This window comes from Rutidosis leptorrhynchoides, chromosome 1 (genome assembly GCF_046630445.1).
Source record: "Rutidosis leptorrhynchoides isolate AG116_Rl617_1_P2 chromosome 1, CSIRO_AGI_Rlap_v1, whole genome shotgun sequence".
Taxonomy (NCBI): domain Eukaryota; kingdom Viridiplantae; phylum Streptophyta; class Magnoliopsida; order Asterales; family Asteraceae; genus Rutidosis; species Rutidosis leptorrhynchoides.
In genome coordinates this window covers 591,115,168-591,187,256 of record NC_092333.1, presented here as the reverse complement: position 1 = coordinate 591,187,256, position 72,089 = coordinate 591,115,168, and the positions used below count along the sequence as shown (strand labels likewise).

The 72,089-nt window shown below is 33.9% G+C and overlaps 2 protein-coding genes, 1 long non-coding RNA gene and 1 other non-coding gene across 5 annotated transcripts; 3 read left to right on the top strand and 1 right to left on the bottom strand.

The window, feature by feature from the left end:
• The first annotated feature begins 9,356 nt into the window (after positions 1–9,356).
• On the top strand, positions 9,357–11,731 carry LOC139846840 (uncharacterized). The gene is made up of 4 exons (XM_071836381.1): positions 9,357–9,752; positions 9,814–11,086; positions 11,263–11,556; positions 11,601–11,731. The coding sequence occupies exons 1-4, from the start codon at positions 9,357–9,359 to the stop codon at positions 11,729–11,731; spliced, it is 2,094 nt and encodes a 697-aa protein (XP_071692482.1).
• Positions 11,732–36,963: 25,232 nt separating this feature from the next.
• LOC139846831 (ATP-dependent DNA helicase PIF1-like) lies at positions 36,964–37,720 on the top strand. The gene is made up of 2 exons (XM_071836367.1): positions 36,964–37,100; positions 37,474–37,720. Exons 1-2 carry the CDS (start codon positions 36,964–36,966, stop codon positions 37,718–37,720), a joined length of 384 nt encoding a protein of 127 aa, XP_071692468.1.
• A 10,728-nt stretch (positions 37,721–48,448) lies between these two features.
• LOC139883429 (uncharacterized) lies at positions 48,449–50,094 on the bottom strand. Of its 2 annotated transcripts, none has more exons than XR_011771840.1 (3): positions 49,761–49,970; positions 49,357–49,448; positions 48,449–48,703 (listed from the first exon to the last, which is right to left on the bottom strand). It is a non-coding gene; the product is annotated as an uncharacterized lncRNA (long non-coding RNA). The 2 variants fall into 2 exon arrangements; XR_011771841.1 differs by lacking the exon at positions 48,449–48,703 and adding an exon at positions 49,977–50,094 and having other exon boundaries at positions 48,763–49,448; positions 49,761–49,876.
• Positions 50,095–50,615: 521 nt separating this feature from the next.
• Positions 50,616–50,696, top strand: TRNAL-AAG (transfer RNA leucine (anticodon AAG)). Its single transcript has one exon. It is a non-coding gene; the product is annotated as a tRNA-Leu (tRNA).
• The last annotated feature ends 21,393 nt before the right edge of the window (positions 50,697–72,089 follow it).

Here is a 72,089-nt window from a genome sequence, read left to right as displayed (position 1 = left end):
AAAAGTTTATGAAAATGCTAAATTCAGTTCTGATCCTTGTCCTTATTCTTACTATTACAACCACCATTCTCCTTTTCCAACTTTCACCAGAGAAATCTGCTTACTTCTACTTTGCCCTTGGGGTTTTAGTGTTTTTAATTCTCCTGTGTCTTTATGTTGCGATAAACATTGACATACACGGTTTGTAATTTTTCGGGTTGTTATCGGGCTTTATATCCTCCTTTATATTTCGGAGCTCCATGCTTTTGTTTTCTCTTCCCGACTTTAAATCAAGCGAATAATGATCTAGAATTCATAAATATGAATTTTTAAATGAACATAGTTAATGTTCTAAGAAAGAGATGGTAATATCACGATCTTGATTCGTCAAATTACCATAATATCCGAGAAAGATAGAACTATCAAGAAAATATGTTCTTGATATGTTTATATAGCAGATAAAATGTAAGAGGCGTGTAACATGGCACATGATGACGTTATGATCTGTGAATCATCACGTCCCATTAGAAACTCAGCATGACTTATTGTAATATAATCACGTTGATCAAGTGTCATTATATTATGCTAACTCATGCATCAGTTCCCAACATTACTTCAATAACATTCATATTTTAAGCTTGAAAGTTTACAGAATATAGAAACTAACAGTTTCTATATGATGTAATACTGATAGCACGAAGAGATTAATGATTTCAGATAAGAAAAAAATATCACCAGAAATATGGAGGATATTTATAATGAAAGATACGATAATATCTCGGAATATCTAAAATCAGAGGATGATAGAAACTATTGTCTGCAAGGGTTTAGAGTAAGGAGCAAGATATTCACTAAAGACTTTAGCAGACATTGAATCATTTGGATTCTTTGAAGTCAAACTTATTCTTTGTGATTTGTCCACGATTTTCTTCCTAGGTTCGCATAATCTGCTTTTCAGTACTAAATTTTCTATTGAATGTTTCCAATATAATGATACACAGGAAACACGAGGAGGTATATAATTTCAGACTAGAATATTTATGAAAATATCCTCAGAAATATCGAAGATATTGATGATGATATTTTGGAATTTCTAAGTTCGATGGCTGATGAAGAAAGATTTTTCGCAAGATTTTAACATGACTTCGGAGTAGGATATTCTCTAAAGATTTCATCGAATACAGAATCATCTGGATCCTTTGAATATAGGGTATGGTCCTTGTATTTGTCCTTGGTCTCCTTCGCGGTTAGCTCAATCCGTTTTTCAGTTCCAATTTTTCTGGGCTTTTCCAACATACTATTCTTTATCATTAAACTTCCGACGATTAAGGTCGTTTACGGTTGTTTACAGTTTCTGCTGCTTCATTCAGCCTTTTCAACATTCAGAATATTGATTTGTAGACTGAGTGCTGTTCAGAATTTCAGAATGAAAGACCATAATTCAAAAAGATAAATGTTATACATATAACTGTTGATGTTGATGTAGATATGCTGTGAGTTTTCAAAGTACTGATTGCTGATTCCTGGTAATTGTTATGGCAGTTCTCGTTACAAGATTCGGATGAGTATATTATAGGGTTTCAATGAATAAATATAATGATTTGTCAGAGAGATTTAAGCCAAGGAGCGACGAGGTTGCTGATACGTCTACTGATAATATGGTGGGATATAAAAGAATTCTTCGGTATTAAAAGGGTAATCGTATATATCAGGATTATAGTAAGGCTACTTCGAATGAAAAGTCGAAGTTGACTTGCTGGAGCTGTGACAAAATTGGCTACCTTGAGAAGGGATCGCAAAGTTATTTTTGCTAATAAATGCCAAAGGATCTGACGCAGTTACATGTTAAAATTTTACTCAGTTGCCGAGAGTTTCTCAGGTGCATAACTATATGCATAAATCTTTCCTTCCGTAGATGAAGTGCGGTTGATTCATTCTATCGATTGAGGTGTTTTCAAGAATCATGAAAGGTTTGAACGCAGAATGTAATCGTGAAGATACAAATGAGATTTAAGACGAATTCAAGTGGCAAACTTGAAGAATTGTTTAGTTTCATATGTTATAATCAATATTTTGATTCATTTTAATTGTCCAATGTTATTAGTCCACAGTCGATAATCCACAGTCGACAGTCCAATAATTCATATATAGTTTAATATAATATTCGAATTAATTAATAGGTGTCGTGACCCGTATACGTCTCAGATTCGATCACAACTCAAGGTATATATATATTATTATAGAATCAACCTCAACCCTGTATAGAGAACTCGATCATTACTGCATATAGAGTGTCTATGGTGGTTCCAAATAATATATATAGATGCGTCGATATGATATGTCAAAACCTTGTATACGTGTCCCGATATTTAAAGTGCGTAAAATAAATAACAGAAATTAAATAACGATAAATAAAGTTGCGAGAATATAAATTGCGATAATTAAATTGCGATAAATAAACTACTATAAATAAAATGTAATCAGTTAGCTAGGAACAGTTAGCTAGGATCTTGTTAACGTGGTTTCTTAACAAAATTTCATATTGTTAATTAGTCTATTTCTAATCAATTTTTATTGTGTTCATTATTTCTTCATTATGCCACTTGTTGGATTCTGGTAAATCAAAATCCAAATATGAAATTGAATTTGAATGAAAATGGTTATTCTGTGGTGAACGGATTCGTATATCGGTAGATGTAAATAGGATAGTAAATGATTGTTGAATCAGATTCGAAGAATGTACAGTGTATCTTATTAATGTGAAATCTAAATATTTCTCGGGTATTACCTACCCGTTAAAATATTTTCACCATTAACAGTTTGTATGAAAGAATTTTTAATTACAATCTTTATGAAAAATATATATACATATATTTTTTTCTTCAGATGTAATCATGGATTTAGTGAGTCAATATGATATTAAACTCATTTGATTTACCGTTTGAACAAGAATATATCATCTCTAAAACATTAGAGATTACATAATCGCCATGTCGAACGAAGATAATTGATGTAGAATGATATGTAGTATGATGATTATAATCGAGGTACAGAATGAGATGTTGAAGCGTATTTTGTTGATGGTACGGGTGTTGTTACTGATGGTACTGTTGGTGCCGGTGATGTTGCTGAAGCTGGTATGTTTTGCACCATATTTTCCAAGGCTACAACTCGGGCGCGAAGTTCGTTGACTTCTTCTATTATTCCGGAGTGATTGTCGGTCGGAACGAGCGGATGAATAAGATCTAGAATTGTGGATAGAATATAATCGTTGTGGGATATCCTGGCAATGAGGGTGAATATGGTGTTTCGAATAGATTAGCTGGTAAGTGCTTCAGGTTCTTCACTAAGAGGTGAATTCGGTTGATGAAAAGGATCACCTTCTTCTTGTCTCCAATGATTAAGTAGACTACGAACTCATCAGATGAATTGATGATGGCCGATTGGTTGATCCATTCCGATTATACTGCTTTCGTAGCTCAAGTGTGTTTCCATATCGGAATAACTGCCGGAATAACTATCGGAATAGTTATCGGAATCTGAAGGACTCGAACTGGTTGAGGGATTCATCTCGTACGATCAGATGAAGGATTTTTGATAAGAAATAGATTATAGGATGTAGATTAGTACCCTGCAATACATAATTTACATATGCATATATAATACTAAAATCCCATAAGTTACGAAGAAATTTACGGAAACTATCATACAAAATCTACAGTAACAGATATGCTAAGATATGAATTAGCAGATATGCTAAGATACGAATTTTGTCTATACACTATTCATGCAATCGTTGCAGTAAGATGCGTCTAGACTAAGAATGATAAGCAGGTAATTTCCTAAGGATAATAAGCAGATGATTTCCGACAAAATGATAAGCAAAACTTTTGACATGCAGACACGGTCGAAGTCCAGACTCACTAATGCATCCTAACGACTATCAGTTAGACACACTAATGCAAGACCCGGTTCGCTAAGACCACCGCTCTGATACCAACTGTGAAGACCCGTCCTAATCCATCCGGACGAAGTCCATATCAATTATAAACGATTCACAACAGTTGATTACATCGCGAGGTACTTGACCTCTATAGGATACATTTTACAAACATTGCATTCGTTTTTGAAAAGACAATCTTACATTACATCAAAAATTGACGGCATACATACCATTTCATAATATATCTAACTATAATTGACTTAATAATAATCTTGATGAACTCAACGACTCGAATGCAACGTCTTTTGAAATATGTCATGAATGACTCCAAGTAAAATCTTTTAAATGAGCAATTGCACAGCGGAAGACTTCTTTCATACCTGAGAATAAACATGCTTTAAAGTGTCAACCAAAAGGTTGGTGAATTCATCAATTTATCATAACAATCATTTCAATATTTAAATAGACCACAAGATTTCATATTTCATTTTCTCATAAACATACGTCCCATGCATAAAGACAAAAATATCATTCATATGGATTGAACACCTGGTAACCGACATTCACAATATGCATTTAAGAATATCCCCATCATTCCGGGATCCTCCTTCGGACATGATATAAATTTCGAAGTACTAAAGCATCCGGTACTTTGGATGGGGCTTGTTGGGCCCGATAGATCTATCTTTAGATTTCACGTCAATTAGGGTGTCTGTTCCCTAATTCTTAGATTACCAGACTTAATAAAAAGGGCATATTCGATTAGATAATCCAACCATAGAATGTAGTTTCGATTACTTGTGTCTATTTCGTAAAGCATTTATAAAAGCAGCGCATGTATTCTCAGTCTCAAAAATATATATTGCAAAAGCTTTTAAAAAGGGATTAATGAAACTCACCTAATGTATTTTGTAGTAAAAATACATATGACGACATTAAACAAGTGTAGAGTTGGCCTCGGATTCACGAACCTATATTAAGTATATATATTAACACATTATAATATAAATCAATTAAGTTTATATATATATATATATATATATATATATATATATATATATATATATATATATATATATATATATATATATATATATATATATATATATATATATATATATATATTATAATGTATTAATATTAATATCTTTTTGTATAGTTATATTAGTACTTATATTAGGTTATATTATATATAAGATATATAATTTAATTAATGTTTTAATAATAATATATTAGTTAAAATATAAAAACATAGTAACTTGTAATATTAGTTACAATTATGCCATATGTAATATTTATAAATAATATTTGTTGTAATGAAAATAATAACACTGGTAGTAACTTCAATAATGACAAAATAACATTAATGTTAAAATTTATAATAATAATAATAATAATAATAATAATAATAATAATAATAATAATAATAATAATAATAATAATAATAATAATAATAATAATAATAATAATAATAATTTTAAAAATAATAATAATGATAATAATATTAATATTAATGATGATATTTGCAAAAATCATAATATTTATAATAATCTTAATAATAATAATGTTAATGATAAAAGTAATAATAATAATGATAAAAATAATAATAATAATAATAATAATAATAATAATAATAATAATAATAATAATAATAATAATAATAATAATAATAATAATAATAATAAACTAAATGATAAATTTAGTAATCTTGATGACTTTATATAAAAAATAATAATAATTCTTAATATTAATGATACTTTCAATAAAATGATAATGATAATAATAACTAACACTTAATACTAAATATTAATAATAATAATAATACTACCCCATAAGAAAAAGCTCCAAAAAGAATAAACTGTACTTGTTCAGAATCGAACCCACGACCTCTCATTCACCCACCAACACCTTAACCACCTAAGCTATTTCGGTTTTTCTGTTTTATTTAGCAACCGAAACCTATTTAACCTATATTCATCCTCTTTCCATTTTCTTCCTCCTCTTTCATTATAACCCATCATGACAACCCAATTAAGCATATACCATATGACCCATTGTCACAAGTAACATGGCCCAAGGACAAAAAAAATAAAGGGAATCGAATCCATTTGGGACTGTTGGTCAAATCGATTAAAACGAAGGGAATACAAGAGAAGGAACCGTCGGTGGTATTGCGAATAGAAAGAAAAAAAAAAGCAGCCCCACAATTCTTCCACTAACACAATTCAATCGACAACTTATACATCTTGTCATAAACATAATCATTCGCTATTATTTTATATACCATCATCTTAATCCTTGCAATCATCTTTACTTTAAAAATAACCAACGGTGCAGCAATTTATTGTATTGATTTGGGAGGTTTTTGGATTTCAGTTTACCCAGGAACAAACGCAGGTATAGCAGCAATAATGACAGCAAGGATGGTGGCGATGATGTGGTTTGAAGATGAGAGAGAGTAAGAGAGAGAGAGAGAAACTTCTTGTCGAGTTTTGATATCAACAACAATTTAGTTTATGGGTGATGGTATTGGCGTTCGACGTGAAACAAAATAGAAATAGCATTTGTAACAATGGTTAACGGGCTATGGTGGGTTTCGTGTCTAATGATTTAATAATAGTGAGGGTTTGTGTCGTGAGTTAGAAACAACAACTCAGTCCAGTTCCGGTTCATCTTCAGGTATTATCATCAAAGTATTATCGGATTAATCCGTCCTTCTTCATCATTATTGTTACTTTATCAATTCAAATAGGAAGAAATGATTGTTGCAGTTTGATGGTTGAAGGTGTGTTTCGTTTAATGAAGGTGATCGATGATGGTTCTGATGGGTGTCTCTAGTAGTAAATATAAATGGTTTGATCGAAAACAAGAAGTGTACCAGTAATTAAGTGAGTCACGATGGTGTTGCAGTGGTGGTTATAACAGAATTTGCAGTGGTTCTGATCGGATTAGTTCGTGATTGTAGTGGTTTCATGGTTGTTGTTGCTCGAAGTGTACCCTAACAGAAATACAGAATCAACAAGTGAAGTCAGATGGTTGTCGATTGATGAATGAAAGTGATGAGGGTGAAAGTGGTTTTGTCAAGGGTGGTGTTCTTGGTTCATATGATTTATGTTCTCTTAACGAATTTGCAGCAATAGATTAAGTATAATTTAGGACGTAATCTAGATATTAGCACAGTATTTGATTCGTTTGCAATTTGTTTTGTAGTAAGGTGAAATCAACAAGATCATAAATCGTACAGAAAGAATAAAATAAAATAACATAAAGTGTTTAGCAGGTGATATAATTGAATGTATCTGATATATGATTGACTTTCTAACAATAAAAAACAAAAATTGAGAAGAAAAAATATCCTAATCGATTAAGATGGCTAACAGCTTTTGGTTTGCATTACATTGGATTTGTATTAACAGCAATTGTACACAGGAACGAATCTTCAACTGAATACACGATTTATAATTATTTAAGTATAAACCGTTTATATACATTAATATACTATATCCTTATTTTATTCATATATCTGATATGTAATGTATATCATCTGTATGATATAATTAACCTCATTAATCAATAACTATCATATTGATATTCTTAATATAATAATAATGACCATAATAATATTTTTGGTAATAATAATATCTATATCTATAAAATTTATAACAATAATATTTATAATCCTGATTTTAATATTTATTTTACTAGTAATACTGGAAATAATAATTATATATATAGTATCTTACATTGAGTAATAAATTCTTACATATATACATATTATAATAATTATCTATAGAAATCATACATATATATATATGAATTCATTTTAAGTACAACATAATGATTTTATATCTTATTTTACATATTGAATTTTTAAATGTTTAAATTAAAATTTATAATATCAAAGTATTATATATATACATATTTATTTACAAATAATTATTCGTGAATCGTCGGGATTAGTCAAAGGTCAAATGTAAACATGAACACAGTTCAAAGGTTTTGAGACTTCAACATTACAGACTTTGCTTATCGTGTCGAAACCATATAAGATTCAAGTTTAAATTTGGTCGGAAATTCCCGGGTCATCACAAAAAACACCAGGTTTAACAAATCAAGATCAAGGAACAGCACTCATCCTGTTCCTTTTAATATCAATGAAGCAGGGTCATCTGGTGACAATGAACATAAAACTAAAGGCATCTCTGAAGGTGACGACCTATGTCCTTTTATAACTACATTACTTATACTTTATTTAAAAATATAATATGTTATTTATGTTTACCTAATAACATCATATACTAAATGGCTTCACAGATTACGTTGATGAAGGTGATTTGTCGTTCGAATGTAAAGCATGTGGATCGTACTTATGGTACAAAGAGACCCGTCGTGGTAAAAATACAAAAGGATTACCAGGTTCCTTTTCATTATGTTGTATGAAAGGAAAAATTCAACTACCAAAATTCACAAAAAGTCCTCCAAAACTTCTGTGGGATTTATACACTAATAATCATCCAAAAAGCAAACATTTTCTAGATAATGTTAGGCAGTATAATATGGTGTTTGCATTCACTTCAATGGGTGGGAAGGTTGATAAAACTGCTAATAGAGGAAGAGGGCCTTACACATTTCGTATTCGTGGACAAAATTGTCACAGGATGGGTGGTTTAGTACCTTCAACTGGATCGTCACTAAAATATTCTCAATTGTATATTTATGATACAACCAATGAAGCTACCAACCGGAAAGTAGCAATAGGGTAAGCACTAAAATTTATTATAGCTACTACAAACCTTCCAATTATTTGTATCAACGTTATCAAGGAAAATGTAAATCTAACATATTCACATATGTTATATATCTCTTACCAGTGGTAAAAATTTCAATCAACCAACGACTCTATGCAATACACTTGATGAAGACCTTATAAGAGAGTTGATTGCACTACTTGACGAATGCAACCCATTGGTCAAGATGTATAGAAGGGCAAGGGATTTGTTTGAACAAAATAATGAGCCTAACTTTAAAATCAAGCTAATAGCTCGCAGAAGTGGTGACGGACGTAACTACAACTTGCTAACTGTTGATGAAGTAGCTGCACTAATAGTTGGAGATATTGATTTAAACTTTGATAAGAGGGACATAATTGTAAATAGTCTTGAAGAAGGACTATAACGTATTAGCGAATTACATCCCCAATATTTAGCTCTTCAATATCCTCTTTTGTTCGCACATGCTGAAGATGGATATCGTACTGATATTAACCACCGTGATGTTGATGAAAACACAACAAGGTTAAAGAAACGTGTTACAATGCGTGAATTTTTTGCTTATAAGTTACAAGAAATAAAATCTCCAACTCTTGAAGAAATCTCCAACTTTTGTCCATCTAGCACGTAAGTTACATCAACAATTGTTGGTTGATGCTTACACCATGGTCGAATCAGAAAGAATATATTACATCCGGAAAAAACAAAACATACTTAGAGCCGAAACTTTTGCAAACCTTACTGAAGCGACTCTCAGCGGTGAAGTTGTAAACAACATGATTGGTAATCGAACCAAATTACCCGCGTCTTTTACTGGAAGTGCACGATACATGATAGAAAAATATTGTGATGTTATGGCACTATGTAGAGTTTATGGTTATCTTGATATCTTCATTACTTTTACATGTAATTCTAAGTGGCCAGAGATTAGGAGAGCCTTAGAAGGTACTGGATTTTATCCTGAAAATAAACCAGCATATCAATCAAGGATGTTTAAGATCAAACTTTATCGACTAATGGAAGATATAAAAAAAATAGTCTGTTTGGAAGGGTTAAAGCTGGTACGTCTTCATGTTTCTAAGTATTTCTAATTTATAACATAAAATTTATAACCCTTAACAGTTTAATTACTTTTTGCCTGCAACACATATGTTTTTAGTATTATTTAAACATATTACTATAGCCTGTCCTAATAATTTATATTCAAACTTTTTTCTTACACACCTTTACACTATAGAGTTCCAAAAAAGAGGTTTGCCTCATGCACATATCTGTATTTTCCTTGATGAAAGAGACAAACTACCTGAGCCAAAAGATGTCGATAAGTTCATTTCTGCAGAAATACCTGACAAGGATGTTGATCCAGAACTATACCAGCTTGTGTCGGATTTAATGATTCATGGTCCGTGTGGAGATAAGAATCCAAGTTGTCCTTGCACAGACATTGAAAAAAAACACACAAAAAACTTTCCAAAGCCCTTTGCAGACTGTACAACTGTTGATAAAGAAGGTTATCCAATTTACAAACGTACAGATAACGGCAGGAAGGTTATAAAGCAGGGTCATGATCTTGATAATGGAAGTGTTGTTCCTTATAATGCAGTGCTACTTAAAAAATATCATGTTCGAATAAATGTTGAATGGTGTAATCAACTTGGTGCAATTAGATATCTATTTAAATACATCAATAAAGGTAATGATAGGGTCACTGCTGGTGGTTGCGACGAAGTGACAGATGAAGTCAAAGAATACTATGACTGCAGATATGTATCATCATGCGAAGCAGTATGGTGTATGTTATCTTTTGATATACACAATAGAAATCCAACAGTTATACGCCTTGCCTTTCACTTACCGGATCAACATTCAGTTATCTTTGATGAAGAAGATTTAGTAGAAAACGTTTTAGACTCTGAATCTGTAAATAGATCTCAATTCCTTGAATGGATGAACATGAATCGAGTCAACGAAGATGCAAGACAACTATCTTATCTTGAATTTGTGTGGAATAAGGAAACAAAACTTTGGTCTCCAAAAAATGTATTCACTGGCACAATTGGTCGTATACATCACGTATCTCCTCAAACTGGTGAACTATTATTTCTACGTATTTTGTTGAATAAAGTTAAAGGTCCTACTTCATATGAAGATATTCGAAATGTTAATGGTCAACTATGTCCTACATTTAAAGATGCATGTTATGAAATGGGTTTATTAGACGACGATCAGGAATACATCGATGGTATAAAAGAGGCAAGTAGTTGGGGTGGTGGTCACTTTGTTCGGAACTTAATCTGTCAGTTACTTACATCAGAGAGCCTAAGTAGACAAGAAGTTGTTTTTGATGAAGCTTTTGAATACTTATCTGTTGACATTATTCACCATCGCCTTTCAGGTTAACTTATAACGATCATTTTAATTTGTGTTCATTAACTACAAACTGATCCCTGGCAATTCTTTGCTTTTAAAATTTCTATATTTTATATAACCAATTACTAATACATGCATAATTTTAAAATTTTAATTTATTTCATTTTGAATAACATCTTTATCTATGTTTATGTATTACAGACATCCAACCTACCCTTGAAATGCTGAAGAACCTTACATTGAATGAAATTGCAAAACTACTTCTACGTAATGGTAAATCTTTAAAGAATTATCCTTCAATGCCTTATCCGTCTTCGAAAGTGCTTAATTTGTCAGATAATCCATTTATTATAGATGAATTGTCATATAATATGCCTGAACTAGAAATTCAGCATGCTGAATTAATCGATAGCCAAAACACTGATAAAAAAAAGGCATACAATACTATCGTAAGTGCTGTTGCAGCAGACAAAGGCGGAGCATTTTTTGTATATGGTTCGGGTGGTACATGAAAAACTTTTTATGGAATACATTGTCAGCTGCGTTGAGAAGTAGAGGTCAAATTGTGTTGAATGTTGCTTCCAGCGGAATTGCCGCTTTCTTATTGCCTGGTGGAAGAACTGCTCATTCGCGTTTCGAAAATCCTATAGATCCAAAGGACGAATCATAGTGTAGGATTCAGCCTAATAGTCATTTGGCAAAATTGATCAGAATAACTAAACTGGTTATCTGGGATGAAGCTCCAGTGGTTAACAGGCTATGCGTTGAAACACTAGATCGGTCGTTACGCTACATTTGTCGGCTAATTAATAGTAACAGCATGGATACTCCATTTGGAGGTAAATTCATAGTGTTTGGTGGTGATTTCTGGCAAGTTCTACCTGTTATTACAAGGCGAAAAAGGGAGGATGTTGTAGCTGCAACTCTTAATTTATCATACCTGTGGGATCATGTGACCGTCTTGAAACTAACTGTCAACATGCGTCTCACATCTTGTAAGACCCGATTATTTATTGTACATGGAGTATATATGATGTACTTAAAGTGTGTGAAGCTTTGCGTAATTGAAGAAAAGTCAGAACCTGCTCAGGCCTGCGTGCGCGCCGCGCAGAGGTAATGGTGCGCGCCGCGCACTGTCCCTGCAACAGATTTCCAGTTTTTCTATTTTTACTTAAATGAAGGGTAGTTTGGTCTTTTCACTTGCTGAACGATTTGAGGCCACAAAACCTGATCCAATCTCATTTGGATCTCATTCTTCATCTCTTCCACACACTCTCAAACCCTAGAGTGAGAAATAGAGTTTAGTGAAAGAAAGCTTCATTTGGAGAAGAAGGAGCTTGAATCAATCGAAGTTGCAAGTGTTAAAGTTATTCATCTCGTTCACAGCTACGTTGTGGTAGTATTGGTAAGTTCTAACTCCAAATTTTCATAGTATGATTGATGTTCATAATTGGGATTTTTGAAATGGGTGTTCTTGAAGTAAACCCACTTTCATAGTATGATTGATGTTCATAATTGGGATTTTTGAAATGGGTGTTCTTGAAGTAAACCCACTAGTTGATAATTGGGTGATTGAACTAGTAAGTGGTGTTAATGACCATTGTTGGTTGGTTTGGGTTGGATAGTGAAATTGATTAGTTGATAATCACTTTCGAGTGTTAAAATCACTAGTTAACATAGGTTATAAGTGATTAATTGTGTGAGCTTGCCAAATGGGTGTTTTGACTTGAGAATAGGTCAAAATGAGTTTTGTGTTAAATGATGTAAGTAAGGTGTTTTGTTGATGAAACCTTGATTAAAACGAGTTGTCGGAACATAATCACTAGTTGATTATGATTATGGGGATTTTCGGGTGAGTTTTGACTTGGTCAAAGTAAAGTAAGTGCAAATGGGTCTATATTGCACTAAATGGTGTTTTGGGTATAAGCTAGAGTGTTTAGCTTATTTGCTTGTAAATTACTTAGGTGATTTGCATTTGGACGATTAGGAGCTCAAGCGGATTTGCTTTTCAAGTAATCGAGGTGAGTGGAATAATTATATGTACATATATATGGCGTATTTATTTGTGAATGTTATGGTATGAACCACGTGCCGGTAGTACCATAACATGTATGTGACGGGTATTATGATGTGAACCACGTGCCGGTAGCATCAAGTGTGAACCACGTACCGGTAGTACTATAAAATTTGGATGTGAACCACGTGCCGGTAGCATCAAGTGTGAACCACGTGCCGGTAGCACTATAAAATTTGGATGTGAACCACGTGCTGGTAGCATCAAGTGTGAACCACGTGCTGGCAGCACTATAAAATGAGGCGTGAACCACGTGCCGGTAGCGCCAAAGTGTGAACCACGTACCAGTAGCACTATAAAAGAGTGAGACTCAAATGCATATGGTGTGAACCACATGCCGGTAGCACCATAGCGTTATGATTAACCATATTATGTTCTTGGATATTGTATAAGCATGTTATACATATGTATATATATATTGTGTAGAGTATATGCTAATGTGGTGTTGTGATATTGTATGAGTTGTTAGCATTATGAGTATGACGGCATGCTATTGAGTTACATTTTCGTATGAGGTATTTAGTGGGTGCGATTGCAAATAGATGGGTTATATATGTGTATGTATAATTGTTGCACTCACTAAGCTTTGCTTACCCTCTCGTTGTTTACCATTTTATAGGTTTTGGCGGAGACAAGGGTAAGGGCTTTCGTTTGGATTAGAGATCCCGTTTTGTTTGTTAGGGGACGCTTTTGATGTGGTAGCTTTTGGAGTTGACCGAGATTTGGGTAGTTTAATTCCCCAAACACCATGCTCATTGTGCCGTTTGGAAATTTAACTAGTGTGGTCGAAACTCGTGTTTGTACGAACCTCGTAATTTGGGTCGATGTGGGACTGTGTTGTAAAACTTGTTTTATTATTAAATCGTGTTAGTTTTACATATAAGAACATGTTGTGAAAAGCGTTTCGTCTAAATATGTCGGGAAGTGGGTGATCTTTTTACGAAAAATGACAAATCCGGATAGAAGCTGCCAGCACCTTGTGCGCGCCGCGCACAGGCTGGGCTGCGCGCCGCGCACCCAGTCTGGGCAGCCCTGTTTAAAAAAAATTATGGTCTATTTTCGGTTGTATAATGGGTTGGGTTGTTACAAGTGATATCAGAGCATGGTCTAAGGGATTTAGGTGACTTGAGATAGGTGCCTAGACTTGACTTTTGTGTGTGATTATTTGTGAGAAACTTGTAGGATTACGGGTCGGAATGGGAATTCGGTTAGTGTCCCAGTTTATAGGTGGACTAACGTTTATATTAATGTGTGGATATTATTAATATATTTTGTGTTTGTGTTGGGTTATATCATCGAGCAAAGCGGTTGTGGTACTAATGAGTGGATACGGCGTGTACGCGTAATAATGATTAGCTACCATTTTTACAGGTGCAAATCGTATTTGACAAGTGATGTAAGACGATTGCCTAGCAAGATGGGTTGGGATTGCACGTATGATTGTACTCGTTCGTTGCTTAATCAATTGCATTCTTTAGAATGAAGACGGAAGAGGGATATGGAATGGACGGGCCTATTCATGAAGGGAAGGATGAGTAAACGTTAAGGATTGAGGCGGAGTTTGAACGCTATATCTTGACTTTCGCCGACAAGGTTAAACAAGTTCTCCAAGAATCGTTTGAGGGAATAGTGACCGAGATGGTCCTAGACCAAGTGCCTAAGGTCGTGAAGGAAGAGTTAGAAAAGAGGTTTCCTAAACCTCAAGGTGACGGCGACGAAGGAGCAACTATGGGGATTGAATCTCATGCTCCAGAAACTGCTGATCACTCTTTGGGTAAGAGAAAGTTCGAATCAAGAGGTGCTCCTAGTAAAAGGGCGAGAAGTACGCCCGAAGGTGTTGAAAAAGTGAAGAAGAGGAGTAAGGGAAGTTATGGGCCTACGTGCTTTAGGTGTGGAGGACGAGGTCATTTGGCACGGGATTGTACGAGTGTACCTTTAAGCACGATCAAGTGCTTTATTTTCCAAAAGAAGGGACACCGAAAATTGGAGTGTTTCGAATCGTTTGTCGATCGAGTTAGGAGGTTAGAGCGTGACTATCTGATGATCAGTGAAGCGCAAGGGTCCAACGACGATGTTTCGGGTATTTTCATCTTTGGTACAAATATGCCTTATTATTGTTTATTGTGTGCCAATGGATTCGTGTATGTATTAGAGACTTAAACTTTGTTTCGAGATCTAATTAGTCTCAAGTTAACGTATTTTTCAAAGGTACTCATAAGGGTGCGGGGTTAGTGAACTCGGTGAAGATTCGGTTTGTTGGTGATTTTGATGATAGTGCACCGGGGTAGCGCTTGAGTCGTTGACTCGTGGAAATGCGCCCTGGGGAGGAATGCATGGCGGTAATACGTAGTATTTATATGGGTGACATTCCTAATGGAAACACCCTATGATGACGTTGTATTGACAGACGAGGGCGTAAGACTTGGTGCAGCCATGCAATTCTTAGTGATGGGGTAAATGATTCTACCAAGCCACGGGTATGGGCCTTGGTGTTCGGTTGTTAGCGCGTGTTTGCTTTCGTGTTGAAGTTGATAAACCATGAGGTTCAACGGGTGGATAGAACCCTTGAGATCGAGTGTTCTGGGTCTCGATGTATGTTAGTAATGGAGTCTACGAGACGCGATGTTAGGTGCCTCTTTCATACCTACTAGCGTGGTATTCGACTCCGATGGTGTTGCGGTTACATTGTACTTAGGGTACTGAAGTGAAACCCTTATGAACTTGAGTGACTAAGTGGAAATTTTACAAGCTTTAGCAATCGGACGACTATAAGAGGGATGCTTGCGTTCGTGCTAATGGATGATTGGTATGACGTGGCGAAGGACGAACCAAAATCTTTGTATGCTAAGTGTTAAAGCAAGGTTCGATGACGTACGTGTTACAGGATGCAAGACGGTAAGCATTCGTTGTTGGAGCAGTAGTCACTCTCTTCCAAGAGTGTGAGCATGTGTTTACCATTGGCCGGATGATTTTGTAGTGGTAACGGGTAGAAAGAATTTGATAGTGAGAAAAGTCTACCCTGCGGGTAGCGGCGTTCTTGGTATACGAGGTACGAGTTATGTTGGCGTTAGGTCGTTGCTTGAATGATGCCAACGGAGGAAAGTGAGCGTCGGTTTTATGGTGAATTGAGCTCGCGAGAGTTCGTGGGCTATGATCGGTGAGGAGATTGGTCGTATAGGTCGGTGTGTTGTGCCTTGACTCTGTTGTTTGAGTCTTCTGCTGTCTAGGCTTATTGCGTCGTGGTTTTGGGTTGTTAAGCTCGTTCGAGTGAGACCCGTAGGATTTGTAGTTTGTGTGTGTATTGTTGCTCGTATGTGAGTTTAACAACTAATTGCTTGTGTACGCGTGTTATTGGATTAGAATGCACCGTGTGTTATATCACCAAGTGAGAGTACGTGACGTGTAATCGTCTTATGGAGAGTGTTGGGTTTTGATTTGGTGTAGTCGCGGGAGCTTAACCGAGCGTATAGTGATGAGACCGTGTAAGGGCGTAGTCCCAAATGTTGTGTTGAGCTTTATGGTAAAACCAATTAGGCCGTAACCAGAGGGTGGTAGTACACTTGACGATAATAACATACGATGATGTATATATACATGTTAATTGGTGGTCCGATTTCGATGGCGGTTTTGTGATTGTGTGGCGAGTGTGGTACGCTCTTGACGGCCACTCTTTTCTTTTATGATTTTGGGGGTGGACGCGGTATGTCGTTCGAGAGGCATTTCCGTTAATCACGTTCGTGTGCGAGTAGAGTCATGGTGGTTAACTATCCTTATATATATAGGTAACCGGGTTAATGGTTAAGACGAAGTTAGAAAGTTGTAAGCTTTGGTGTTCCAAGCGCCTCCTTAGTGTTGAGTTGAAAGATAAATAGGCAAGCTATGCGGCCTAGGTGGAGAGTGACTAGCGGGTGTCACTAGGAAGACGTGGGCGTTGAGCCGTAAGGTTCTTTAGATTTGTGTGACCGCATGTAATCAGGTGACGTGTGACACCGAGAGTAGACCCCGTAAGGGTCGAGTCTTTGGAGACTCGGTGTGGTAATTGGAGTCGGATAACACAACGTCAGGTGCCTCCTTATACCTGCTAGTGTAACTTTTGACTTCGATGGTGTGATTACTTTGATATTGGGTACCGGTGAGGAACCCGAAGATACAACTGTGGTATATTGTGATGTTTAGCGAACGTTAACACTTGACTGATTTGAAAGATCGAGGTTCGAATATCTTATAGTGAGTCCTTGGAAGGACTATTGAGTATGACCAACGCCGGAAAGGGTAATGTGCGTTGTGGAAAGTCGAAATTTTGCGGGATGTTAGTATCTCGACGGTGAAAGTATGGGGTTAAAACCCTAAATGGGGGAGTTTAAGTACCGAGGAATGCGGAAAACGTTCCTATCTAGTAGACGTGATGAGCGAACAGGTGTTGCTTATTGAGGAAAGGAAATCTTTGGTGGTCTTCGAAAAAGTCCCAAGTTGGACTTTGGAATGAATTGCGAAGGTAGTTAGCGACGTGAGTCGAAATGGCGAGGTTCTCGATAGAGGGATACGAGGGATTTTCGGAAATGTTTCGGGATGATTCTCGAATATTTCATGATTGAAAGGTGATAATGCTAAAAACGAACATATATTTCATAGCATTATTCCTCAAGAAAGACAAGCTTTTAGTTGCAATTGTTCTATTTACAAGTGATATTCGTTTAAATAACAAAAGGTGAAGACAAAAGACAGATTCGACGAATTGAAGACGCAAACGACCAAAAAGCTCAAAAGTACAAAATACAATCAAAGAGGTTCCAATTATTGATAAGAAACGTCTCGAAATTACAAGAGTACAAGATTTAAAACGCAAAGTACAAGATATTAAATTGTACGCAAGGACGTTCGAAAATCCGGAACCGGGACCAGAGTCAACTCTCAACGCTCGACGCAACGGACTAAAAATTACAAGTTAACTATGTATATAAATATAATATAATATATAATTAATTAATTATATTAATTATATATATATATTATATTTATAAATAAATCGTCAGCAAGAAAGACTCCAAAAGCTGGTGAGCTGTATTTACAAACTCCGTGACTCGCGGAGTTTGAAGGCCAAAAGGGCCGCGAGTCGCGGAGGCCCAAATTCTGAAAGTCCCTATAAAGCCAACCGAATTCTGATCATTTTACACACTCTTAATCCTTTTTCTTCTTCTCTCATAATACGTAAATATTTATATTTATATTTTAATTTTAATTTTAATTTTAATTTTAATTATAATTCTAATAATAAGGGTATGTTAGCGAATATTGTAAGGGTGTAAGTTGAAATTCTGTCCGTGTAACGCTACGCTATTTTTAATCATTGTAAGTTATGTTCAACCTTTTTACATTAATGTCTCGTAGCTAAGTTATTATTATGCTTATTTAATCCGAAGTAATCATGATGTTGGGCTAATTACTAAAATTGGGTAATTGGACTTTGTACCATAATTGGGGTTTGGATAAAAGAACGACACTTGTGGAAATTAGACTATGGGCTATTAATGGGTTTTATATTAACTAAACAATACCTTGTTAATTTAATATACAAACTTATAATTCGACGTATTTATATATAACCACATACGCTTGACTGGGTACGGTGGGCGGGATATCTATAAATACTAATAATTATTCATTTTACCGGACACGGAACTGGATTAATAGTTAATAGACTTGTTGAAACAGGGGTGAATTACATTCAAGGGTAATTGGTGTAATTGTTAACAAAGTAGTAAAACCTTGGTTTACACGCAGTCGATAACCTGGTGTATTCATTAAACAAAGTATTAAAACCTTGTTACAATTCGAATCCCCAATTAGTTGGAATATTTGACTTCGGGAATAAGAATAATTTGACGAAGGCTTTCGCTCTTTATATTTATGACTGATGGACTATTATGGACAAATCCGTATGGACATATTAAATAATCCAGGACAAAAGACAATTAACCCATGGGCATAAAACTAAAATCAACACGTCAAACATCATGTTTACGGAAGTTTAAATAATCATAATTATTTTATTTCATATTTTATTTCCTTTATTTTATATTTAATTGCACTTCTAATTATCGTACTTTTTAATTATCGCAAGTTTATTTTATCGCACTTTTATTATTCGCAATTTCATTATCGTTATTTACTTTACGCTTTAATTTAAGTCTTGTATTTATTTTTAATATTTTACATTTGGTTTTAACTGTGACTAAAGTTTTAAAATCGACAAACCGGTCATTAAACGGTAAAAACCCCCCTTTATAATAATAATATTACTTATATATATATTTGTATTTTTATAAAAGTAAACTAACATAGCGTTAAGCTTTGTTTAAAAAGATTCCCTGTGGAACGAATCGGACTTACTAAAAACTACACTACTGTACGATTAGGTACACTGCCTATAAGTGTTGTAGCAAGGTTTAAGTATATCTATTCTATAAATAAATAAATATCTTGTGTAAAAATGTATCGTATTTAATAGTATTTCCTGTAAAAATATAAGCTATTTCGTATACACCTCGCACGACATCAAGTATTTTTGGCGCCGCTGCCGGGGACTCTCTTAAATGCCGGAAGCGCAACGCTAATATAAAAAAAAACAGATTTTTAGTTTACTTTTATTAAAATTCGTTTTTATAAAAATACGTTTTAAAAATTCGAAAATATAAAAAGAAAAACAAAAATATAAATATTTTTAGGAGTTTGATAAATATTTAAGTTTTATAAAGTTTCTTTAGTTTGTAAAAATATAAGTTTTATTTAATTTATTTTATAAATATATAAAAAAAAGACCGAAAAAAAAATATAAATCTATATAAATCTATTTTTTTTAGATTGTTATAAAGTATTTTATTTTTATCTTAGTTATTAAAGATAAGTTTTATTTAAATTATATAAATATTTTAATTAGATTTTAAAACATAAAATATAAAAACAGAAAATATAAAAAAAAAAAAAAACGTCGAATTAAAACTGTACCAGAGTTGAAAACTGAAACCCCGCGACTCGCGGGGTTTGCAGCTTTAAATACCGCAACTCGCGGAGTTTCTCTGACGCCACCGACAGAAACCCTAAACATCATTAATTACGGGTAATTATTAATTATTATTATTATAAACCCTAATTACTTATTATTATTATAATTAGTTTTATTATAATTAGTTTTACTTTTTATTTATTATTTGTATATTTAGTTTATTAAGTTTAATTAAATTGTAAAATTAATAGTTTTAATAAATAAATAATATAAAAATAATATTTTTATAAAAATTGTACTTTTTACAACTTTTTATATATTTTTATATTTTATCCCTTTTTAATCGTTTTAGCGTAATATTTGTATTTTTAGCTCATATTTAGTTTTAAACTTAGTTTTTACCATAGTTATTTTTACTTCTAGATTTTTAGGCTTTGCCGTAGAATTCTTTAAGTGCTTTTTCTTTAGACTAAGATTTAGGTGCTTTAGAATTTTGCGACGCCTTTTTAAGTTTTAGTTTTTTTTTATTTCCATTTGGGATTTAGTTTTTCCTGTAAGCTTTAATATTTTTAGACACCTTTTTCCTATGTATCAATTATCATTCCAATTAGTAATCTCAATTTGCGATTATAATTTTAAGTTAGTTGTAGTAATAAGGTTAGGTTAGTCAAGTATTTTTAAGTTTTATAAGTTTCTTTTATTTTTCCGTCACCTTTTATTTGTCAACCATTTTTCTTTTTCAACCTTTTTCGACGAACTCTTTTTCTTTCTTATTTCTCGCTATTCTAGTTTTAGGACATAGATTTTTATTCTACTTCTTATCTAAATTTCTTAAAATTACGAAAATTTATTTTAAGTGGTTAAATTGATAGACATCAAAATTTTCTGGTTCGTAGTAATAGTTGGATTTGTACGTGGACCGGGTTATTGGAGCCAAACAGTCCTCAATTATATTGAGACCAAACGAATCCTGCCCCTCTGCTGCATCTTTTGGCTATTCGAAACGTGGGCAAAATCAGAAAAGTCTATTGATTGGATAACTTATTATAATTTTTCTTTCCTTTTAAAAACTAATAGGATATTCAGTGAATGCACCGAGCAAGACGTTCACCACCTTTTGTACGTTCACCACCTGTAACTAGATCAAGACATTTAGCAAATATTACCGCCGTTGATTTTTCTTTAGAATCGTCATCCAGTCGACCAAGTACTCCAGTTCAAATTTCCGATAATCCATTTTTTGAACCCGACCTCACAATTGAGAATCCGGAGAATATTCAGGAACGATTCATAGATCCTGAACCATTAAATTTTCCTCCGGAACCACCAATCATTCAAACAGAGATTGTTGAGGAACGAACCATTAAATCAGAATCCTCTAGTGATTCCGATTCAACAAATTCAATTATGGAGAATCTGGAACCTTTAAGTATGGAAGACCGAATGAGAGCTAAATGCACTGGCCAAGGTCACGCAATTACTCATCCAGACATTAATGCGCCAGATTATGAAATCAAAGGACAAATTCTACACATGGTGACTAATCAATGCCAATTTAGTGGTGCACCGAAGGAAGATCCAAATGAACATTTACGTACCTTTAATAGGATCTGCACACTATTTAAAATCCGAGAAGTTGAGGATGAACAGATATATCTCATGTTATTTCCCTGGACTTTAAAGGGAGAAGCCAAAGATTGGTTAGAATCGTTACCTGAAGGGGCGATCGATACATGGGATGTTTTAGTTGAAAAATTTCTTAAACAATTCTTTCCTGCATCTAAAGCCGTAAGACTTCAAGCAGAAATTGTTACGTTTACACAGAAGCTGAAAGAAACTCTATATGAGGCATGGACTAGATATGGAAAGTTATTAAGAGGATGTCCGCAACATGGTTTAGACACCTGTCAAATAGTACAAATATTCTACCAAGGATGCGACATCACTACAAGGAAAGACATAGATATAGCAGCTGGTGGTTCTATTATGAAGAAAACCGAAACTGATGCTTACAAAATTATTGATAACACTGCTTCCCACTCACATGAGTGGCACCAAGAAAAAGATATCGTTAGATCATCTAAAGCAGCTAGAGCCGATTCTATCCATGACTTAGATTCCATTTCCGCAAAGATAGATGCTGTCGAGAGACGAATGGAAAAGATGACTAAAGATATTCACTCAATACGAATTAGTTGTGAGCAGTGTGGAGGACCACATTTGACAAAAGATTGTCTCAGTATTGAATTAACAATGGAACAAAGAGAGAATATTTCATACATAAACCAAAGGCCTGGAAATAATTATCAGAATAATTATCAATCGCCAAGACCGATTTACAATCAAAACCAGAATTATAACCGAAATATTCCATACAACAACCAACAAGGTCCTAGCAATCAACAAGTATCCAATAATACTTACAATCAGCAAAGACCTAATTTTCAAAACAAACCACCACAACAAACCGATGATAAAAAGCCAAATTTAGAAGATATGATGACGAAGCTAGTTGAAACTCAAACGCAGTTTTTCACATCTCAAAAACAAACCAATGAACAAAATGCTCAAGCATTTAGAAATCAACAAGCTTCTATTCAAAACTTGGAACAAGAAGTAAGTAACCTAGCAAGGTTAATAAGTGAAAGAAAACTGGGAAGTCTACCTAGTGATACAAATGCTAACCCCCGGAATGAAACAGCTAAAGCTATTACCACAAGAAGTGGTACAACACTTAAACCACCTGAAATACCTGTAACTTCTGATAAAGCTATTCCTACTCCACAAGAACCACAACCTGATCAAGATAAGGAAAAAGAACCGGTAGTTGAAAAGGTTAATGAAGATAACACAGTTAAGGCTAAACCTTATGTTAAACCATACCAACCACCACTTCCTTACCCGAGTAAAATGAAGAAAGAGAAACTTGAAGCTGAGCAATCCAAATTCTTGGATATGTTTAAACAGATAAATGTAAATCTTCCTTTCATTGATGTAATTTCAGGAATGCCTAGATATGCTAAATTCTTGAAAGATCTAATCTCAAATAGAAAGAAAATGGAAGAACTCTCGGCTGTTACCATGAATGCTAATTGTTCAGCAGTGCTGTTGAATAAGATACCAGAAAAACTATCTGATCCAGGAAGTTTCACAATTCCATGTTTTCTGGGTAGTCTTAGTTCAATAGAAGCATTGGCAGACTTAGGTGCTAGTATAAATCTAATGTCGTATTCACTATACGCTAAACTAGACCTTGGAGAATTGAAACCAACAAGAATAAGCATACAACTAGCCAATAGATCAATAAAATATCCTAGAGGGATAATGGAGAACATGCTAGTTAAAGTTGGTACTTTAGTATTTCCAGTAGATTTTGTTGTTTTGGACATGGAAGAAGATTCTCAAGTTCCTCTCATATTAGGAAGACCATTCTTAAACACTGCTAAAGCAATGATAGACGTGTTCGGTAAGAAATTGACCCTAAGTATAGAGGATGAGAGTGTTACCTTTTCAGTTGATAGAGCAATGCAACAACCGCAATCTGCAGATGATACATGTTATTATATTCAAACTATAGATGCACATGCAGAATTATTAGAAGAATTTCCAGAATTACAAGGAACAGGAGAATGTTCTTTAGGAGAAGGTAATGAACCAATTGATGAAGCTGAAATGTTAGCTACACTTATAGCTAATGGATATGAACCAACAACAGAAGAAATTCAAATGCTAAAAGAAGAAGATAGATATCGATACAAATCATCGATAGAAGAACCTCCGAAATTAGAGTTAAAGCCACTTCCAAACCATTTGGAATACGCTTATTTACATGGTGAATCTGAATTACCTGTAATAATATCGTCTTCTCTTACTGAAAATGAGAAATCACAACTCATTTCTGTGTTGAAATCTCATAAATCAGCCATTGCATGGAAGATTCATGATATTAAAGGAATAAGTCCTTCGTATTGCACACATAAAATCCTTATGGAAGAAGGTCATAAAACGTATGTACAACGCCAACGAAGACTAAATCCTAATATGCAAGATGTAGTTAAGAAAGAGATTATTAAACTGCTAGATGCAGGTTTAATTTATCCAATTTCTGATAGTCCATGGGTAAGCCCAGTTCAATGCGTGCCTAAGAAGGGTGGCATGACTGTCATTACAAATGAGAAAAATGAGCTTATTCCTACTAGGACTGTAATAGGATGGCGTGTGTGTATTGATTATAGAAAATTAAATGACGCCACCAGAAAAGATCACTTTCCCTTACCTTTCATAGATCGAATGTTGGAAAGATTAGCCGGAAATAGTTACTATTGTTTTCTAGATGGATTTTCCGGATATTTTCAAATTCCAATAGCACCCGAAGATCAAGAGAAAACCACGTTCACGTGCCCTTATGGTACTTTTGCTTACAAACGCATGCCATTTGGACTTTGCAACGCCCCTGTAACCTTTCAAAGGTGTATGATGGCGATTTTTCACGACATGATAGAAGAATGCATGGAAATTTTCATGGATGACTTTTCAGTCTTCGGTGATACATTTGAATCATGTCTAGTTAATCTGGAACGTATGCTAATTAGATGCGAAAAATCAAATCTAGTTCTTAATTGGGAGAAATGTCATTTCATGGTTAAAGAAGGCATCGTTCTTGGACATAAAATTTCAAAAGAAGGAATTGAAGTGGATAGAGCTAAAGTAGATGTAATTGCTAAACTTCCACATCCCACCAATGTTAGAGGAGTTAGGAGTTTTCTAGGGCATGCCGGTTTTTACCGACGTTTCATAAAAGATTTTTCTAAAATTGCCACTCCTATGAATAAACTCCTAGAAAAGGATGCTCCATTCATCTTTTCAGATGAGTGTATCAAATCTTATAATATTCTTAAAGAGAAACTCACTAATGCACCGATCATGATAACACCAAATTGGAATCTACCATTTGAACTAATGTGCGATGCAAGTGATTTTGCAATGGGAGCCGTTTTAGGACAAAGGATTGAAAAACGATTTCAACCTATATATTATGCTAGTAAGACGTTACAAGGAGCACAAACGAACTATACAACTACTGAAAAAGAACTCCTTGCTATTGTCTTTGCTTTTGACAAATTTCGATCATATCTCGTTCTAGCAAAAACGGTGGTCTATACCGACCATTCTGCTCTTAGATACCTATTTTCAAAACAAGATGCTAAACCAAGATTAATCCGTTGGATCTTACTCTTACAAGAGTTTGATATTGAAATCCGAGATAAAAAAGGAGCAGAAAATCTCGCCGCTGATCATCTTTCTCGTCTTGAAAATCCCGAATTAGAAGTTCTAAATGAATCGGCCATACAAGACAACTTTCCTGATGAATATCTATTGAAGATAGATTATAATGAAATTCCATGGTTTGCAGACTATGCAAACTACTTAGTATGTGGATTCCTTGAAAAAGGATTATCGTACCAAAAACGAAAGAAATTCTTCAGTGATATAAAACACTATTTCTGGGAAGATCCACATTTGTTTAAAAGTTGTCCCGATGGAATAATACGCCGATGTGTATTTGGAGATGAAGCTAGTAAAATATTAAACCATTGTCACACAGGACCAACAGGAGGGCATTATGGGCCTCAACTAACAGCAAGAAAAATTTATGATGCTGGATTCTATTGGCCTACAATTTATAAAGACGCACACCTTCTTTGCAAATCCTGTGATGCATGTCAAAGGGCCGGAAAAATAAGTCAACGTGATAAAATGCCACAAAATGTCATCCAAGTATGTGAAGTATTTGACATTTGGGGTATTGACTTTATGGGTCCATTTCCAAAATCTCATAATAATCTATATATACTAGTAGCCATTGATTATGTATCTAAATGGGCGGAAGCACAAGCTCTCCCAACTAACGATGCACGAGTTGTAGTCAACTTTTTAAAACGTCTTTTTGCAAGGTTTGGAACACCGAAAGCTTTAATAAGTGATCGGGGTACTCATTTCTGTAATAATCAACTTGAGAAAGTTCTCAAAAGATATGGAGTAACTCATAAAATCTCCACCGCATATCATCCACAAACAAGTGGACAAGTTGAAAATACCAACCGAGCTTTAAAACGTATTCTAGAGAAAACCGTAGGATCAAATCCGGAGGAATGGTCCATTAAATTGGAGGATGCACTCTGGGCTTTTAGAACAGCCTACAAAACTCCAATTGGAACCACACCTTTTAGACTTGTTTATGGAAAAGCATGTCATCTTCCAGTAGAAATTGAACACAAAGCGTTTTGGGCTTTGAAGACATGTAATCTTGATTTACATGAAGTCGGACGTCTACGATTAAGTCAACTAAACGAATTAGAAGAATTAAGACATGAAGCATACGATAATTCGTTAATATATAAAGAAAGAACGAAGAAATGGCATGATAAAAGAATCAGAAGTTCAAAAGAATTTAAGGAAGGAGACAGAGTTCTTCTTTTCAATTCACGATTCAAGCTATTTCCTGGAAAATTGAAATCAAGATGGTCTGGACCATTCATAGTCAAAAGAGTTTTCCCATACGGAACAGTAGAATTGATAAATTCAAATGGGATTGAATTTAAGGTTAATGGTCACAGAGTTAAACATTACATACATGGTCCGATGGAAGTCGACAACGAAGTTAATCACAATTTCGACACCACAGCTAGCTAAGTGTGGGGAGAATCAAGGGGTTTATGTATTTCTGTTAGAGTTAGATTGTCTGTTTTCGTGTAGTTCTCGAAAATGGAATCCGAATGGTCTTTCCCTAGCAGACCCTAAAGAACTAGTCTTCTCCCCCCATTCTGAATTTTTATTTTTTTTAGGTTTTTACAAAATGAAGACTGCCTGTGAACTAAACCATGGTCTAATGCTACACGCTTTGATCACTAAACGTAATAATGACACACTACCGAGTGAAATAGTATCAGTAATCAGAGAAAGAATGGACGGAGTTAGAAAAGAATCCAGATGCGAAGATAATAAGTTACAATTTGGTAAAGGAAAATCAAAATCCGCAGCGAAAAGAAGAGCACGACACCTAGAAAGATGTCACAAATGCGGGAAATGGTCACATGGAGGTAAATGTTCAAATAATCAAACCTATTCAAATACCGAATTTGTTACTTTATGCAGAGACGGACCGTTCATATGTTTAGAAGAAAAGACACTGAATGCTCGAGGTTACGCCTATGTAGCTATGGAAAACCAATTAAACCGACTATCTTATGAATGGGATAGATCATATAACTAAGAAATCTATTTCACAGGTATGTCTGTACAGTTTTTATTTTATTTTCTTATTTTTAACCTTTTGATAATAAACGCTAATTTTTTCGCTATAAAGTATTAAATTGGTATTGAATAAAATTAGGTTTGGCGACCGAAATTATTGATATCATTCAAAAATTTATTACATCACTGCGAAATTTAACGTTTATTCTTAAGGTATAAATATCTTTAATCAATCAACCCAAAATATTTCAAAAATTCGTCATGAGTTAAATTAGGTCTTGGAACCGAAATTACTTTACCGAAAAGAGGGGCGCATATTTTTGATAATATTTGATTGATAAAAGTGGGATGAAAAGCCAAAAAGATTTTTAATTTTATTTTTACCATGTTTTTAAAATTAATATATAAATCTTAAATTAATATTGTAAACTTTGTAAAAACAATATTTTTAAAATTGTAAATATTTGAAAAATTAATATAACTTTGGTGTGAATTTATAATATGAATTTTTAAATTAAGTTTGGTGTGAATTTTTAAATTTTTTTAAAAATGAATTTTTAATTTTATGCATTTCAAATTTTAAGTTTGGTGTGAATTTTTAATATTAATTTTGAATTTTATATTTAAATTGTGTGAATTTAAAAACAAAAATTTTCTGTATCTCATTAAGTTAAAAATATGATTTTTAAAATTCGTCGTAAGTTGAAGACTAGGTCTTTGAACCGAAATTGCTTTACCCGAGGGAGGGACGAGAACTTTTATTATCATTATTTTTAATCTTATTGAATTAAAGTATGCCAAAAACATTAAAAAAAAACCCAAAAATCTTAGCTTTTAAAACAATCGCTACAAAAAGACAAATTTTAAAATTTTGTCGAAGGACGGACTAGGACATCGATCCGAAACGACCTCGTCCTAAATAACAAGGGAAACAAAATTTTAAAATTAATTACTTAATTGTTTTAATTAATATAAGATATAAAAAAAATACAAACTCCGCGAGTCGCGGAGTTTGAAAGGTAAATCCACCGCGACTCGCGGAGGATGAAAAAACCAGAAAAAATATAAGCTGAACGAACAGCTCAAACCACAAACACAGAAAAAAAAAAAAAAAAAAACACTGCGAAATACTGCGCGAAAAAACCCCAAAAACACCCCCAAAATTACAATTTTTAACCGTTAATTATCAAATCTTTTACTAAAATCATGTTAAGAAGGATGCTATCAAGGAATTACTCAAGAAAAACGGTAAATTTCTACACCTAAACACCATTTAATCCGGAAATTAGTGTTCTTGAGCAATTTTTTCTCCAATTTGATTTTGATGCTTTTTAGTGTAATTATGCTTAAATTGCTTATGTATTATGCTTGTATAACCTAGATTGATGCTATTTAACATGATTAGAAGCCTTAAACTTCAATTTTGAGTAATCTAGGGTTTGTGTTCTTGAGCAAATTTGGGGCTTTTTGATATAAACAGGTTATGGCCGATTTTTGTCATGAATTGTTGCTAAATTAAGTAGTGTAACATGTTTAGGTAGTTAAATGATCCAAACTTTGAGCCTAAACATGATTTTGAGAATTAAAGTGGACTTTTTCAAGTCTAAAATTCATGAACTTGATTTTTGAGAGATAATGCCATTTGAAACTTGTTTAATTGCTAGTAATGAATATTTTGACATGTTATTTGAGTTGAATGCTTATGAACTTGGCGAACATTTTCGTATATGCTTATTTGAAAAAGTGTAGATTTGATAAAAATGTGAAAATGAGCTTAAGTTTGATATAAATTGATCATGTCATTGTAATTATTTTGATTGATGATTTTGCTGACACTAATGCATATTTGGATGCACAAAAATTGTGTTTGATGTGTTTTGCAGACTGAAAGGGGTGAATCTTCATCCCAAGCTCGCAATGCTCCTGCTGAGAATGCAGAACAACAGGAGGTGGATAACTACTACAAGCAAGATATACCTCATCCAGTCATGACATTTTCTGATATGCACTTGGAAGATTTGCACCCGAACCTGAGATTTGACAGACTTTGGATAGATTATCCAAAATACCAAAGGGGTTTGCATACTCTTCATTCTAAGGTTATTGAGGTACCGAGGGTCATAGAATGGGGACCATTAGAAGTTGTAGAATTGGCCTTGCCAATTAGGGAATTACTTGTACAGAGGTATGGTAATTCTACTTTTAATGACTGGGTACGTTTATTCACCATGCGTAGACCTGTATATAAAGTATGGTGTGAAGAATTGTTATGTAGTATAGAATTAAATGATCGGGTAGCTAGTTTAACCGATCGATCTTTTATTAGATTTTTGTTAGGAGGTTCGATGCGCCACATGTCTTTACTAGACATGGCTCAGGCTTTACGTATATATACGCCTGAGGAGTTAGCATCTGCCGATTGTAGAGGATTGATACTAAATGGTAGAAAGATAGATGAAAATTTTGATACACACGGTGTATGGAGTCAAATGACGAGCCATCACCGATTCAAAGGGGGAAATTACTCTTATTTGGATATAGATAGATCCGAATTAAGAGTGATTCATAGGTTTTTAGCTAATTCGATTACACAAAGAGGTAAGAACAAGGAAAAGGTAAATGAACAGGATTTGTTTTACCATATGTGTATTCGAGACCCACAAAGCACTGTAAGTATACCTTATTGTGTGGGTTATTATTTATCAGCTATGGTTAGGGGGATGAGACCGCATAGCATAATAGGAGGTGGTATTTTTATTACTTTGATTGCTGAATATCTCGGTGTGGATATAAGTCGGGGGGATTATTAGTCGAAGAACCAGAACCCCGCGATACTATAGGTTTAAATGTATACCATGGTGCGAAAGTTTTGAAGAGGCGAAATAACGCCGCAGTCCAATACCATGGTAGACATCCACAGGTTGAGAGAAACCAACATCAAGGTAATGTAGGAGGGGGAAATGAAATGCAAGAAATGCAAAGGTTTATAGCTTCACAGAAGTACGAAAATGCTAGACAGAGAGCATTTGAAGATTGACAAGTTCATCAAAACCAAATCATAGCTCATTTCCAACATATAGGTAGAAACTATATTCCTACACCAAAACCCATATTCCCTCCCTGGTCTATAGAGATGCAACCACCGTATCCTACGTATAACCCTGCCGAAGCATTCTATAGCACCTATGGTTATGCTTGGAACCCCTATTGGTATCAATATCATCCCTAGTCTACTTAGTTTTATTTATTTTGTAATTTGTAATGTTGATACGTTTAATACTTATGTTAATATTGTAATAGTTTTTATAATTTTCTAACTTTTATTCTTAGATTTTAATAATTTTTGAATGTGGGGTAATATACCAAACTTCAAAAATATGTATATATGTTTGCAGTTTATCTTATGTACACAACAGGGTAAAACAACGCATTTTCAAAGACTGGCATTAAGTTCAGCAAAAGCAACTAATTTTGACGACAAGATGCAAAATATATGTGAAATAACAACAAGACGGAATGAACAAATGATGTGCATCATTTATCATTCAGCAAACAAACGCCAATATGTTTGGAAACTTTGGTAAAATTTAATCAATTTCACACAAATCACCCTCAATAATTTAAATTGTTACTGATTTCTTGCAAATGAGGGCATTGCAAGATCTTAAGTGTGGGAAGTGGTTAAATTCTTTCGGATTTTAAAATTTTTACTTTAAACACTTGGTTACCATTAAAAATACTAGTAAAGCAGTAGTTGTATTAGAATCTAGTGCTCTCTGATAATAAAGAACAGCCCTAGTCTTATATACTGACTACCCAATTCTAGTAAAATTTTTTAAAATTTTCAATTAAATGAACTCAAAATCATGTTTATACATATTTATGAACAATAAAACTAGGTTTTAACACCGAAATTATTGTTACCTCAGAAAGGACATAAATTGAGAAACAAACCAAAATGTTAAAATTCATTTAAAATGGAATAGAGGACGATAAAAAGGAAAATAAAAGCCAAGTGTGGGAAAATTTACCAAGTTATCTTAAACATATGTCACATATTTTTGTACAAATAACTGAAAATACTTTTGCTTTGGACTAAACTAAACCGTTTTACCTGATTTACTGTAAGAAAGATGGATCTACACGATGAATCAATTCCATCATTAAAAGGAAGTAAAGTCTTCCAAAAAAGAAACGCGCTTCTTGATTTAGGTCAAGAAGTTGTCGTCCATACCAGCTGTAGGTTGACGAAAAATCTAGAAAAGTCATCTCTAAAATCAGCAGGAAATCCACGGACCTCAGCATTAAACAGGGTCGCCAAGTGGTCAGATTTATTCTAACCATGAGAAGGATTTATCTCGTAAAATGGGGGGGCACCATGCAAATTAGCTGGATAAGACTAATGAATCAGATCCACAGAAAGGATAATCTCCTTAAAGATTAAAAATCAGCTTTTAAGACTGATATTACTCAATCCTTGAGATTGACCTTAAAGATTGAGAATTCAAACTCATGGAATTCAATGATATCTAAACTCGAGCTTGAACGAGAAAATATTTTGATCAAAATTATAAACCGATTTGTTTTCTGAAAACCCTATTTTCAATGCGTTCATTACCATTGAACGTAAAATCCTAGGAATTCACCTGGAATTCATTAGGTCACCTGAACTAAATCGGGTGTCAACCGTAAGAACGGTGGTTGCATAGTGGTCAAAGACAGGACCTTGTGCCAGACCAAAAAATCATAAGGGTGAGCTTTACTATTGCTCCTACCAAGGATAGTAATTGCGTCCGACACGTTATAGACCACAATTAAAAGCATGTCATTAGACATTGCCTTAACAGTTGCTTGTTCAACGCTTTCCTTTACAACCGGATGGTAGTTTACCGAAAGGTAATATACGGGACAAGTAAACTGGACGTGTTGCTTTCCAAATACAAGGTTAGCAAGTGGGTGACACAAAACCGCAAGTTTTGAGCTAAAATTTTTCAAATCTGAAACCCACCAAACCCACAAAAATATTTTGCAAACACCGGTAAAGGGTTATTCCGGAAAACTTATCTAGGGTAAAAACTAGATTTAATTTTCAAAAGATCAAATGTTTTCATAAAGATCCAATTTCCTTAATGGATCTAAATTTTTATAGTCATGTGGGACTGTAAACCATATCGTTACTACCATTGTTTATACCGCCGTATAGAAATTACTGATGTACAAAGTGTGAAGAATAAAGAAGTGATTCTAGTATTTCAAGACGATATTGCTTGAGGACAAGCAACGCTCAAGTGTGGGAATATTTGATAATGCTAAAAACGAACATATATTTCATAGCATTATTCCTCAAGAAAGACAAGCTTTTAGTTGCAATTGTTCTATTTACAAGTGATATTCGTTTAAATAATAAAAGTTGAAGACAAAAGACAGATTCGACGAATTGAAGACGCAAACGACCAAAAAGCTCAAAAGTAAAAAATACAATCAAAGAGGTTCCAATTATTGATAAGAAACGTCTCGAAATTACAAGAGTACAAGATTCAAAACGCAAAGTACAAGATATTAAATTGTACACAAGGACGTTCGAAAATCCGGAACCGGGACCAAAGTCAACTCTCAACGCTCGACGCAACGGACTAAAAATTACAAGTTAACTATGTATATAAATATAATATAATATATAATTAATTATATTAATTATATATATATATTATATTTATAAATAAATCGTCGGCAAGAAAGACTCCAAAAGCTGGTGAGCTGTATTTACAAACTCCGCGACTCGCGGAGTTTGAAGGCCAAAAGGGCCGCGAGTCGCGGAGGCCCAAATTTTGAAAGTCCCTATAAAGCCAACCGAATTCTGATCATTTTACACACTCTTAATCCTTTTTCTTCTTCTCTCATAATACGTAAATATTTATATTTATATTTTAATTTTAATTTTAATTTTAATTATAATTCTAATAATAAGGGTATGTTAGCGAATATTGTAAGGGTGTAAGTCGAAATTCTGTCCGTGTAACGCTACGCTATTTTTAATCATTGTAAGTTATGTTCAACCTTTTTACATTAATGTCTCGTAGCTAAGTTATTATTATGCTTATTTAATCCGAAGTAATCATGATGTTGGGCTAATTACTAAAATTGGGTAATTGGGCTTTGTACCATAATTGGGGTTTGGATAAAAGAGCGACACTTGTGGAAATTAGACTATGGACTATTAATGGGTTTTATATTAACTAAACAATACCTTGTTAATTTAATATACAAACTTATAATTCGACGTATTTATATATAACCACATACGCTTGACTGGGTACGGTGGGCGGGATATCTATAAATACCAATAATTATTCATTTTACCGGACACGGAACTGGATTAATAGTTAATAGACTTGTTGAAACAGGGGTGAATTACATTCAAGGGTAATTGGTGTAATTGTTAACAAAGTAGTAAAACCTTGGTTTACACGCAGTCGATAACCTGGTGTATTCATTAAACAAAGTATTAAAACCTTGTTACAATTCGAATCCCCAATTAGTTGGAATATTTGACTTCGGGAATAAGAATAATTTGACGAAGGCTTTCGCTCTTTATATTTATGACTGATGGACTATTATGGACAAATCCGTATGGACATATTAAATAATCCAGGACAAAAGACAATTAACCCATGGGCATAAAACTAAAATCAACACGTCAAACATCATGATTACGGAAGTTTAAATAAGCATAATTATTTTATTTCATATTTTATTTCCTTTATTTTATATTTAATTGCACTTCTAATTATCGTACTTTTTAATTATCGCAAGTTTATTTTATCGCACTTTTATTATTCCCAATTTCATTATCGTTATTTACTTTACGCTTTAATTTAAGTCTTGTATTTATTTTTAATATTTTACATTTGGTTTTAACTGTGACTAAAGTTTTAAAATCGACAAACCGGTCATTAAACGGTAAAACTCCCCCTTTATAATAATAATATTACATATATATATATATTTGTATTTTTATAAAAGTAAACTAATATAGCATTAAGCTTTGTTTAAAAAGATTCCCTGTGGAACGAACCGGACTTACTAAAAACTACACTACTGTACGATTAGGTACACTGCCTATAAGTGTTGTAGCAAGGTTTAAGTATATCCATTCTATAAATAAATAAATATCTTGTGTAAAAATGTATCGTATTTAATAGTATTTCCTGTAAAAATATAAGCTATTTCGTATACACCTCGCACGACATCAAAAGGCGTAACGACGATGATTGTCGGTGAATTGTGCTACTTTTAGGACGATTGTGGAGTGTATGGTACGAGTTTGGATACTCGGCGTAGGAGCAAACGGTTGTGGTTGTTTTGTCTCATGGGTTGATTACCTGATATCGTTGAAATGATGGAATGATATGGCTCTTGGAAAAATATTATGAAGTTTTCACGGTGTACTTCCGAGTGAGTGGTGGAAATTTTGATCGAATGGAAGTGTGAAGTACGGTTGTTGTAATATGATGCATTAGTGTACGAAGTGAGAACCCGGATGGGTGATTGCTACATGTGTAATTCCGCATTGGAGACGAAAATGTTCAAGGTAGAAGTGCTTAACTTCTAGTTTTTGGTGCGGATCACGAGGACGTGATCCAATCTAAGTGGGGGAGAGTTGTAAGACCCGATTATTTATTGTACATGGAGTATATATGATGTACTTAAAGTGTGTGAAGCTTTACGTAATTGAAGAAAAGTCAGAACCCGCTCAGGCCTGCGTGCGCGCCGCGCAGAGGTAATGGTGCGCGCCGCGCACTGTCCCTGCGACAGATTTCCAGTTTTTCTATTTTTACTTAAATGAATGGTAGTTTGGTCTTTTCACTTGTTGGATGGTTTGAGGCCACAAAACCTGATCCAATCTCATTTGGATCTCATTCTTCATCTCTTCCACACACTCTCAAACCCTAGAGTGAGAAATAGAGTTTAGTGAGAGAAAGCTTCATTTGGAGAAGAAGGAGCTTGAATCAATCGAAGTTGCAAGTGTTAAAGTTGTTCATCTCGTTCACGACTACGTTGTGGTAGTATTGGTAAGTTCTAACTCCAAGTTTTCATAGTATGATTGATGTTCATAATTGGGATTTTTGAAATGGTTGTTCTTGAAGTAAACCCACTAGTTGATAATTGGGTGATTGAACTAGTAAGTGGTGTTAATGACCATTGTTGGTTGGTTAGTGAAATTGATTAGTTGATAATCACGTTCGGGTGTTAAAATCACTAGTTAACTTAGGTTATAAGTGATTAATTGTGTGAGCTTGCCAAATGGGTGTTTTGACTTGAGAATAGGTCAAAATGAGTTTTGTGTTAAATGATGTAAGTAAGGTGTTTTGTTGATGAAACCTTGAGTAAAACGATTTGTCGGAACATAATCACTAGTCGATTATGATTATGGGGATTTTCGGGTGAGTTTTGACTTGGTCAAAGTAAAGTAAGTGCAAATGGGTCTATATTGCACTAAATGGTGACTTGGGTATAAGCTAGAGTGTTTAGCTTATTTGCTTATAAATTACTTAGGTGATTTGCATTTGGACGATTAGGAGCTCAAGCGGATTTGCTTTTCAAGTAATCGAGGTGAGTGGAATAATTATGCGTACATATATATGGCGTATTTATTTGTGAATGTTATGGTATGAACCACATGCCGGTAGTACCATAACATGTATGTGACGGGTATTATGATGTGAACCACGTGCCGGTAGCATCAAGTGTGAACCACGTGCCGGTAGCACTATAAAATTTTGATGTGAACCACGTGTCGGTAGCATCAAGTGTGAACCACGTGCCGGTAGCACTATAAAATTTGGATGTGAACCACGTGCCGGTAGCATCAAGCGTGAACCACGTGCCGGTAGCACTATAAAATGAGGCGTGAACCACGTGTCGGTAGCGCCAAAGTGTGAACCACATGCCGGTAGCACTATAAAAGAGTGAGACTCAAATGCGTATGGTGTGAACCACGTGCCGGTAGCACCATAGCGTTATGATTAACCATATTATGTTCTTGGATATTGTATAAGCATGCTATACATATGTATATATATATTGTGTTGAGTATATGCTAATGTGGTGTTGTGATATTGTACGAGTTGTTAGCATTATGAGTATGACGGCATGCTATTGAGTTACATTTTCGTATGAGGTATTTAGTGGGTGCGATTGCAAGTAGATGGGTTATATATGTGTATGTATAATTGTTGCACTCACTAAGCTTTGCTTACCCTCTCGTTGTTTACCATTTTATAGGTTTTGGCGGAGACAAGGGTAAGGGCGTTCGTTTGAATTAGAGATCCCGTTTTGTTTGTTAGGGGACGCTTTTGATGTGGTAGCTTTTGGAGTTGACCGAGATTTTGGTAGTTTAATTCCCCAAACACCATGCTCATTATGCCGTTTGGAAATTTAACTAGTGTGGTCGAAACTCGTGTTTGTACGAACCTCGTAATTTGAGGAAATTCGCAACTTTGCCGATTTGTTGTTAAACATTGGTAATGGCGAAGTCAACCCAACTAAAGATGGTATTTTCGACATTGAAATGCCTGATGATGTTTTGGTTAAAGATGTTGCCGATCCAATAGGTTCCATTACTAGTTCAATTTATCCCGACTTCTTGGAAAATCTTGGCAACCCTGTTTACTACAAACAACGTGCCATACTGGCTCCAACTCACAAGTTAGTCAATATTATTAACGATCGAATGATGGCTTTGTTAGATGGTGATGAGAGTTCATATCTAAGTTCATATAGCATTTGTCAGTCGGAACGAGATTCAAATTTTAACAGCGAGTTGTACACTACCGACTACATTAACAACATTGACATTGGTGTCTTACCAAACCATCATTTGAATTTAAGTTGGTGTACCAGTGATGCTTCTCAGGAATGTAGATCAAGCTGGTGGTTTATGTAACAGTACTCGATTACAAATTACTGAACTTAAACACCGAATGATTAAAGCAAAGGTATTGACCGGTACCCATGTTGGCAAAATAACTGCAATTGGGTGTATGCTTATTGTTCCAACAGATAAATGAATTCCATTCAGATTTCAAAGAAGACAATACCTTATAGCAGTTTGTTTTGGTATGACTATAAATAAAAGTCAAGGTCAATCACTTGCACATGTTGGTTTGTTCCTACCAAAACCTGTTTTTAGTCATGGTCAACTTTATGTAGCTTTATCGAGAGTTACATCAAAGAAAGGGTTGAAGGTACTTATATTGGATAAGGATCAAGAATTATCAACTACAACTAAAAACGTAGTCTACAAAGAAGTTTTGCACCAACTTTAAAAACGTATGTTACATGTTTATTTATTAGTGTTTGATTAACTTATTGTTATTGAACTTTTTTTCCTTACTTATGAATATCATCAAGTCAGTTTTTTTTAATAACGTCATAAATATATGTTGCGTATTAACTATATTGATAAACAAGGCATACAACCGTTCATTGTTCTTTGAATTCTACTAAAGCAAACTCAGTAATTAAACGCCAACAATACTTTACAATACTCATCTATTATAGTTAACTCATATGAAAATTTAAGGAACAAAAAATAGTCGGATCTATGCCCGTGCAACGCACGGGCTCATAGATCTAGTATATAATATATATAAATATGTATTATAACATGATTGATCATATCATAGGATTTGTGATAGGAAAAAGTAGTGACTTAATATTTATTGTATTTATTTATTTTATTATTATATTTTTTTATGTATAAAAAATTAAATTTAATAAATTACGTTATCTATATTATTATATATTAAATAACAACTTTGATGTTGTATTCTTTGACTATCATACCCCTTTCTTATACTATAAAAAGACACTTGACATCTCCATACAAATCTTGATGAGGTCATAATTATATAAAATTTAATGAAAACTTAAAATCTATTACAGAGTATATATTAACACATTTACATAATGCTATATCTTTATATGGAATTTTCAGCATAATTTGATATCATAATTACATCTATCTATTTTCAACATTATATTATATTATATTATACTAATATACTAATTTTCATGACCTTTTACTGTTCACAGGAGCAGTTTAGTCATTTTAGTCCACTTGCAGTTTAGAATTAATATTAATATATTATTATTAACAATAAATTTTCAAACTGACATGTAGTATCACGGGTCCTTAAACTAGTATGAGAGAACTGATCAAACCCTTATAAATGAGATGGGAAGTGTAATGGGTTTTTGGACCATCTTCACCATCATATTTAATGAAATGTGACACATTTATTGTCATTACGTACCAAGATGTTTTGTCACATTAGCGTTTTATTCACATAAAGTTTTTGAGTCTATTATCATATTTGCTTCAAGAAAGTGATGCTACATACACTAAATCTGGAATTCTTTTGGCAAAAAGAATGTTTTCATAATTGAAACTTGTAGTCTTGTACATGTTGTAGTCTACATGTTAATGGATTAAGATCCGGCTAAACAAAAATAATACTCCGTAAGATAATTAACAAAACCTTCTCACCTTTATTATAAATAAGAACACAAAGCCAACATCATGGTTTACCAAAGGATAAAACATTCACGGTTTAGGTTTTTTTCTCGTAGATGATATTTCCATTCACATATTTAATAAATCCATTTAAATTATACATTGATAACTTATTGTACAAGCAGTTAATACATAATAAAAGTGGATTTATAAAAAAGACAAGTGGATTTATCATCTCCCTTTTTATTCAAGATAAAAACAAAGTCAAAATCTAAACTGAATACCCAGTCTACACCTAAATAAATATACGGAAGAACATAAAGATAAGTCCAAATATTAAAGATAATAACAAAAAAAAAACTTTGAATATTATCCAACTCCTTTGACTTGCTCTTCGATCACACGTGCCTGGCCGACTTAGTAATCTGACTCCTTTCTCATGTTCAGCCCAAAGTACTACCAGCCTACTTATTCCAACATTCAAATATACATCGACTGTTGTTGGGCCAGCTTATGTTGTTGAGTCTGACCCAATACTAGCTTCTGTTGTTGAGCCTGACTCAATATACCGCGAATATAAATCATCCTCCGTGCTTCAAAAAGGCTCGCCCTAAAGTCTTCGTCATCGCCACTATAACTAACATATGATGACAATTTAGAAACCTTAAATTTGACGAGTACATTATAATGAAGTTGGAGTTCAATCTTAGACGTGTTGGCGTAAATTTTTCTAACACATGAAAAAGCCATTAATTGTCACGTATTCACTATCATAAGATATTGGAACACCAAATACACCAAAGTAATAATCACCCCGTTCGCTTGTGCCTCTCCTTCTTCTTCCTCTACCTCACTATCAGTAATAGTTATGGTGCCTTCAACCGCACAATATTCATGAACATACTCCAAGTTAAAAGTTGATCAGCTGAATCAACAAAGTAATCTAATTGAACATTTCTTATAAACTTATTCTAATCGAGTCATAATTTAGTCCCTTCCGATTCGAATAGTCTCGAGTCAGAATTCGTAAGTCAAGACTTGAGTGAAAAAATATTAAATTTGTCTGTGTAATCGTTGTATTAGGACTTATAATAAGTAGTAATTGTGTTAGAACTTTAAATTATTGTAATTTTCTATTTTTGTGATGTTTTAATTTTTCTATTTTTAGAGCTTTTAATAAACTGTAATCGTTTATTGATTTTAATTCAAATGTGTTTTATTAATTTTTTTTAGTAATTAAAAATAATAATCTAACTAATTAAAAAAAACTAAAATAAATAATACAATAAAGAAAATGAAAAAGAAATTAAAAATACACACCTCTACCTTCCAACACAACACTCAACACACCACTCCATTATTTTTCACTTTACTAACACGCATGTCACGTCAGCGTCATACACCCCATCCCCACCCCCACCCCCAACATGCCTAATTTTCCAATCACCATTATAATAAGTCTTATTGGTTTGTGTTTGGTTTGGGAATTCGTATGGAATAAGAAAGTTTTAGAGTATTCGGATAATGTTGGCAGTGATGACGTTGTCGGTGTATGTTGAGTCTTTCCTCTTTGCAATCAGTTTCTCAATTAAGGTGCTTTGGATGATGTTAGCCGGTGATGGTGTTGTTTATGATATGGATAAAAAGAAGACATCTATGTCGAATGGGAATGCTTTGGATTATTTGTTTTCTTCAAGATTGGTCAAAGCCAATGTAGACTATATACCTAACAAAATATTATCTTAGGTCACAAACTTCTAAGTTGTACATGAGTGTAAACAAAATGTTATCTGTTATCGACTAAACCGGTTAGATTACTTATTATATGTCAGTTTCTATTTTATTTTAAAAATGACATGGACATTAATGTTAGACAAGTGAGGGTATTTTTATCATTTTAGAATTCTTTGACCCTTTAACTATTTATTTACTTTGCATCTTCATTTTCATCAAAGTATAATATAAGAACTCAAAATTTAAAAACCTAATTTTCAAACACGTTAGTTTAAACAACTATTAATATTACACTTCATCCGCACTAAATAAAAACCCATTTGTACATCAATAACAAAAAATATGAACCCGGATCTAAAAAACACATTAGATCGGTGATAATAAAAACGCAGATCAACATGTGTTTGGATACATGTAGTAAACACGTCGAGTGTTATTAATTGGATATTACTTTTCTGGTCATAGTATAGGTCATGTTTGTTTTTGACTTAATAATCAGGACTTAATATGAAAAGATATTGATAGGTGTTTGTATATGAATTATTATATAAGTCGCGTCTTAATGAAAAAGATTCAAATAAATGTGAAGTTCCGTCTAGGTCCTTACTTCTCAAATTTTATTATTAACTGTTTCTCAACTAACTCACATGGAAGGTTATTTTTCAATTATTCAAACAATTACTCATTCAGCACATAATAAAACAATAATTATTTATCTATCATTTATTTCTCACAAGCGTCTTATATTCATTCAGACAAAATAACTTAATTTGAAAAATAAATAAACGGTGGCATAGTTTAAAGGAAAAAGGGTCAAACGTGCCCAAAGTCGTCAAACGTGCATCCTTAATGTTTGTCAATAAACATGCGTTCTTAACTCTAAGAAAGCTTAATATTTGTTGGACCCTTTAACTCATTGGTTCATCTCCAGGTTTCAAATTATTATTGTTTGATGGTGATAATTATAGATTAGGAACGAAGTTTTTTTTTTTATAATTAAAAGCCAAGTCGGCAAACCAAAACAACAATGTGCAGCCCAACAGGCCCACCAGACAACAAATACACGACCAAAAAAGGCAAAACCTAGCCTAAACAAACTAGGCTAACTTTAAGACACCATTCTCCCATTTAAGCTTCCAAACTCTAGCAGCAACTTGAACACCCCTTGAATTCTTAACCTTCAACTCACACAGCTTCAAACGAACATTCAACTGAATAATATCAATCAGCTCAGCATCACTTCTAGACGATTGCTTGAAAATTCTGCAGTTTCTCTCCTGCCATATATAATAGACAGTTGCCCCCAACACCAATCTATGAATAATACTCCATATATTTCTTTTGTAAGGACTGGACTTGAGCATATTAATAATGTCACCAAAATTATCATTTAGGCTTCTCAGCATCAACAAAACCTTCATAGAACCCCAGACCTTCTTTGCATACATACATTGAAAGAACAAGTGCTCATGGGAATCCAAACAACATCTGCACAAATCACAAATATAATTTCCAGTAGGATTCCATTTCAGAATCCTGTCTTGAGTCAGCAATCTACCTTTTATAGCCAGCCATAAAATGAAGGAATGCTTAGGAATAGCTTGACTATACCAGACTACATGATTCCAATCAACCTTTGGACTATCCTCCCTGAGATCTTCCCATGTTTGTTTAATGGAAAATTGGACTTTCTTCATATTATTGCACACCCATAACACCTTGTCCTTCACATTAATTTCCAGACTAGGTTGTCTAATATTATGAAGAATAGGAAACTTATTCATCCACTCAATAGGCCAACTCCACTGATTATCCATAACCATATCAGCAACCTTTAAATTGGTATTTAGTCTAGCTTCATGGATGTCCCTTTGAGAAATATGCTCACATAATGGCCCAAATTCATCCCATTTATCATACCAAAGAGAAAGAGATGAACCATCACCTATGGTATGAAAAGTATGCTTCCTAATCACATTTCTAAGCTCCAAAATTCTTTTCCATCCACAACTATCATTAGGCCTAGGTTCCACATTCCAAATACTTTGATTTTTAAGCTTAACAATGTTGACCCATTTTACCCACAAAGAGTCATTTTGACCCACAATCTTCCACAGCTGTTTAGTGAGTAAAGCATCATTCCACTTTTTAATATCTTTCAAACCCAATCCCCCTTGGTCCTTTGGCTTGCATATTTCTTTCCATGCCACTTTTGATTTTCCTTTAGTTAACTCACCTTGACACCATAAAAAGCCTTTGAATAATTTTTCAATATCTTTGACCACACCAATAGGAAGATTATATACAGAGGCCCAGTAAACTTGTAAGGAAGCCAAAACTGAAGCAATAAGCTGAAGCCTACCAGCAAAAGACAAATGCCTATTTCGCCACCCTTCAATTCTTCTTTTGATCTGATCAGTAAGGTATTTACAATCTGTTGCAGACAACCCTTTAGCTAGCAAAGGGACACCAAGATATTTCATTGATAGTTTTCCTACTGAGAATGGCATAATATTCAGAATAACTTGTTTTTCACCTTCATCTACACTACCAAAAAAGACAGTACTTTTTTGAAGATTTGGAGAGAGCCCAGACACACTTTGAAATTCTTCCAAAACACTTTTAATCACCTGTACAGATTTCCTATCTCCATGGCATAAAATCAATAGATCATCTGCAAAACATAGCTGGACTAATTTCAGTTTTTTGCATCCAAAATGGTATCTGAAATCTTTATTATCATTTGTTCTAGCCACCATGATCAAGTTTAAAACCTCCATAACTAGAGTAAACAAGTAAGGAGACATAGGATCCCCCTGTCTAAGACCTCTCCCACCCTTGAAATAACCATGATTAACACCATTCACACATACAGTGAAAGAAGCAGACTTTATGCAAGTCATAATCCACTTTACCATAATATCATGAAAACCAAATTTGACCAGAATTTCACTCAAAAAATCCCAGTTTACAGTGTCATATGCCTTCTGGATGTCAACCTTCATAGCACATCTTTTAGGGCCCTTTTTCCTATTGTAACCTTTAAGCAATTCTTGAGTTAGCAATATATTATCTTGAATGTGTCTTCCAGGAATAAAGGCACTTTGGTTACAACTTACAACAGAATCCAGGCCTTCTTTAATTCTGGATGTCAGGATCTTACTAATGCTCTTATATAACACATTGCAACAAGCAATGGGTCTAAAATCGAAGACTTTATTAGGAGTGTTAATTTTAGGAATCAAAGCTATCATTGTAGCATTCCATTCACCTAGCAACTTTCCATTCCTAAAAAACTCTTTTATAGCTATGCAGACCTCATCACCTATAATATGCCAAGCCTTTTTGAAAAAATGAGATGTAAACCCATCAGGCCCAGCTGCCTTGTCACTATCAATGTCAAAAACTGCACTTTTTATTTCCTCATCAGACACCTCTCTTACCATGTACGCAGCTTGATGCTCAGTCAACTTATTAGAGAAAATATTGCCTAACTCATCAATAGGGACCACATTTCTAGCTTCTCCAAAAAAAGACTGAAAATGCTTAACAAATTGAATTGGTATCTGGTCTCCTTCATATCTATTTCCCAACTCATCACAAATACCAACAATTCTACTTTTTTGCTTCCTAGACTTTAAAATATCATGAAAATAAGCTGTATTTTTGTCACCATCTGAAAGCCATTTAATTTTAGCTTTCTGTTGCAGCAACTTTCTTTCATCTTTTAAGGCATCTTGGTATTTATTTAAAATTTCTATAGCTTCATTTCTCAATGTGACATCAAAAGGATTCTTGTCAATAAGGGCTTGCTTTTCTTTAAGTTTGGATTTCAAAACAACAACATTATCAAAAATATTCCCTTCTTTCCAACTCAGCTTTTTAAGATCCTTTTTCAGCCCTTTTAATTTCTTTGAAACCTTGAACATATTGTGACCTTCAACTTGCATATCCCACCCTTTTTCCACAATTTCCACAAATTCATCTTTATCAGCAGTAAAATTAAGAAACCTAAATGGTTTAGGGGTGCTACTAATAGCATCTGGAATGGCAAGAATAACTGGACTATGATCAGAGATGATATAAGGTAAGAATATACCATGTGAGTTCTGAAAACTGCTTGCAAATTTGTCATTGATTAAGATTCTATCCAGCTTCTTTAAGGTGCCACAATTTGGATTTTTCAGGGACTTAGTCCATGTATAATGAAAACCAGAGCTGCAAATATCTTCCACCTCTATATTATTCACACAATTGACAAAATCCTGCATGTCTTCATTAATAACAGAACCACCATCAGATTGCTCATTAGGAGACATAATCACATTAAAGTCTCCCAAAATCACCCAAGGCCTATCATTCACAATGCTTTTATGAGCTTCCAAAGCTGACCACAAGTCCCTTCTTTCTTTTCCAGAGTTACTTGCATATACAATGCTACAAAACATTTTCTTTTTATTGACTTCAATAGTACATAAAAGAACTTGTCTAGTCATATGAAGAATCATAACATCAACATTCTGTCTATTCCACCCCAAAACAATCCTACAACTATTCGTGCTATAGGCCACATTTGATGTCCATTCCCAATCTTTAAAGATTCTATCACAAACTGCAGTAATAGTTTTTGGTTTCAAATGAGTTTCCAGGATAGCACAAAAACTAACCTTCTCCTCACTAATAAACTTAATGACTTCATTCTGTTTATCCTCATGATTCATTCCCCTAATATTCCAAGCTGCCAATTTTAACTCCATTAAAACCAATCAAAACAGGTCAATCATGACCCAAGTGGCCAACCTTCTTACCTTCCAATTCATTAGCATTATATTGCTCATCAACTAATTCTTCCAATTCTTCTATGTCTTCTGAATCATTTTCATTACCACCAGCCTTATCAACATACCTCTTCATCCATTGAGTCTGATAATACTCCACCATAGCATTTGACCAGTTTCTTGATTCTGACATAGTAGGTTGTTGCTTTTTATCTAGAAAAACTCCAACAATCTTCTTTTTTTCAGCAGATAACCCTGAAGTATCTTTAACAGCAATATGTATATCTTCATCATCATTATCATTCAATTTGGACCCTTTTCTCTGCCATTCATTTTTCTTTTTATTATCATTAACCATTTTCCTTTTATAAGTCACCTCTTTGAAACCATTATTTTTAAATTGAGCTTCTTCCTTCGCTTTCACTTCCATCTCAATCTCAACAGCTGTTTTTGGCCTAATCTTGCATTCTTGAAAGCTATGACCAAAAACATTTTAGGTTTCCAAGCATAATCCACTTTGACCTTTTTGATACCTTTAACATTGTTTTCCTTGTCCTTATAGTGAATTTCAACCATCTCAGTAAAACCTTTTGAAACTTCTATCTCAACCAGCACTCTAGCATAATCAATTCTGCCCACTCCATGCTGGCACATATTGGCTGTCATTTCATCCATCACCAAAGGCTTTCCAACTTTGCTAGCAATTGTACTAATACCTTTCTTACTCCATGCTTCAAGAGGGATATCAGTCAATTTAACCCATAAAGGTACTTTGGATGGTTCAGCCTTCTCCAAATTAACTTCAGGGTTCCATTTTTGTACTAGCAATGGTTTACCCCCAACCATCCATGGGCTCATCTCAACCACAGTATTCATGCCCTCTTCATTATCAAATTTAAAGAAACAAACTTGTTTGTTATCAACAATGATGTTCCTCAATCCATACCTTCCCCACATTCGTTTTAGATTGTATTGAATTGCTGCATAAGGCATATTACAACCAACAAAATATCCACAAAGTGTTTTATCCCACTTTTTGCAACCTTCAGTCACCGGATCTTCTTCAAAGATTACCACTTCCTCCCCATCAGAGTTACATTGAGGCGGAATATAGCACAGCTTTTTATCAATGATCTCAACATCATTATTCACAGCATTAACATAAGATCTTCTAAAAGTATCATTGTTTACCAGATCATCAACCTTATTATCAACATCAATAGATTCCTTATCTTGAATAGCATTCATAGTAACTGCAGATTCAACAGATTTAACAGCAGGGCTTACAGATTTTGATCGTATCACAGAATCAGCAACAACATTCTCCCCCAATTTGCTTGACCTAGGTTCAGCTTCTGTCATTATCACCCTTTCACCTTTCTCTAACTCAGAATCAATAACTTGCTTCCTACCTTCATTACTACCTTCTTCCTTTTCCAGTTCCTTTGAAATCCTATCCTCTTCCAGACAATTTTGATTTTCATCCTTATTTTTCAATTCGTGAATTGAATCCCCAAATTTTTTAGGGATTACAACTTTTCGTTTCGATGACTTAGTTTTTGGAGGCATAATGGATGAGGGTGTTTTGTTTATTGAAGCTGAGTCAGATTCAACGTTGGATGATTTCGGTGAGTTTACACCGTCTCCGGAGCTCCGGCAACTTACGCCTACGGTTGATTACTCCGGTGACATTTATCTTATATAACTACAGCGTTTTTAGGAACGAAGTTGCAGTTGGCTAATATGGGAATTTTGTAAACATTGAGAAAAGGAGAAGAAAGAAAGAGAAACAACACTTGAAATACGTAAAATATTCCCAATTATTTTTTTCGGTTTAAATGTTAATCCGTCATTAATATACAAATTGAAAGTTTATGACTGACACTAATATTTTTTTATTATATAATATATATATATATATATATATATATATATATATATATATATATATATATATATATATATATATATATATATATATATATATATATATATATATATATATATATATATATATATATATATATATATAAAAGTGAAAGTATATAATTTATTAATAACTTTAATCTTTTATTTTATACTAAATAAAAGTTAGTAAAACATAATTTCATACCCATGATAAAAGGGAAGCTCGTTAAACCATTAAACCTATTTCTTTTAATAGAAAAATAGTATGAAACATAAACCAACTAGTTTAATACCCGCGCATTCGCGTGATTAACAAAGTGAAGTTTTTTACTCGAAAAAATTTAATTGAATTACGATATGAATTCATTGCACGGGTAAGTTTACAATTTTATATGTAATATATATATATATTTTTTTGGTTACTCAGGAACCCCCCTACGAACGAATATTTGACTCCCCCGCAGAGGGTAAACCTGGGGGAACGAGCCCGCTGAGTGCCAGACCCGCTACCGGGTGAATTGTCTTTCGACATCCCTCCAGTCATCTCCCTTTTTGAACAAGCCGAGGCGAAACTCAAACTCGAACCCGGGTGGATGCTATCATGGGGATAGCTCAGTGGCCATCCAGGCTATGCCCGGATGGTTATTTTATATGTAATATCAAGAAAAAAGAAGATATAATCTGGGCAAGAACCTGTATGAGCACAACACATTTTTTTAGATATACAATTTGAGCATGCTGAAAACTGAAAAGAGAGATTCATAATGCACACCTGATTTTGTGAGGTCCAAGTTTTTTTTATTCTAATAAAATGCATAAACTCTTGTGATCAGTGAGGTGTTGTGCACTTAGAAGAACTAATCTGACCCCGTTGACCTTTTTCAGTTCACTATTTGAATCCTCGGATATGAAATATAACTCAAATAAAATCATTAAATAATTGAAGGGACTAACTTACCCTCTCTAATGTGCAGCAGATGCACAATGGCATTAAGTAACTTATAACATATAACATTTATATTTATATTTATATATAATATATAGAGACCTATTAGATGGATAGATAATACAGTATATACAGTATATACTACATAAAGCAGTCTATAAAATTAAGCTTTTCAGAAAAATGAGTTGAAATTACAGCCCTTGATATTACATTACAATAAACAATATACAATAACAAATTGTTTCTGTATATACATTGTAATACAAGATATATGACTATTTAACACCTCACATACCAGTCAATAAGGGTTTTAATGTCCTCAAATATGATAGTAATAAAAATCCAGTATCATTTAAGTGTTGTTTTCTCTTGAACTATCTTTGAATGCAGATAGACGTTATCCACTCCAGTTGGTTCAAGTCACAATCTATAATAGGAAATCAGAGATTAAAACAATTGAAGACCTGAAAATGCATCAACCCCGTGGGATCAAAAAACTTAGACAACTTTTACTAATTTTATAAACCAAAATGATTGCTGTTCGAGAAAAAAAATGGTTGCTAGTTTGATTAAAACACCTCCATTCAATTTTGTAATATGGTCAGAGTATAACATATAATAACATACAGAATTCATTAGACTGGACGATCAGTGCATAGTATATGATCATGAATTACAAATTGTTAAATATTAGATTAGATTAGTCATCACACAGAACTCCATAATACAATCTACCAAATACAGTCTAAAAACAAACACACTCATTTCACTCATGGATTATAGTAATCAAGTCCAAAGCACGAAATACTTTCGGTACCAAAAGGTAAATTACCGAAAAACCCGTTACCGAAACCCGTACTGATTTCTGTAATCACTTTTGGTATTTGGTTCCAAAATTTTGAATTTTTCGGTATCAGTATATACGGTTTTGGTACGGTACGGTTCCGGTACTGATCTCATCCTTAGTTCATAACACATCCATTCTGAAATTAAGTATTTTATTCTCATTTTAATAATTATTTATCTGTTTGATAATTACTTTCATTTTTGAGTTCATTAAATATAAATATCACTGTGTACCTTTCGAAGACTAAAGATCTTATAGTGATATGGTGTCGTTGAAGCCTTCATAACACAGCCATTCAGAAAATGCATCCAACGGACATCACTCCCTGTTACATATAAAACCCAATTGATGTTTTTAGAAAGAAAACCCCATAACATTAATCCAACATTTTATAAAAAAGACTAATTTAATCTAACTTTAACATGATCGATTTTATATGATTTCAAGGTTATCCGACATGTAAATGTTTTTCTTATTTATTTATGAAAAACATTAATAGTAGATTTACAGAACAATAAATTAAGAGTAAATACCTAAATTTTACAATAGTTTTAGGGCTTTTTGTTTCTTTGAATCGGATTTCTGCATTTACAACAGGAATCGTAAGTTTTCAAAATACGAAATTAAGAGTAAATACCTAAATCTTCATGCGTTCAGATATACCAAATGTTGGATTGAAGGGATTTCATCATGTAATTAATCATTGCCTTCATCATACCGATATAAGCGATGAGGAACAGATGAGTTGTAATCCTAAATTTGAGATATAGATTGAAAAGATGATATAACTGTGTGCTGAATTCGATTATTACACAACAAAATCAGAAAAGAAAGATATACAGATAAAACTTACGATTAACGAATAAAAATCAAATATGCGATTGGTTGATTTCAAACGATGTATAAAATTGGGTTCCATATGCATTATATCGCCTGAGATGGAAAAGAGGAAAGAGGATGCGTGGGTTTTGAGAAACTGAAAAAAGAACTATGAATCTCATAGGGTGGTTTTTTTCCCAATTTTGTACGAGTAACTTAAATAAAAAAAAAAAAAAAGGTTAAAGTAACTAGAAAAAAAAAAAAAAAAACTTCTCGTGAGACACTGTTCCGATCTAGTAATATTATATTATTAAGGGTATATTGGTAAATACCTTCTAACCTTATTATGAGAGAGACGAATCTTAATATAGATAAATGTGAACCATCAGATTTCTTTGATACATTCCTATTCTACGGTTGAGATTGAATTTTGAAAGAATCTCTTTTTTAATCTTAAATAATAAGCACTGTGTTTTAATATATAGAGGAGATAAATGAACGAAAATTTGATGTAAAACTTCCATTAATTATAAGCGGTAGAAAGATGTGTAAATCGTAATACAAGTAAACGAATAAATTAACTACTAATTTTCTATTTACTTCGAATAAAAAAATGGAACTGTTGTGAAATGCAATACATTTTAAAGTAGTTTTGACAAAACTAGCTAATAACGTTGAGATGGCCGAGTTGGTCTAAGGCGCCAGATTAAGGTTCTGGTCCGAAAGGGCGTGGGTTCAAATCCCACTCTCAACAAATACTTTTTTACCTCCCACTTACACATAAATTAACATGGTATAATCGAAAGTTCGAAACAGCGTCAACTTTTAATCTCGTAGTATTCATAATTCATAATTGATATCACATAACTTTGATCAGATTTGACAACAACAAATATTATTATAGACCATTAATACTCACGGTCATTTTTGATGTGTTATGTTAATGGGTCATTCTTTTTTCTTTTCTTTTTTCCCTTTTTGGCAAAAAACAAGAAGTAAAACTTATAACAATTTTTCATAAGGGCACCAAGCTGGGTTTACAAATGACATACCATATACTCACTTAGAACTATAAAAATGCAAAAAACTACATCCCCTTATAAACAATTCAGACATTAGCTAGCTCAAAACTTAAACTATCCCATGTATACCATTGTCTCACATAGAGGCATCCATGGGTTATCATTATGGATTATCATTACTGACGTAGAATCGATGACTTTAGCAAATTTTCGCATTAACTAACCATTTAAACACTTTTAACTTGATCCGAGTTAATGGGTCATCCTTGGTAGGCCTTTATACTACTATTATTAATGAGTTTGGCTCACTCCTTTTTATATAAAGAAGACTAGAAGAAGGTTTCTAGGGACGATATACATACACAACATCACGATTAGAGAACGGTTCCTCTGGAACCTCTCATATCTCACGATACATACATGGAGGTTTCTCCTTAGAACCTCCATCTTCCTCTTCTCCAAAACTCCATCTCCAAAGATTGTCCCAATTGTCTCTTTACCACCCACGATGAGAACTATCTCGACGGGTTACTACAGGCACCCAGAGTGTAAATAGGTTATTCCCCTCACAAGTTGCACTCAGTCTGAATTGGCTTGATTACTGAGATAATTGTTTCCTTCCAAATGATGATGATCATAACTAAATTCGTTACGCCATAATCCAGTTTGTCAATACTCATTTTCTTAATTTGCATCACTATCTCCTTTTCAGAACAAAGTGTAATCACCTCGATTGTTCGATTCTACGAATTCAAGAAAGCTCACAAACACAAGTTTTTTCCTTTTTCTTTTAACAATGAGTTGGGAGTCACTAACGGGGTCCGCATTGGGATATCACAAACCCGATCATATCCATGTCACTCGTCGGGAGGAAACCACATTAGAAAAACCCCCTTAAGGATCGAACCTTTCGCATCCACCGAATACTCAGATACCGGGTACAACTTAGGCAATGCACAAATGGTAACAACAGAAGGCTTACCTATAACAAAAGACTAAGAATGCAATCAACATATCGAATTACGATTGGAAATGGATTAACAGAAACAACCATGCTTCTAAATTCCCTACATAATTTGCAGTCGTTGGTTCAGTTACAATGCAGATGATTCTATTATTGAGATGTTTGAGAAACTGGAGATGGTTAAAGATGTTCACGTTGATTAGAGTTATCTTTTAAGAAATATGCTTGTTCATGATGACATGAATAATAAGAATAAGTATGATCAACGAGTTGAGGCGTTTGTAGATGGTAAGAAACAGCCTGGAAAGATATATGCTATGATGTCGTTTAGCGTTTAGTGATGATGATGTGCAAGATTTTATTGCTGCAGCAGTTGGTATAAACCAGAACCAGACAGAACCAGACATAGTGGAGGATCTAGAAATCGTAGTCACGGGTATCACTAGTTAAAAAATCAAAAAAAATTACAGTATTAATAGTGGCACACAAAAATTTTAGAAAATCCAGTGGTCTTACTAGTTAAATGCCCGAAAAAATTTCAACTAGATTGCATATTTCAGTGGTAGCCCGTGGTACCACTGGAAACTGGAACTACGATGTCATTTACCGTTTAGTGATGATGATGGGAAAGATTTTATTGATGCAGCAGTTGGCATAAACCAGAACCAGACTCAGTGGAGGATCTAGAAATCGTAATCACGGGTGTCACTAGTTAAAAGCTCAAAAAAAATTACACTATCAAATAGTGGCACACAAAAATTTTACACTATCCAGTGACGTCACTAGTTAAAGCTGAATAATTTTCAAATAGATTTCACATTTCAGTGGTAGCACGTGCTACCACTAGTACTAAAGTATATCCTCCCTTGACCAGACTAGTGATTTGGGTAGACGAATTTTATCTCAGTAAAAACAATGATAATAAAAAAGATTATAGAAAAGTATTTGTGATCGTGGCATACGTGTTGTGTTGTATTTACTTTCGATGTAGAAGTCTCAAGTTACATCTTTATTTGGATCAGATGAACTTTGGTTACTGTTTCCCGTAAAATATAAGGCCGCGTTTGGTTGGAAGAATGTTTTTGGAATGAATTGGAATTGATAAATCCCGTGGAATGCGAAAATTGTGTTTTTATTGACATGAAATGGAATTGAATTTCATTTTATAAAATAAGTAAAAAGTTATACAAAAAGTTTTACTTCCAATTTCAGTTTTCATTTTCAAGTCGTGTTTCCAATTGAAGTTTTCATATTCGCGCGTCGAAAACGCGTTGCGAAACGTGCTGCAAAAACGCGCTGCGAAAACGCGAGTCGAAATGTACGTAATATGTAAACGTGAATATTCGAGGATCTTTTGATTTTCATAGATTAAATGTTGGAAGGAATTCAAATCCATTAACATCTTGAAGGAATGAACATTCCATAGATGAAGGAATCTCAAGATTCCAAGTAATTTAATTTCTTCCAAAATATATCAACCTAACGGAGCGGTCTAAGAAATTCAATTCTAGTTCCATCAGATTCCTTTGAAATTCCGTGAACCAAACGGGACTCAACTTTGCATCTGGAACTAACATAGTAAAATTTCCTAGTGAATATGTGCATCGCTTCCAGTTGCGTACCGCAGAGAATGGGCATGTAGGCAGGGTGTGCTAATACACATGCATTGGTTTTATCTTTCAAGTATGGATCTATTTAAATGGATCAATACTCATCTGTGGGTTGATTTGCTTCACGTTGTATCTATAACGGGTCAAGCACAAAATAAAATTCAGAACAATAGCTAACAAGTGAGGTTACTGTTTTTTAGAAAGATTGAGCCTTTAAACCTTTTTCTTATAACATTTGAAAAAATATAAGCCTTTTACAGGTCAGGGAAAGAAACCATAAACTGCCAGGGCATCATACTATTGATCTGGGTAGTGGTTTAAACTCTTCAGATAATAAAATTATTCGAAAGCGTTTCAAGAACATTGAACAAAACAATCTGGGCAGCAAAGTTTCAGCTTTTTGTTTACAGACAATGTAAGGAAATCAAACTTTGCTCAAATGGTTTTCAAACAGCTTATACAATAAATATTTGATATAACCTGCATGAATTCGTGCAGCATGTAGTAAATTCAACATATGAGTTGGCTTGTGGTCTAAAGAAAATGAATATCTGTTCATTATTTGAAGTACACTCTAGACGAGACGAAACTAGCTGTAAATCCATCATTTTAACCTACACTTAGGAAAAATTTATGTTAAAGATCGTATTCTACGGCTTCCGCCTACTGACATTATTCCATTATTCGTTCGCGATTTCATGCACAAGATACCGCGCCTGCTCTTACTCTTGTCCTGAAAAATATATTCAGTGTCATATTTCGGTGGTCCCTATAAAATATATCTAGAAAGTGCAAATCACCTCGAATTGAAACGACTGAGATTTGGGCTGAACCGACAAGGTATCCCGAACAGGTAAAACTAGCAAGAAGAAGATAAGACTGTTATAATCATTTATTAACAACTATTTAAATTTAAATTGACATATATATTAAATTTGAAATTTTCTGAGTTGTCATATATACCTTGATCCGAGTAAGCCGGCATTGAATCTTTAAGAAGTGAGGATGGCTTGTAACTGTTACAAGTGTACAAGAAGAGCGGGACTTCATCGTCTACTTTAAATTCATCATTTTCATTCATATTGTTAGCTGCAATTTGATTCTTTGATCTTTTAAAGCTTTGATTTAGTTTAGAAACATCTGAGACGGCTGTTACAGACATTAAGTTGTATATCAAACAAATATATTTGGGAAATTAAAAAAAAAAAAAATGTAACACGCATAAATCTTACGTGGCATTATGTAACGAGAGTTATATTTTGGATTATCTCCCCTCTCAGAAACTTTGGCTAGAGCAATCTTGTGAGAATAGTCTTGGCAAGTTAACAATTTCTGTATGGTGAATTCAAAACAAACAACGTTAGATATAAACAGAAAAAAAGTACCCAAGTTTCATTTTGTGGTTAACTTGACTAACTTGATTAAGGATACTTAGTTTGGCTTCTGTTTGATAGACTGTACCAGTTTTAGACAGATGGTGATCAAGATTAGCTGAAACTGATCCTAGATGATCCACAACAGTCACCAAAGCGCTGCGTATGTACTCCTTTGTGTTCTTTAAAACTTTGCAAATGGGATTGTATATATTGCATCAACAATTGTACCCTTAAATAAAGATAGTGTATTAAGATCACAAAGATGTAGTATTAAGATTTTAAACTTGCTGAATTTCAAGTTCACTATTTTCTTAAAATTTTCAGATTTTTATATCTAAACTTTTTTCCTTTATACCAAAAACAAGTTTCCAAACTGATATGCTCATATATACTCTCTACAACCAAACTGCTTTGACTTAATTTGAGATTATAATACAGCAAGTTTAACACATGAAGTCAAAGTTTGACCTAAGCGTTCATCTTCCGCAGTTGCATAACCCGCCTCCAACTGCTGTCCAAGAGTGAACCCGACCCAATCCGAGGGCACATGCGGTAAAACCCGTCTCCCTCACTGCCCCCGCAACGCGGTGTACGGAAGGCACCCTTGGGTGGAATTCAAGGGTTAAGGAGCCCACAAGAGTCGAACTCTTGACCTCTCGCTAAGAGATGCAAACCACTACCACATGAGGTACAACACAAGGTTGAGGAGTCTAGTTACTCACAGCTGCTTTTCATTTGAATTCAAGAAAGTAGATTGATAGGAATCTGCTGCACTGTGCAGCTGTGAACATAAACCTTTTAGATCCTGCAATAAAAATATCAAATTTGTGAACAAGAAACACATCAATCAATCTAAATAATAAGATAACACAGCAATTTATATAGTTAATTAACTTGAAGAGATTTTTTGAATTCAGTGTCATTTTCTGATTCAGGTTGCGAGTTGTGTTTATGATCTTCAAATAGGCTCTTCATGTTTTTTGAGCTTTTAGTTCTCAAAGTTTATGTTGTGATTGCATATATGAATAGCATATACATGCAAACACATAGGCACAAAAAGCACCTGGGTAAGTGTGTTACTTGTTGATAAATTTAAGATTCTGTTGTCAGCAGCATAACAGAATTGGCATGGGAAATGGGCATAATGCTATTATTATATATTTATATTATATTTAGTAGAAAGATACAAACTTTTTTGGTAGTATTACTTCATTCCCGTGATCTTTTCTGTTAAAACAGAATTAGTTAATTATTGTCACCCTAATGATGATTAAAAAAAAATAAAGTCAGTTTGTTGAAAAGTTTGAACCCTTGCATCGAGATAGACAACCTTGTTCAGACTAAAAAAATTCAAACACGCAATATTATGCTGGTATTGTATGTTAAACTCGCTTAGATTTATGTTCTTAAACTCGTATAGGATACATTTATGTTGAACGTTGATATAACACTGTTTTAGATTCTTGAATGTAAATCTGTTCATATTTCTACTCCTTGATCTCATAATTAATAGACATCTAAAGATGCTTCATTTTCGTCATGTGGCCGGCTATTTAAGTCATCATTATATGATCAAACTGATTACCTATATCTCTTTGTTTCATTTTTAGTCATAACTATATGAATATTGTTAAAATACAATGCAAATTTAGAATAATATGGAATTAGTATATGTATATGGGTAAAATATCTAGATATTAATATGTATATGAAAAATATCTAGATATTAAAATGTAAAGAAAAATCTAGATATTTATGTGTGTAAGAAATATCTAGATATTTATATGTATAAAAATATCTAGATATTTATATATATCCATGGAAATATCTAGTTTCTAGAAACTTCCATGGAGTAGTATAAATAAGGGTGAGAATTTCATTTGTAGAGTGTGAAGTAAGTTGTGAGAGTTGTGAGTAAGAGTGAAATAAGAAGTGAGTTGTGAAGAAGAGAAGAAGAGTGTGAGTTAGCGAAAGTAGAGAAGAGAAAGCTTGTAAGTAATATTGTAATTGTAATTTAATATAAGTGTTTTTGTTAAGTTTCCCGATCTAGCCTTAGTTTATGTTTAAGTTCTTAGTGCACTTTTGTTGTTCTTATTATATGGTCGGCTCTGCCGCCTAAGTGATACATGGTCGGTTATAGCGCCTAAATGATATATGGTCGACACTGTCGCCTAAATATTATTGTGCACTAAGGATTTATAAAATTAAAGGCTAACCAACGTCAAAGTGTTGGTCTAGTGAGTGAGTATAACCTAGGTCCTCTATAGTGGGTGTGTTGGGCTCGTCGAAGCTTCCAACAATTGGTATCAGAGCGGGTCGTTCGGGACCATTGCTAGTGGAGGAAATCGATAAACGTTGGACGTTTACATCGGCTTGTTTTCACCAAGGCTCTAAGGGAGATTCTGTCGGAGCACAGTTAGGAACTGTGAAAGCTCATCGGTCAGGGACCAAGCTTATTGGACGTTGGACGTCATGATGGCAGATCTTGCAAGTACGAGTAGTGGAATCAAGAGTCTCAATAACCACAACTATGGTTATTGGCGGACTTGTATAGAATCCTACCTACAAGGACATGATTTATGGGAAATAGTTGCTGGCAGTGACACAACGCCTCCACCGAAAGAAAATGCTGAAGCCTTAAGAAAATGGAACATCAAGGCTGGGAAGGCTTTATTTATATTGAAGACTACAATCGAGGAGGATCTATTGGAGCACATCCGTGACGAGAAAACACCAAAGACAGCTTGGGAAACTTTTGAAAAATTATTTTCAAAGAAGAATGAAGCACGCCTCCAGCTCTTGGAAAATGAGCTCGCAGGTATCTCACAAGGAAGTCTATCTATTTCTCAGTATTTCACCAAAGTGAAATCTATTTGTCGTGAGATATCTCAACTTGCTCCTGAAGAGAAAGTGAGTGATGCAAGGATGAAGAGAATTATCATCCATGGCTTAAGATACGAGTATAATGGATTTATAGCCGCTGTGAGAGGATGGCCTACTCAACCATCATTAATAGAGCTGGAGAATTTATTGGCTAATCAAGAGGCATTAGCCAAGCAGATGAATGAAGTAACCATAAAAGACGGAGAAGATGCACTCTTCACCAATAAAAAGAAAGCAACATCTCGAAGACAAGAGGCGATGAAAGAAAGTAAGACATATGGGTGGAAGGGTCACCCAAAATCAAAAGGCAACGCTTCAGGGGGAGCTCAACAAGGAAGAAGAGATCATCGCCAACAATACGGGGAAAATGATAAGAGAAAGAATGGTGAATGCTTCAATTGTGGCAAGAAGGGTCATTTTGCTCGAGAATGTAGATTCCCCAGAAGGCGAACTTTCGAAGGAAATGTGGCCGCCGCAAGAGATGAGAAGAAAGAGGTCACATTCGAAGCAATCATTAATGAGGAAACATGGGATGCAGAAGCAGGACTCTCCGTTGAAGCTGACATGGATGATCAAGCTCTTGCAGCAACCTTAAAGTCAAAAATAAACTACAAAGATGATTGGATCATTGATTCTGGGTGCTCAAATCATATGACCAATGATGAGACGAAGCTGCAAGAAATGGAGGATTACAAAGGAAAGAGAGTCGTGTTGACAGCCGACAATTCAAGGTTGTCTATTTCTCACATTGGAAAGACAATAATTCCAAATGAAGGCGACTCTCATAAGCTCCAACTCCAGATGGTGTATCTTGTCCCTGGCCTAAAGAAGAATTTATTATCAGTACCACAATTGACAGCAGAAGGGAATTATGTGCTCTTTGGACTAGAAGATGTGTCCGTATTCAAGAGAGTGAAGGTGGTTGGCAATCCAATTATGCAAGGAAGAAGAATAGAGTCGGTCTATGTACTATCTGCTGAAACGGCATATGTCGATAAGACTCGAAAGAATGAGACGGCTGATCTTTGGCATGAACGTCTTGGGCATGTGGGCTACAACAAGTTAAAGGAGATGATGGTGAAACACATAGTAAATGGCCTTCCTCAAATTGATATACGAACAGATACAATATGTGCTGGATGTCAATTTGGCAAAGCTCACCAATTGCCATTCAAAGAGTCAGAGCATCAGTCCAAGACACCACTAGAGCTCATACACTCAGATGTCTTCGGCCCAGTGAAACAAACATCACTTGGAGGTATGAAATATATGGTGACAATCATTGATGACTTCTCAAGATATGTGTGGGTTTACTTCATGAAGGAGAAGTCGGAGACTATTCTGAAGTTTAAAGAGTTCAAGAACAAGGTAGAAAGTGAGCTCAATACTAAGATCCGGTGCTTACGCACAGATAATGGAGGAGAATATTTATCGACTGAGTTCAATATGTATCTTGAGAAGCACAAGATCAGAAGGCAATTAACTTGCCCTAATACTCCACAACAGAATTGTGATGACCCGGAAATTTCTAACCAAATTTAAACTTAATCTTTAACGTTTCCGACACGATAAGCAAAGTCTATGAAGTTGAATCTCAAAATTTTGAACTATTCAATTACCCTTCGATTGTTTTCAATGATTCGCAAACCATTATATGTAAATAGATACATATATATACTATAACTTGAAAACGTAACAACATTTTAATTGTTTAATATCGTACATTAAACTTATTGGTTTAAATATTTATTTGAATATATATGATAAGTTGGAATATTAATTGTATGAATAAATTGCGACGTATATTTAAAACGTGTTTATGAATGTTGAAAATATATATTAACTTGGTCATAAAATGATTTGTTATTATATATCAACAAATAGCGAGACAATGATTTATAGAAGTAAATGACCAAAACACTCGAAAGTTTAAGATACACTTTAAATGATATAGTTTATTGATAATTTAAGACTATATTTTGACAAAGGTACGAGTCACAAAACGTAAATTGCGAGTTTTCTAAGCATACGAAAATGCGTTCAAGAAACCGGAACCGGGACATAAGTCTAGTGACAACGTACGAGTCATCGGAACGAAAATTACAAGTCAACTATGCATGTGAATTTAATATAATATATAATTAATTATATAAATTAAATATATTATATATATTATATAAAATTATGTCGACAAACAAAAAGTTAAAAGTTTGTGAGCTGGATCAGAGGGCCATGCGATCGCATGGCCTTGAAGCACAAATCCCATGCGATCGCATGGGGTACTTTTTCAGAAAAGGTTCTATAAATTGCTCAGTTTTCACACTTCTTTCTCTAAATTATATATTACTCTGTATTTATTTTATTTATTTATTTATTTTTTATTATTATTATTATTATTATTATTATTATTATTATTATTATTATTATTATTATTATTAAGATTAATATTATTATTAATCTTATTATTATTAATATTATTAATTAGTATTATACATAAAATACTACGACGAGGTTATGAGCGTGTCACTTTCAAAAATGGGTTTTTGAGCGGGATAAAGTTAAGGAAATTATGAGTTATAGCCATGGAGGTTATGGGTAATGTTCATGGGTATTATTTACAAGTCAAACCTACTGTTATCATCTATGTTGCGTCTACGTACTTTTCTGCAATATTGAATCACAATATTGATACGTAAGCATTTATATTTTATCTTTTATACATTAATTGTGTATCCATGTCTAGTGCTCAAGTATATATATTTATACATGTTTGTATGCTAAATTTCATCGTTAAACAGTTTATAATGAATCACGAATTAAATACATATATTACTGGTAAAAGGTATATGATATACATGTTTTCGGAAAGCTGGCGAAAAATCAATAACTTTTCATTTAGACACCGAATAGCTTCGATGAACGGATTAAAAGATATGATCAACTGAATTATGATTGACGTTAATTGAAATTGCTTTTGAATCTGCAATTAAGATTTAAATAACTTGTTTACGAGATTGATAAAGTGAACTTTTAAATATTACCAACCGAGTAAATGACTCCTTATATAAGGTATGTCTCGTTTTGTTGAACTATTGTCAAAATTGACTTTTTAAAATGACTTTGGATAACTTTTATATGTCAATCTCGAGCATTAGGATTATGATACACTATGACCTGACCTAGCTTGATAGACATTTATTGACCAACATATGTTCTCTAGGTTGAGATCTACGGTTATTTGGTAATCCGAGTTTCAGTCACATTTTGGTGAACGACTTTATATGCTGCTAAGGTGAGTTTCATTTGCTCCATTTTTAATTGCTTTTGCAATATATATTTTTGGGCTGAGAATACATGCACTTTATTTTGAAACGCAATGGATACAAGTACACACTTAATTCTACGCTGAGTTTAAACCGAAAATCCCTTAGCTTTAGTAACTAGTAACTGCTAGTACATAGGATATGGACTGGTGGGCGCGAATAACAGTATATGGATCCATAGGGCTTGATATCCCCGTTCGAGCTAGAGCACTAGCCTTTTAACGGACGTATGCTATTTGAGAAGCGTACACGTTGGTTTGCGTGTATTATTAAGATGATTATACAAAGGGTACAAATTATATATACGTTAAGTTTAGTTACCAGGATGCTCAATTTCGTAGAATATTTTGATAAACGTTTCTGGATGAAACAACTGAAATCTTGTGATCCACTTTTATATACAAATTATGCGAAACACTAAAACTATGAACTCACCAACCTTTGTGTTGACACTTGTTAGCATGTTTATTCTCAAGTTCCTAGAAGTCTTCCACTGTTTGCTTATATGTCAGACAAGCTATGTGCCTGGAGTCTTACATGACATATTTTTCAAGGAAACGTTGCATTCACCAAATCATCACCAAGTATCTTATTTTGACTGCATTGTCAACGGAAGTATCATTGTAAACTATTATATTACGGTGATTGTCTATATGTAGAAATCATCAGATGTCGAAAATCTTTGATTTAAATATTCATTTATGGTGTGCCTTTTCAAAAGAATGCAATGTTTACAAAACGTATCATATAGAGGTCAAATACCTCGCAATGAAATCGATGAATGACGTGTTAGTCCATATGGATTTGGAGCAATCGTCATAGTTGGTATCAGAGCGTTGGTCCTAGCGAACCAGGTCTTGCATGAGTGTGTCTAACTGATAGTTGTTAGGATGCATTAGTAAGTCTGGACTTCGACCGTGTGTGCATGTCAAAAGTTTTGCTTATCATTTCTTGTCGGAAATTACATGCTTATCATTCCTAGTCTAGACACGTTTTACTGCATTGATTGCATGAATAGTGTATAGACAAAATTCATATCTTAGCATATCTGTTACTGTAAACTTTTCCTAACATCTTCCGAAAATTTCTCCGTAATTTATGGAATTTGGTATTATATATACATATGTAAATTATGTATTGAAGAATACCAAACTAAATTCTATAATCTAATTCATATCAAAAATCATCTCCCTAATTATACAAGATGGATCCCGTATCTAGTTCAAATTCCTTAAACTCTGACAGCTATTCCGATATGGATATTCACCTGAATTCCGAAGACAGTGTAACCGGAATGGATCAACCAATTAGCCATCATCTATTCTGGATGAATTGGGGATGGGTTCGTAATCTACTTAATCATTGGAGACAAGAAGAAGGCGATCCCTTCCATCCACCACATTCACCTCTTAGTGAAGAACCTGAAGCACTTACCGGCGAACCCGTTCGTAACACCATTTTCACCCTCATTTCCAGAACAGCTCGCAACGACTACGTAATATCTAATATTCTAAATCTTATTCATCCGCTTGTCCGAACCACCAATCATCCCAGTATAATAGAAGAAGTCAACGAGCTTCGCGCTCGGGTAGTGGCTTTGGAGAATATGGTGCAAGGATTTCAAACACCAGCAGCAGAACCAGCAGCATAACCAGTACCACCATCATCAACACCAACAGTATTATTACCACCACCAATAACAACATCCCCATCACACACCTCAATATCACAATCTGTACCTCGGATATCAACATCATACTCACCATAGATACCAAGGGGTACCAATAACAATAAATGATGAAGTATTGATTCATAACTTCATCGGAGAAATATTCTACGATGATTAGGTAATCTCTAAAATCTTAGAGATTATTTATCCCAGTTCTAACCGTAAATCTAATGAATAGAAATGATAGAAGGAAGAGTAGAAACCCTGACAAGAATGGTACGTAAGGTACAAGATAGACTTGTTTTACCAACAGCATCAACAGTACCCTTAGCCTCACCAGCACAGTCAGTGCTATCAACATCGTCAGAATCAGCAGCACCTCTAACATCACAAGCTCCGTCAGTTCAAGAAAGCACCGTGGACATCATTAAGAGTCAACAACGAGTATATTGTATCAATGAGTTATGAAGTAATAACTCAATACATCTAAAGAATTTATATGTATATCTTATATATATGAATTTTAAAACCATCATGAATCTTTTCGTACTAAGCTATTACGTGTGAATTTTAAGGGGTAGATACTACTCGGTTAATTCATATTACTAATATACTATGATGTACATCCTTCGTTAACAACTTAACCATCGTTAACTACAAATATCTATTTCAACTCAATGAATTCCATTACATAATGAACTTAGTGTATTAATCAATTACATGTTTGATTTTACACTTTTATCTTCGATGTACTCGAAACTTTCTAGAAAACATCATTTATATCTTATGAAGTTCATAAGAATTCCACGAGCATCAACATCCTTCACCGAGGAATAAGAATAAATAATGAAGTATTGATTTCATTAGTGAAATACTCCGCGAAGATTATGTAATCCTTAATGTTTTAGAGATTATTCATTCTATTCAAAAATCAAATGAGCTTAATATGATATTAACTCATCAAATCTGTATTACATCTGAAGAAAATATACATACATATATTTTCATAAAGACGGTAATAAAAAAATTCTTTTGTACAAAGTATTAATTGTGAAATCTTTAACGGGTAGGTAATACTCGGGAAATATATAAGTTCACAATTAATATGTTATATTGTACATTCTTCAACTTTGATTCAAAAATTATTAACTATGCTCACAGCGATATACAATCGTTTCCATACAAATTCAATTACATATTCTGATTTTGAAAAATCAGAATCCAAGCCAAGATTTAACAGAAAACATCACTCTTAGATTCTTAAATCTTTCAATTGCTATACTTTGACTTCAAAACTGTGCTAGAACATCACTTCTATTCATAAACCCAGAAAAAAAAAGAAAAAAAAAATTTGTATCGTTCAAAATTCTAGAACATCATATGTATTTTGACAATTACAATCTTCATGCAAACCCTTCAAACTTTTGAAAACACCTCGGATTGATAACCAACGATTCGGTTATGATAACTTTGAATGCTGATAAAGCAGCAAAAACTGTAAACGACCTTAACAGCCAAAAGTTTGATGATAAAGAATAGTGTGTTGTCAAAGCTCAGAAAAAGAGAAGGTTTGGAACTGGAAAACGGATTGAGCAAAGTATGAAGGAGGCTGTGGATAAATCACAAAGACTAAACCTGCCTTCAAAGAATCCAAATGATTCAGTATCTGCTGAAGCCATTAACGAATACCTTGCTTCCGAATCTAAACCCTTGCGGACAATATTCTTCATCATCCTCTGATATTAGAAATTCTAAGATATCATCGTATCTTTCATTATAAATATCCTCCATATTTCTGGAGATAATTCCATAATCATTCTTATCGGAAATCAATTTTCTCCTTACGATATCTGTGTTACACCATAAAAGAAACTATTTTAGTTTCTAAATTCTGAAACTTTCAAGTTTAAAATATAAATGTTTTGAAGTAATGTTAGGAATTGAAGCATGAGTTAGTATAATATAATGACACTTGATCAACGTGATTATATTACAGTAAGTCATGCTGAGTTTCTAATGGAACGTGATAAAGGTTCACAGATCATACCCTCATCATGAACCATGTTACATAACTCTTTCATTCTATATAATCTCTAAAAATATCAAGAAAATATTTTCTTAATGATTCGGTCTTTTTTGAGGTATTCTGGTAATTTGACAAGTCAGATTGTGCTATTACCATTTCTTTCTTAGAACATTAGATATGTTCATCTGAAACTTCATACCTACGAATTCTGGACCATTATCCGCTTGACTTAAGGTCGGGAAGAGAAAACGAAAGCACGAAGCTCCGAAATATAATGGAGAATATAAAGCCCGATAACAACCCCGAAATTACAAACCGTGTATATCAATGCGTATAGCAATATAAAGACACGGGAGAATGAAAAACACTATAACCCCAAGGTAATAGTAGAAGAAAATAACTTCCTCTGGTGGCAGATGAAAAAGAAGAATGAAGGATACGATAGCCAGGAAAATATCAAGAATCAGAACTGGATTAAATATTTTCACAATCTATTGGGATGTATGAAATAAGAAAGAAGATTATAGGAGTGTTGAAAATAAATGAAACGGAAGAGGTCAATTTATAGCGAAATATTAGACATAGCAATCGAGGCAGATACGCATTTAATCAAAGAAAATCCTAATTTCCGTAAATTCCAAAGAATCAAATTTTATTTAGATTATGAAGATTTTCTATTCCTTAAATTCCGGAAATCAATCGTAACTACGTCAAAAGTTAAGACGAATCTCTATTCTTTCATTTCACTCTATTACGATAACTTCTCTCATACACTTCGAGTAATTGGATTGTTTTATCCATATTATTCAACGGTGATAAAAATTCTATTTATCAACACATATTCATCATGAAAACATTTTTATTGTTAGCCATGACGACCTCACTCAAATTTCGGGACGAAATTTCTTTAACGGGGAGGTACTGTGATGACCCGGAAATTTCTGACCAAATTTAAACTTAATCTTTAACATTTCCGACACGATAAGCAAAGTCTATGAAGTTGAATCTCAAAATTTTGAACTATTCAATTACCCTTCGATTGTTATCAATGATTCGCAAACCATTATATGTAAATAGATACATATATATACTATAACTTGAAAACGTAACAACATTTTAATTGTTTAATACCGTACATTAAACTTATTGGTTTAAATATTTATTTGAATATATATGATAAGTTGGAATATTAATTGTATGAATAAATTGCGACGTATATTTAAAACGTGTTTATGAATGTTGAAAATATATATTAACTTGGTCATAAAACGATTTGTTATTATATATCAACAAATAGCGAGACAATGATTTATAGAAGTAAATGACCAAAACACTCGAAAGTTTAAGATACACTTTAAATGATATAGTTTATTGATAATTTAAGACTATATTTTGACAAAGGTACGAGTCACAAAACGTAAATTGCGAGTTTTCTAAGCATACGAAAATGCGTTCAAGAAACCGGAACCGGGACATAAGTCGAGTGACAACGTACGAGTCATCGGAACGAAAATTACAAGTCAACTATGCATGTGAATTTAATATAATATATAATTAATTATATAAATTAAATATATTATATAAAATTATGTCGACAAACAAAAAGTTAAAAGTTTGTGAGCTGGATCAGAGGGCCATGCGATCGCATGGCCTTGAAGCACAAATCCCATGCGATCGCATGGGGTACTTTTTCAGAAAAGGTTCTATAAATTGCTCAGTTTTCACACTTCTTTCTCTAAATTATATATTACTCTGTATTTATTTTATTTATTTATTTATTTATTATTATTATTATTATTATTATTATTATTATTATTATTATTATTATTATTATTATTATTAAGATTAATATTATTATTAATCTTATTATTATTAATATTATTAATTAGTATTATACATAAAATACTACGACGAGGTTATGAGCGTGTCACTTTCAAAAATGGGTTTTTGAGCGGGATAAAGTTAAGGAAATTATGGGTTATAGCCATGGAGGTTATGGGTAATGTTCATGGGTATTATTTACAAGTCAAACCTACTGTTATCATCTATGTTGCGTCTACGTACTTTTCTGCAATATTGAATCACAATATTGATACGTAAGCATTTATATTTTATCTTTTATACATTAATTGTGTATCCATGTCTAGTGCTCGAGTATATATATTTATACATGTTTGTATGCTAAATTTCGTCGTTAAACAGTTTATAATGAATCACGAATTAAATACATATATTACTGGTAAAAGGTATATGATATACATGTTTTCGGAAAGCTGGCGAAAAATCAATAACTTTTCATTTAGACACCGAATAGCTTCGATGAACGGATTAAAAGATATGATCAACTGAATTATGATTGACGTTAATTGAAATTGCTTTTGAATCTACAATTAAGATTTAAATAACTTGTTTACGAGATTGATAAAGTGAACTTTTAAATATTACCAACCGAGTAAATGACTCCTTATATAAGGTATGTCTCGTTTTGTTGAACTATTGTCAAAATTGACATTTTAAAATGACTTTGGATAACTTTTGTATGTCAATCTCGAGCATTAGGATTATGATACACTATGACCTGACCTAGCTTGATAGACATTTATTGACCAACATATGTTCTCTAGGTTGAGATCTACGGTTATTTGGTAATCCGAGTTTCAGTCACATTTTGGTGAACGACTTTATATGCTGCTAAGGTGAGTTTCATTTGCTCCATTTTTAATTGCTTTTGCAATATATATTTTTGGGCTGAGAATACATGCACTTTATTTTGAAACGCAATGGATACAAGTACACACTTAATTCTACGCTGAGTTTAAACCGAAAATCCCTTAGCTTTGGTAACTAGTAACTGCTAGTACATAGGATATGGACTGGTGGGCGCGAATAACAGTATATGGATCCATAGGGCTTGATATCCCCGTTCGAGCTAGAGCACTAGCCTTTTAACGGACGTATGCTATTTGAGAAGCGTACACGTTGGTTTGCGTGTATTATTAAGATGATTATACAAAGGGTACAAATTATATATACGTTAAGTTTAGTTACCAGGATGCTCAATTTCGTAGAATATTTTGATAAACGTTTCTGGATGAAACAACTGAAATCTTGTGATCCACTTTTATATACAAATTATGCGAAACACTAAAACTATGAACTCACCAACCTTTGTGTTGACACTTGTTAGCATGTTTATTCTCAAGTTCCTAGAAGTCTTCCACTGTTTGCTTATATGTCAGACAAGCTATGTGCCTGGAGTCTTACATGACATATTTTTCAAGGAAACGTTGCATTCACCAAATCATCACCAAGTACCTTATTTTGACTGCATTGTCAACGGAAGTATCATTGTAAACTATTATATTACGGTGATTGTCTATATGTAGAAATCATCAGATGTCGAAAATCTTTGATTTAAATATTCATTTATGGTGTGCCTTTTCAAAAGAATGCAATGTTTACAAAACGTATCATATATAGGTCAAATACCTCGCAATGAAATCGATGAATGACGTGTTCGTCCATATGGATTTGGAGCAATCGTCATAAGAATGGAGTGGCAGAACGTAAGAATCGTCATCTTGCTGAAACTTGTCGAAGTATGCTTCATGGTAAGAATGTACCAGGAAGATTTTGGGCCGAATGTATGAGGACGGCTTCATATGTGATTAACAGACTCCCACAAACAAAGTTGGGATATATTTCACCATATGAAAGATTATGGAAGATCAAGCCAACCGTCAACCATCTCAAGGTTTTTGGATGTGTATGTTACGTCTTCGTACCAGATCATCTACGAAGCAAATTTGATAAGAAGGCAATTCGGTGCATTTTTGTCGGTTATGATGAATCAAGAAAAGGATGGAGATGTTGTGATCCAAATACTGGAAAGTGTCATACTTCAAGAAATGTGGTATTTGATGAAGCTTCTTCATGGTGGTCACCTCAAAAGATAGAGCTTCCAGAATCTCATGGATTAGAAGAAGTTCCAAAAGAGAAAGAAGAACATAAAGAGCACATATCGGATCCAATTAAAGAAGGAGATGGATCGTACTCTAAGGAAACGAGTCCATGGAAAACTGGGGTACATCAATCTACATCCGAAGAGGTTCGTCCAAGCCAAATGGATGCCGAGGAGCATGTGCAAGAATTACGGAGATCAACAAGGCCGAGGCAACCTAATTCGAGGTATGCCAATGCTGCTCATGTGGATGAATCAATACCTATTGAGCCTTCCACTTATGAAGAAGCAGCACAAAGTCAAGAATGGCAGAAAGCGATGGAAGAAGAAATTAATGCACTAAAAGAAAACCAGACATGGAGTTTAGTTCCAAAGCCAAAAGATGTAAAACCAATATCTTGTAAATGGGTTTACAAGGTGAAGACTCGATCAGATGGCTCCATTGAAAGGTATAAAGCTCGACTTGTTGCTAGAGGTTTTTCTCAACAATATGGGCTGGATTATGAAGAAACATTTAGTCCAGTGGCGAAGATCACAATAATTCGAGCTCTACTAGCTTTAGCCGCTAGCAAATTTTGGAAGTTGTGGCAGATGGATGTCAAGAACGCTTTCTTACATGGAGAACTTGACAAAGAAATTTATATGGAGCAACCAAGAGGCTTTGAGAACAAGTCCCATCCCGACCATGTCTGCAAATTAAAGAAAGCACTATACGGTTTGAAGCAGGCTCCAAGAGCTTGGTACGGAAAAATTGGTGAGTTCTTAGTACAAAGTGGTTTCACAGTTGCTCCTTCAGATTCTAGTTTATTTGTGAAACAAGATCGAGGAAAACTAGCCATAGTGCTAGTATATGTGGATGATTTAATCATCACGGGAGATCACTATGAGGAGATCCAAAGGACAAGAGAGAATCTGTCTATCAGATTTCATATGAAGGAGCTTGGAGAACTCAAACATTTTCTTGGACTCGAAATAGAGCAGAAAAGAGAAGGATTATTTCTGGGACAACAGAAATATGCGCGAGATCTTTTACAAAAGTACGGAATGCTTAATTGCAAACCTATTTCAACCCCAATGGATCCGAATACAAAACTACGAGCAGATGAAGGAAAAAGTCTTCAAGATGTTACCATGTATCGAAAGATGGTCGGAAGTCTTATTTATCTCACACTAAGCCGGCCAGACATATCTTATGCAGTTGGAGTGGTTAGTCGATACATGAGCAATCCGAAGAAGCCTCACCTTGATGTTGTACGACACATCTTAAGGTATATTAAAGGCACTATTAACTTTGGTATTTTATACAAGAAAATAAAAGAATGTCACGTGACTGGATATTGTGATGCCGATTACGCTGGAGACTATGATACACGACGGTCAACAACTGGATACATGTTTAGTCTTGGATCGGGAGTAATATCATGGTGCAGCAAGAGACAACCAACAGTATCCTTGTCAAGCACTGAAGCAGAATATCGATCTGCAGCATCAGCAACACAAGAAATTATGTGGTTGAAGCAACTAATGGAAGATCTTCATCAATCAATAGATTATCAAGTAAAGCTTTTCTGCGATAACCTATCAGCTAATACGTCTAGCAGAAAATCCAGTCTTTCATGCGAGAACAAAACATATAGAAGTGCACTATCACTATGTTCGCGAGAAGGTCCTTGAAGGAGAGATCAAGATGATGCCAACAAAGACAGATGAACAGGTTGCAGATATATTCACCAAGAGCCTAAGTAAACCGAAGTTTACAAAATTCAGAGAAGCACTTGGAATGGTCTGCAAGACATCGTTGGAAGAAAATTTGCATTGAGGGGGAGTGTTAAAATACAATGCAAATTTAGAATAATATGGAATTAGTATATGTATATGGGTAAAATATCTAGATATTAATATGTATATGAAAAATATCTAGATATTAAAATGTAAAGAAAAATCTAGATATTTATGTGTGTAAGAAATATCTAGATATTTATATGTATAAAAATATCTAGATATTTATATATATCCATGGAAATATCTAGTTTCTAGAAACTTCCATGGAGTAGTATAAATAAGGGTGAGAATTTCATTTGTAGAGTGTGAAGTAAGTTGTGAGAGTTGTGAGTAAGAGTGAAATAAGAAGTGAGTTGTGAAGAAGAGAAGAAGAGTGTGAGTTAGCGAAAGTAGAGAAGAGAAAGCTTGTAAGTAATATTGTAATTGTAATTTAATATAAGTGTTTTTGTTAAGTTTCCCGATCTAGCCTTAGTTTATGTTTAAGTTCTTAGTGCACTTTTGTTGTTCTTATTATATGGTCGGCTCTGCCGCCTAAGTGATACATGGTCGGTTATAGCGCCTAAATGATATATGGTCGACACTGTCGCCTAAATATTATTGTGCACTAAGGATTTATAAAATTAAAGGCTAACCAACGTCAAAGTGTTGGTCTAGTGAGTGAGTATAACCTAGGTCCTCTATAGTGGGTGTGTTGGGCTCGTCGAAGCTTCCAACAAATATAAATTAGGGGTTGAGTATAGCATGACCCGTTTGTGCCTTTCCAAAAAAAAAAAAAAATAGCATGACCCGTCTAATTGTGACAGAGTGACGAGCTGTATAAAAACAGCTGTTGGTTTTGTTGCTTTTTTATAAATCTAAACTTTGAAAATTGGAATGTGAATATTTCTAAATAAATAAATAGTTAAAGAAAGGAATGTAGTTGTCTCGTGGAAGATTAAGTAGCTGAAAATGCCTCAGCTAAACCACATGCATGCTTATTTCTAAACAATTACTTGAATATTATCCCAACTTTAGCCTTATATGATGTAACATCCCGTCTTTTTCCGTTTACTTTTCCGTTTAACTATTTAAGTTCCGTTATATGTTTATAACACATCCCGTTAATATGCGTTGAATTATCTCGTTTAGGTAATTCCCGCACCCGGTTTAAAGTTGAGGGACCAAACTTGCCAAAGGTTGAAACATTTGACTAGGTCAAAGAGTCAACCCCTTTTCATCCATTCATTTCACCTCCTCTTCCTCTTTTTACTACTTTCAAATCCTCTCAACATTCAAACACAAATTCATCATCTAAATCCGGAATAAGGAGCTAGCAACAAAACAAAATACATATTCGTGATCCTCTCTTCATCCTCTTCGATTTGATACCAACTTCATCACTTTTGGGTAACATTTCTAAAACACTAGATTTCTTTAAATTCGTGTTCTTGACTTAAAAGTATGTTAATTAGTGTCTATGGCTCATTGTGATGTCGTGTATGTAATTTGTATGCTCGATTTGTTGTTTTTGGTGTAACTAGTTCATTATGAA

Excerpts from the sequence above, each read along its gene's own strand:
- LOC139846831 (XM_071836367.1), top strand. The coding sequence starts at position 36,964 with ATGCCTGATGATGTTTTGGTTAAAGATGTTGCCGATCCAATAGGTTCC. Across the intron at positions 37,101-37,473 it reads ATACTGGCTCCAACTCACAA|ATTTCAAAGAAGACAATACC; the intron begins GTTAGTCAATAT and ends AATTCCATTCAG.
- LOC139846840 (XM_071836381.1), top strand. The coding sequence starts at position 9,357 with ATGGTCGAATCAGAAAGAATATATTACATCCGGAAAAAACAAAACATA. Across the intron at positions 9,753-9,813 it reads GTTTGGAAGGGTTAAAGCTG|TTTAATTACTTTTTGCCTGC; the intron begins GTACGTCTTCAT and ends AACCCTTAACAG. Across the intron at positions 11,557-11,600 it reads CGGAGCATTTTTTGTATATG|CTGCGTTGAGAAGTAGAGGT; the intron begins GTTCGGGTGGTA and ends ATACATTGTCAG.